Source organism: Dioscorea cayenensis, chromosome 9 (genome assembly GCF_009730915.1).
Source record: "Dioscorea cayenensis subsp. rotundata cultivar TDr96_F1 chromosome 9, TDr96_F1_v2_PseudoChromosome.rev07_lg8_w22 25.fasta, whole genome shotgun sequence".
Lineage (NCBI taxonomy): Eukaryota > Viridiplantae > Streptophyta > Magnoliopsida > Dioscoreales > Dioscoreaceae > Dioscorea > Dioscorea cayenensis.
In genome coordinates, this window is record NC_052479.1 from 20,842,404 (window position 1) to 20,914,492 (window position 72,089).

At 42.8% G+C, this 72,089-nt stretch overlaps 1 non-coding gene and 2 pseudogenes across 1 annotated transcript; 1 reads left to right on the forward strand and 2 right to left on the reverse strand.

Annotated features, from left to right (window-relative positions):
* The first annotated feature begins 20,468 nt into the window (after window positions 1-20,468).
* Window positions 20,469-32,316, forward strand: LOC120269312 (annotated as a pseudogene).
* On the reverse strand, window positions 24,069-24,175 carry LOC120269604. Its single transcript, XR_005539251.1, has one exon. It is a non-coding gene; the product is annotated as a small nucleolar RNA R71 (small nucleolar RNA).
* Window positions 32,317-39,963: 7,647 nt separating the features above from the next.
* Window positions 39,964-43,064, reverse strand: LOC120268580 (annotated as a pseudogene).
* Between the last annotated feature and the right edge of the window lie 29,025 nt (window positions 43,065-72,089).

Below are 72,089 nucleotides of genomic sequence, written 5' to 3' on the forward strand. Positions count from 1 at the left end.
AAATAGAAACACTAAGCAAATCCACAAAAGATGAGAATCCTAGGGTTCACAAGCCCAAATACCCTCTAGGGTTTTTAGCTCTCCATGGAGCAACAAACAAAACACACCATCAATGAATGAAAGTACATTAAAACCATAGAAATAAACCCCCTTATATATGAGGCGATGGCCTTGATGGAGAGCTTCGACGTCTTGAAGGACCCACTCCGAAGCTAGGTTCACGGTGGCTTCCTTTATGCTATGACGGAGGAGGAATCGATCAAAGTTGGTGACGGCGCCTCCAAAGCCGCAAAGACCTCCTCTCCAAAACCGTAGCCGTCTCACCCCTCAAGAGCCGCACAAAAGATAAGAAAGAATAGGGCAAAAGCGGCTATTTATAGGCCTTAGATCGCGTCATCACGTGCCCTCACGCGCGTGTGGATTTTCCACGCGCCCGCGTGGTCGCAGAGAATTTCACGCGGTGCGCGGAATTTCCACGTGGCGTGAGCGATGATGTACTGCTACGATGCTGCTATAGTGAAATTGCTACATTACTTTTCACAAAACGCGATCCGAACACTCTTCTCTTAAGGCCACATGTCCGGGCACACGTCCATGAGGTAGGCTATAAAACTATTCTTCATCGACGTATCTTTGAGAGGTCTTGGAATTTTTCACAAAGAGAAGGAATATGAAGATGTGGCTGCCTTTGTGCCCTTCCAAATGGTGAATTGACTTGAATCTTCTTGGAAGTTGGCACACATCTCCACGTTTATGAACTGCTCTCGTGTCTTGGTCCTTGAATTGAACAAGAACTCCCAACATTGTGTCTTTATAGCCTATCTTTGCTTCCCTTTTACTTTTCAAGGCATTTACAACCTATATGCATAAAAGAACACCAAATACACAATATGAGACATAAACCATAGTAAAAATGATGCTCAATGCATGTAAAACATATATAAAAATATGTCTACTCAAGCACTTATCAAACTCACCCACACTTAAGTCTTTGCTTGTCCTCAAGCAAAATTAAACATTATACCTATAGAAAGAAAAGAGAAGTGCTTGGCCTTAGGTTCACCAAATGAGTACAAGAATAAAATTCTACAGTCATGGAGAGAATCAAACACTAGACAAAGCAATCAATGCTCTAGCAAACAATCCAATCAAAAATGAATATGATAAAATCCGAATGCGTGTGTGTGTGAAAAACTCAACTCATGTCAACACTATGTCCACTACCAAGTTCTTATTAAAACGGGACTTATTTATGAACAAAAAGAATAGGTAGTAGCTTCACACAATCCTCTAAGGTAGCCCTTTCCCAAGATGCCTCCCGGGTGGCTTTCACACTTTCGAGATGGTAGCTCTTTCTACCAAGGGTGGTAGCTTTCACACATCCCATGAGATAGCTCTTTCTCTCATTAGGGCATAACAAGTATCCGACTTATGAGAGTAGCTACATACATCATGAGTGGTAGCTCTTTTCACCCCCTATGTACAAACAACAAACAATTTCCATTTCTTTTTTTATTTTTTTTTATTTTTTTATTTTTTTATTTTTTTATTTTTTTCTTTTTCAAATAAAAACTAGCACACTAAAGTCCCAAACATAATGAACTAGAGTCTTCATAGGTCTAATGAGCGAGAAAGGTGCACAAAGGGCAATCGGAGAAAAATATTCAATAAAATTGGATGAAAACTAGAGCATGATAAAATCCATGTTTATAACCTCCAAAAACTAAGAATTAAACTCTTAACCCTAAGGTGAACCTTCATTGGCAACAAGAGCATGCTCATGAAAACACAAGTAAAAGTCATGTATAAGGTGAACCCTCCCCCACACTTAAGATGTACATTGTCCTCAATGTACACATGTAAGCACAATAAAAATAGCATCAATAGAAGCATAATGTGTGCGGGAATTCAATTAAAACAATACTCCCCTGAATTCGTCATTAAACGTTTGGTGAAGTCCAACTCAAGGGCGTGTTGTATAGGTTGTGAAGCTCACACAACCATGGGACAACGCACATGATCATGTCTATGACTAAAACACCATCAACATCACTCTCAAGGCCATCTGCACGTATATAAGGGGTTTAGTGAAGCTCAACAAAAAGAAAAGACATACGAGTTCTTATTAGTAAAACAAATGAAGTACAAACTCGCACAAAGATAACTACAGTCTAAATGATAAAATAAAGAAAACTAAAAATGAGAACAAAAGTAAAGAAATCTAAAGAGTCATGAGTGGGATGCTTGAAGCATTGACATCATCTTCTGGTGTTGCCGGTGTGCCAAAATAATGTTCTCATCCAAGGTTAACCGTATGAAATTCAGGCATTTCGGAACAAGTTTTTCGGTCCTTGGTGTCATACCCGAAAATAAAGCTTCAAAAGAAGTCGAGTTAAGCATGAATTTGAGTCATGAGGGGCTCCACACAGGCGTGGAGGGCAAGCCAAGCACTTTTTACGGCCTTATTGGGTACTTTTTCCATGCAGGCGTGTGGGAAAGCCACGCGCCCGCGTGGGCGTCGATCTCGGCCGGGCGCCACGCGGCCAGTGGCCCCAGCCAGCGGTGGCCAGCCTGCAGCGGGCGTGGGGCGGCATGTGACCGCGTGGGCATGCGGCAGAGCGGTGGCCCAGCCCTGCGCGTGGCGCGTGGGCTGGCCAGCGCCGGGAGGCGCGTGACCGAGCGGCGCCAGCCCACGCCGGGCGTGTGGGCCGACCCAGCGCGCCGTGTGGGTGCCTAACCATGGCCAGAAGCCATGATTGGGCTCCAACGCTTCAAAAATTTCCGATCCATACATTCTAAAGTGTCTCTACAAGATTTTCCATGAAAAACAACACTTATAAACCAATAAAACTCTATGGATTTGGCAAAATAAGGGCATAGAGAAGATAGGGGAAAAATGAAGTTTACGGAGCAAATTGGTGAAGGAAACTTAATGCAAATGCCGACAAAACACTTTTTAAATCTCAAGGAGTTGAAGAAAATTAGGTTTTGTGCTCAAAAAGTTCAGATTCTTGAAGATGGAGAAGTGGGAGAAGATGGGTGTAAGTGGTGAAGATAATGAAAAAGCGACCCCTCATACTCTTATAAGCCACATGGGGGTGTGGAAATTCCACACCCCAGCGTGAGATCTTGACTACTGACCCGTGTGGAAAGTCCACACGACCATGTGAGCTGCAAAATTTCTGCGAGCAGGTCCACGCAAGGTTCCAAACTTCAAATTAACACTAATTCTTCAACTATAAACATGAATTACACCCTCAACCATGCCACATACACAAAAATCAATTTAAATCACCAAAATTTTCCATGAAAACTTCAACACCAACAAAAAATCATCAAAGCACCCACTCATCAATTTATTACTGAAGAAATGAAATTCTAAACTAGGAAACATTTAAAAACTTGGGTTGCCTCCCAAGAAGCGCTTGTTTTACGTCACTAAGCTTGACGTACCTCTTCCTTACCTTATGGAGGCTTGAAAAGAGTGTGTTCCTCCAGACTAGACATTGCATAGCTACTTCCTTTAAACCAAGAGTCAACTTGCCGGGATGAAGTATTTGTTGGAGAGTCCAACCATCTTACTTTTGGCCTCCAAGGAAACAATTTGGGTTGGGAATTGTCCAAGATTAGCATAGGTGGGTCATTGGATGGTTTCAATCTCCTGCCCACATCTTCTTCCCTTCCCAAAACCTCTCTCTTGCATTGTAAGAGTTGATCAATCCCAAAGAAAGATGCTTGTTCCATTAACTTGGGGTTTGCTTCTTCTTGTGTATTTTCAACTTGAGAGGAACATGAGACTAGAAAATCCCCTTGAAAATTTCCTCGCTCACAAGCATAATCTTCATTCTCACAATCCAAAATCTCAAGATGATGTTCAACTTCTTTCTTTTCATTTTCCGCTCCAATGTACTCAATTTGCCCAATTTCTTCAATGTTGCTCATGGCCTCATCATGTCCCGGAGATACTTGCCTTGCTTGTTCAAATTCTTCTTTTTCCTTAGCAAGCATGTCCAAGATCTCTCCTAATTGATGTTCAATGTTTTTGATGGAGACCTCGTGACAACTTAATGTGGCCTCAATATTTTGGAAACGAGCATCGGTGGCTTCAATAAATCTCGGTAACACTCTTTCCAACCGAAGTACATCATCTTCAAGCTTCTCATCCATCTGAAATTCTTCTTGAGGTGCTTCCCATTGTTGTTCATCAATATCCCACAAGAGATTTGGGTAGCTCCTTTGATTCGGATGATAGTTGATGCGATATGGATTGTGATGTTGATGAACATTAACAAATTGATAAAGTTTTCTAGTGAGAGCTTCAACCTGAAAATATAAGTTTAAAATTGGATTAATCATCATTCAAGTTCCATGGAAGAAAAAGTAAGTAACACAAAATAAAACAAAAATAGAGCGGTGGAAGAAGATAAAGTGAAATGGATGAAAACAAAATAAAAACCGATGTGAATGATGGAAGAAAAAAAGAAAGTGTGGAATAGATAAAATGAAAAAGGGATAAATGGCTAGAGCAACAAAAGTCTTAGCGTTCGTAGTATCCTATTCCCGACAGCAGCGCCAAAAAAACTTGACACGTCCGAATATGCGTGTGTGTACACGCAAGTGCACGGGTGTCGAAGTAATAAATACCGGTTAGTCGGGTGAGTCGAATCCACGAGGAGCAGGGGCTACTAGTACTAACTTCTTCTACGCTATCTAGCCTAATGATAATGGGATAGTGTGGTGATCTAATGTGCGAAGAGATGAACACGGAGGCGACTATGCAAGGGTAAAAATGGAAGAAGAATCTCAATCGATAAAAGTGGGGTATTCGGGCATTGCTCCCCTAGGATTCAGGTATTAGGTACCGGATAAGCAAAGTGTTTCTATGATGAGTAAGTTAAGTCGTGGAAATCCAAACATAATCAGGTCAATCTCTAGATCAGCGATACTAGTCCCCTACGAGGTCCCGGTGGAGAAATCGCTCAATCTCAACACCTCACACCACATATGACCATAAAAGCACTCTAGGGATTCCAAATTGTGTATCCAATTCCTAAAGATTGATCCAACCCTAATTCCCGTGAAGGATCCTAACCCCCTACAAGGTCCCGGCGGAGAAATCGGGCAATCTCACGCCTCCCACTAAATATGGTTGCATAGAGCTTAGGGAATGGAGATAGAATACACCAATCGGAGGGGAAAGGGGATACTTCACTATCTCATGATTAACCCTCTCAACCCTCTTCAATCTTGAGGTTCTAACTCTAATGGAGATCTCTATCCCACCAAGGCAACAAATCATGCAAATCCAATCAACCACAAGGATTAATTAAACAAACAAGCAATGAGAATACAAGATTAAAACTTAATCAAACTCGGATTAAATAGAAACACTAAGCAAATCCACAAAAGATGAGAATCCTAGGGTTCACAAGGCCAAATACCCTCTAGGGTTTTAGCTCTCCATGGAGCAACATACAAAACACACCATCAATGAATGAAAGTACATTAAAACCATAGAAATAAACCCCCTTATATATGAACTGATGGCCTTGATGGAGAGCTTCGACGTCTTGAAGGACCCACTACGAAGCTAGGTTCACCGGTGGCTTCCTTTATGCTATGACGGAGGAGGAATCGATCAAAGTTGGTGACGAAGCGCCTCCAAAGCACGCAAAGACCTCCTCTCCAAACCCCTAGCCGTCTCACCCCTCAAGAGCCGCACAAAAGATAAGAAAGAATAGGGCAAAAGCGGCTATTTATAGGCCTTAGATCGCGTCATCACGTGCCCTCACGCGCCCGTGTGGATTTTTCACGCGCCCGCGTGAGCTGCAGGAACTTTCCACGCGGCGGCGTGAGCGAGTGAATACGCTACTGATCGCGCTATAGTGAAATTGCTACTGTACTTTTTCACAAAACGCGATCCGAACACTCTTCTCTTAAGGCCACATGTCCGGGCACACGTCCATGTGGTAGGCTATAAAACTTTTCTTCATCGACGTATCTTTGAGAGGTCTTGGAATTTTTCACAAAGAGAAGGAATATGAAGATGTGGCTGCCTTTGTGCCCTTCCAAATGGTGCATTGACTTGAATCTTCTTCGAAGTTGGCACACATCTCCACGTTTATGAACTGCTCTCGTGTCTTGGTCCTTGAATTGAACAAGAACTCCCAACATTGTGTCTTTATAGCCTATCTTTGCTTCCTTTTTACTCTTCAAGGCATTTACAACCTATATGCATAAAAGAACACCAAATACACAATATGAGACATAAACCACAGTAAAAATGATGCTCAATGCATGTAAAACATATATAAAAATATGTCTACTCAAGCACTTATCACGCATGAAAGCCAAGCTTCAGTTATCGGCTTAAGATGCTAATGTGATAATGTAAGATAATGGGCTTCTCATCTCAAATGGAAATTTTTTTTTTTAAATGAATCCCCTACCTAACCGATTTTTTACAAGCTCACGGGTCAAGATTGCACAGTGAACTTGATCGAGCGGTGCCCTCGAACTCTCTTTTTCTAAAAGCCTCCTCCAGATCCTAATCAGCCAGTTTGACAAGGTCCCCTTGCATATATCCCGCAAGTGCACGGGTTTGTCAAAGTAATAATCCTGGGTGAGAAGGTATCGAATCCACAAAGAGTAGGGAATAAAAATACTTAATTCGATTCTTAGCTATGTACAAGATCAAAGATAATGAGTGTGACAATGATTCAATTCTCAACAGTAAAAGCAACAAGTAAGAGAGCAAAAGTAAAAAAAGGAATAAGGCAATCGATAAAGATGGGGTACCCGGATAATGCTCCACCTAGGATAATTGTTTCAAGTGCAAGAACCCTCTATTATGCTTCCTAATCAATGCAGTGGTGAGTCGTGGAAATCCTTAATTACATAGTCCCAAATCTAAGGTCAACTATGCCTAACTCTATACATGTCCTGGAGGAGAAATCAAACAATCTCAACACCTCGCACTCGCATAGAGTTGCAATGAGTTCTAGGGATTCCAAGTGATAAATCTCTTCCTTATAATAGACCTAACCCTTTGGTCCAGGCGGATGGTCACTAACCACAGTTGAGCCTTAGATACTAAGATCACCTCAACGCTTCACTCTGTTGCACACGCAACTAAGCCCCAACGGAAGTTCATCCCTTAGACCATTCACTCAATTATGACCGCAAAGAACTCAAGGAATAGAGGTAGAATCTATCATGCCAGAGGATAAAGGGGACGCTCCTGTACCTCTCGACTCACCCTCTCAACCCTCTCCAACCTAGTTTTGTCTAACGCTCGTGGTGTGTCACTCACTCACAAGGTTACCAACAAGAACTCTCAACCCTAGTGTCACTCTAGGGGAAATGTTCATACGATCAAGAATTCAAGGTTGTAACTCACAATAAACATCAATTTATTGAAAGCATAATAAATAGGTTCAAAGAAACAAATACATCCTAGGGTTCACAATACTCGAGTACCCACTAGGAGTTTAGCTCTCCATGGAGCTAAGTAGAATCAAAAAAATAGAATGTAAAAGCAATGAATCCATAAAGAAACCCCCTCGATAGTCGTGTCGATGGTCTTGTGGAAAGTCCTCTACTCGTCGTCCAAGGATTCTCTCGTTCGATATAGGATACGCCTCCACGGAAGCTCCCCTACCAACCTTCTTCCTAAGGAATAACGATGTCGGAGCCGTAGAACCTCTCCAAATCCTTGGCCAATACCCCTCGAAACCCTAGCCAAAGCCCTCTCTCAAGTTGGGGAAAAGATGGAGAAAAGAATACTAAAATCGGGGCTGATTCAGCTTTTAAATAGGGCTAGAATCGGGCGACTACATGGTCGTGGATGCTTCACGCGCCCGTGGGGAATTTCCACACAGGCATGGATAATTTCCACACACCCGTGTGGATCCTCTAAACTCATGTTTTCTCAGCCGGCTGTAAACAGTGCTGCTGTAGTACTTTCTACTGTTTTGCTGAGTTGCTATGCTACAGTATCCGACCTGAATAGCTTCCCGAATCCATACTTTCATCGGAGTAACGCAAACGGGCACACCTTCACGTCGTGGATCACTTGCATCTTCAATGATAGGCACGTTGGTAAAGCTCTTGTTCTATGTGCATGAGTTGGAATGCTCGAGTGTGGCTGCCTTTGTGCCCCTCCAAATGGATGTGCCAACTCAAATACGAGGAGATTGGCACACACTCTAGCATCTCACGTCGACCTATGTCTTTGCGTTTGAACCTTATCAAGATTTCCTCCAAAATCGGTGTATTGTAATCCACATTGGCTTCTTTCCTTCATACTTGGCCTCACAACCCTACCTGCATAAAAGTAACATAAAAACACACATATTAGTGTAAAAACCTGAGAAAAGTAATGCTCAACATAAGGAATGAACGCTTCGCATTCATATCGCACAAGCACTTATTAAACTCCCCCACACTTAAGCTTTTGCTTGTCCTCAAGCAAAAATTAAAATGTTATGTGCATCAATGAAGAAAATATTGGAAGTGCTTGGCCTTAGGTTCACCAAAGTATACAAAGAGAGCATTCTACAAGTGAGGGAATTTTCAACACTAAATATGAAAAATCAAAACACTAGATAAAAACTTGTATAAAAAAGGACAACAAACCCGAAATTGTGAAATTGTGTGGACTCACTCAAGTCAACCCAAGGTATACTCCTCAAAGCTCTAAGTATAAGGGACTTATTTATCTACACAAGTGTGTCATCCAAAGTGTAGGGAGTGGTCCCTATTGGGGTTTTGTATACTGTTCTATGAGCCCAAAGTGTGTCATCCAATCTTTCAGACCAATCTCGTTTCCCTTGTTCCACTGATTTGGTTAATATTCTCTTGAGCTCTCTATTTGTGACCTTCACTTGCCCACTCATTTGAGGATGGTAAGGAGTAGCTAGATGATGATGAACCCCATAGAGCTTTAACACTTTCGGCAGTTGTGTATTACAAAAATGGGTTCCCCGATCACTGATGATAATTCTTGGAGTTCCAAAGCGAGTGAATAGCTTCTTCAAAAACTTCACCACAGTTCGTGCATCATTAGTTGGAAGAGCTTGAGCTTCCACCCACTTGGAAACATAATCAACTACCACCAGAATGTATTGATTTCCATTGGACTTTGGAAATGGTCCCATAAAATCAATTCCCCAAACATCAAATACCTCGCAAAATTGCATGGGGTTTTGAGGCATTTCATCCCTTCGTGATAAATTTCCAGCCCTTTGACAACTATCACATCGTAAAATGAACTAATGAACATCTTGGAATAAGGTTGGCCAATAGAACCTAGCGGCTAAAACCTTCTCTGCAGTTCGACTTGAAGCATAATGCCCCCCCACTTGGCCTGAGTGACAATGCGTAATGATGTTCCAACCTTCCTCCCTAGAAACGCACCTTCGCACCACCTGATCTGCACAAATACGAAACAGGTAAGGATCTTCCCAGAAAAAGTTCTTAAGGTCATTGAAAAATTTCTTCTTCTGTTGAAACATACCCGTCCTGATAGATAATTCGCAAAATCTATGAACCATGGAACATCTTTTGATTCTAATTCCTGTACCGCGTACAAGTGCTCTTCAGGGAAGAAATCATTAATTTCCTTGCTTGTCAGTTCTTGCCCCTCACAATCTTCTAATCTCGACAAATAATCTGCAACCACATTCTCTGTCCCTTTTTATCCTTTATTTCGATGTCAAATTCTTGCAATAATAATATCCACCGAATCAATCTCTGCTTCGCATCTGCCTTGTTCATGAGATAACGGAGTGCAGAGTGATCTGTGAACACTGTAACATTAGATAGGATGAGATATGGTCTGAATTTATCAAAAGCAAACACCACTACCAATAATTCCTTTTCAGTAGTGGTGTAGTTCTCTTGTGCACTTGTGAGAGTCTTGCTAGCGTAATAGATCGGTTGAAATTGCTTGCTTCTCCTCTGACCCAAGACTGCTCCCACTGCATAATCACTAGCATCACACATTACTTAGAATGGCTCATCCCACTTCGGTGTTGTCAGAATTGGTGTTTGCACTAACTTTTCTTTCAGCATATTAAATGCATTCAGACAGTCATTTCCAAAATCAAAAGGGGTATCCTTCTCCAAGAGTTTGGTTAATGGTTGGGAGATCTTAGAAAAGTCCTTAATGAACCTTCTGTAAAAAACCTGCATGACCCAAGAAACTGCGGATCCCTTTTACATTCATAGGCGGAGGAAGCTTTTCAATTATCTCAATCTTCGCATTATCCACCTCCATACCTGCCTGGGAAATCTTATGTCCAAGGACAATGCGTTCTTGCACCATAAAGTGACACTTCTCCCAGTTGAGGACGAGATTCGTCTCTTCACATCTCACTAAAACTCTTTCCAAATTATTTAAGCAAGCATCGAAAGAGTCCCCGAACATTGAAAAATCATCCATAAAAACTTCCATAATATCTTCGAGAAAGTCTTCAAAAATGGCCGTCATGCAGCGCTGGAATGTTGCAGGAGCGTTACACAGCCCGAAAGGTATTCTTCAGTAAGCAAAAGTACCATAAGGGCAAGTAAATATGGTTTTCTCCTGATCTTCTGGAGCTATTGCGATTTGAAAGTATCCCGACATGCAATCAAGGAAACAGTAGAAATGATGCCCCGCTAGTCGTTCCAACATTTGGTCAATAAATGGCAAAGGAAAGTGATCTTTCTGAGTGACGTCATTCAGTCTCCTATAGTCAATGCAAACTCACCAACCAGTAACTATCCTAGTGGGGATTAACTTATTCTTTTCATTCTTCACTACCGTCATTCCTCCTTTTTTTGGGACAACTTGGGTTGGGTTCACCCACTTGTTATCTGATATGAGATAGATGATTCCCGTATCCAAAAGTTTATTACTTCCGTCTTGACAACTTCCTTCATATTCGGGTTCAATCTTCGCTGAGGTTGGATCACAGATTTGTAGTCATCCTCCATTAGGATCTTATGAGTGCAGAATGATGGGTTTATACCCCTAATGTCGGAGATCTTCGATGCAATAGCTGATTTGTGCTTTTTCAACATGCTAACAAGCTTATCCTTCTGCTCCACAGACATGTTTGAAGCTACAATCACAGGAAGTTTAGAGTCCTCCATTAAGAATGCATACTCCAAATGTGTTGGAAGAGTTTTAAGCTCAAGTTCTGGTGGTCCAACAATTGATGGGTGTAAGCCGTCCTCATTCAATTTATCAATCTCCTCGAAATCATTTGCCTCATGTTCACAGTTATTCTCCTCCTCTTCTAACTGGGTACCTATCTCTTTACAATCTACAACAGATATCAATGTGTCCATTCCACATAGTTCTACTTTTGAAATAGCAACCCCAACTGAAAAGAGTTCATGTCTCTGGTCTTGATAGGAAGAATCAAACTAAGCAAGTATTCCTTCTACACTTTCCTCCAACTGGTCGATCATTGACGCCGACGTGGATTCCTCAAACTGCTTTATCACATTATCTAATTCACTGTTTTGCCCTTGAATCCTGGCGATGTACTCTTCAACCGATTCTTCTACTGGCTGTTGAGTTGTACACTGCTCATGGTGAGAATAACGGGTTTGTCGAAGTAATAATCCCGAGTGAGCGGGTATCGAATCCACAGGAAGTAGGGAATAAAAATACTTAATTCGATTCTTAGCTATGTAAAAGATCAATGATAATGAGTGTGACAATGATTCAATTCTCAATAGTAAAAGCAACAAGTAAGAGAGCAAAAGCACCGAAGGGGGTAAGGCAATCGATAAAGATGGGGTACCCAGATAATGCTCCGCCTAGGATAATTGTTTCAAGTGCAAGAACCCTCTATTATGCTTCCTAATCAATGCAGTAGTGATTCGTGAAAATCCTTAATTACATAGTCCCAAATCTAAGGTCAACTATGCCTAACTCTATACATGTCCCGGAGGAGAAATCGAACAATCTCAACAACTTGCACTCTCATAGAGTTGCAATGAGTTCTAGGGATTCCAAGTTATAAATCTCTTCCTTATAATAGACCTAACCCTTTGGTCCAGGTGGAAGGTCCCTAACCACAATTGAGCCCTAGATACTAAGATCACCTCAACGCTTCACTCAGTTGCACGCGCAACTAAGCCCCAGCGGAAGTTCATCCCTTAGACCATTCACTCTATTATGACCGCAAAGAACTCGAGGAACAGAGGTAGAATCTATCACGTCTGAGAGGAAAGGGGACGCTCCTGTACCTCTCGACTCACCCTCTCAACCTTCTCCAACTTAGCTTTGTCTAACGCTCGTGGTGTGTCACTCACTCACAAGGTTACCAACAAGAACTCTCAACCCTAGTGTCACTCTAGGGGAAATGTTCATACAATCAAGAATTCAAGGTTGGAACTCACAATAAACATCAATTTATTGAAAGCATAATAAATAGGTTCAAAGAAACAAATACATCCTAGGGTTCACAATACCCGAGTACCCACTAGGGGTTTAGCTCTCTATGGAGCTAAGTACAATCAAAGAAATAGAATGTAAAAGCAATGAATCCATAAAGAAACCCCCTTGATAGTCATGTTGATGGTCTTGTGGAAAGTCCTCTACTCGTTGTCCAAGGATTCCCTCGTCCGGTATAGGATACGCCTCCACAGAAGCTCCCCTACCAACCTTCTTCCTAAGGAATGATGATGTCGGAGCCGTATAACCTCTCCTAAACCTTGGCCAATACCCCTTAAAACCCTAGCCGAAGCCCTCTCTCAAGTTGGGGAAAAGAGGGAGAAAAGAATACTAAAATCGGGGCTTATTCAGCTCTTAAATAGGGCTGGAATCGGGCGACTACATTGGCGTGGATGCTTCACGCGCCCGTGGGGAATTTCCACACGGGCGTGGATAATTTTCACACACCCGTGTGGATCCTCTAAACTCCTGTTTTCTCGGCCGGCTGTGAACAGTGCTGCTGCAGTACTTTCTACCACGTTGCTACAGTGCTGTGCTACAGTATCTGACCTGAATAGCTTCCCGAATCCATACTTTCATCGGAGTAACGCAAACGGGCACACCTTCACGTCGTGGATCACTTGCATCTTCAATGATAGGTACGTTGGTGAAGCTCTTGTTCTATGTGCATAAGTCGGAATGCTCGAGTGTGGCTGCCTTTGTGCCCCTCCAAATGGATGTGCCAACTCAAATACAAGGAGGTTGGCACACACTCTAGCATCTCACGTCGACCTATGTCTTCGCGTTTGAACCTTATCAAGATTTCCTCCAAAATTGGTGTATTGTAATCCACATTGGCTTCTTTCCTTCATACATGGCCTTACAACCCTACCTCCATAAAAGTAACATAAAAACAGACATATTAGTGTAAAAACCTGAGAAAAGTAATGCTCAACATAAAGAATGAATGCTTCTCATTCAAATCAGACAAGTACTTAGCAAACTCCCCCACACTTAAGCTTTTGCTTGTCCTCAAGCAAAAATTAAAATGTTATGTGCATCAATGAAGAAAATATTGGAAGTGCTTGGCCTTAGGTTCACCAAAGTATACAAAGAGAGCATTCTACAAGTAAGGGAATTTTTAACACTAAATATGATTAATCGAAACTCTAGATAAAAACTTGAATAAAAAAGGACAACAACACCGAAATTGTGAAAGTGTGTGGACTCACTCAAGTCAACCCAAGGTATACTCCTCAAAGCTCTAAGTATAAAGGACTTATTTATCTACACAAGTGACAACAATTTCAAAGATGGTAGTAGCTTCACACATCCTCTAAGGTAGCCCTTTACAAAGCGGCCACTAAGGTGGCTTTCACACTTTTGAGGTGGTAGCTCTTTCTACCGGAGTGGTAGCTTTCACTCATCCTATGAGATAGTTCTTTCTCTCATTAGGGCATAGCTAGTGTCCGACTTATGGGAGTAGCTTCATACTTCATAGGTGGTAGCTCTTTCCACCCAACAAGCACAAATAAACAATAAAACTATTTTGTTCTTCCTTTTTCGTTTTCCATTTTTTTTTTAGAATTTAACACAAGAAACAACTATAACTAGTTCCTTTAACATCGAACTTGAGTTTCCAACAGAGTTTGAAAAGTGAGTAGTGCACTAAGTGTAAATCGTGTGGCTTCTCAAAAATCACTCTGCTGGCTATGGTCTCTTGAAGAGACGGAGTCTGACCTTTAGAAATTTCTCCGCTTTCTCCCATTACTGATTGTCCTTTAGCACGAGAGCCTTCGATCGTAATCAGGGTTGTGTCACTAATAAAAAAAAACCAGGGTCCCTCCTCATCTCTGATCCGTCTGTTGGCCCAAGATCAGAATCAACCTCTGCAATCTTTGCAACTGGAGGAGAGTCATTTTATTCCACATCCTCATCCATTTCCTCGGGTTGATTCTTCTTTGGACCAAAGACCCTTGGTAAGACGTAGTTTACTGCCACCTTTGGAGGAAGACTCCCAAACTTGAGGACCACCTTCTTTTATAGATCATCATCCCCATAATTTGAATCTTCCTTCCTGTCAAAGCAAAGCTCGGTCTTCCTTCTGATTTAGAAGTCCCGGAGTCTTTCATATCTACATCCTGGGTCTATTATTTCTCTGGCTTCTTTTCCTGAGGCTGTTCCTTAGGGTTGATGTTTTGCGACTTTCCAATCACCCCCGTTGACTCAGAGTACTCAACCTTCATTTTCCGAGCTATCAAATTCCTCCTTTGCCATCTTCGCTTCTTACTCCATGTCATTTGATCTCGTGGAACTAATTTTAGAATGGGGAATTTAGGAGCATTTCTTGGTCTGTGCTCAAACCATTGACCCACTGGAGTATTTGGTGGCTTGAATTTGGGGTAACCACTGAACTGAGCTTGACTTATCATTATTTGAACCACGTTTGCTGGGAGGGTGAAGGTGACTCCTTCCTAATCACTTGCTTTCTGGAGTGGTATGCCCCCAAGCCCTTTTCATTTGTTTTCATCCAGGGGCATCTGTACATCATCTACTTGATACTGGTAACTAGGGTATCGTGGCTTCGGAACCCCTTTACCCGGAGAGAGCGGTAGAGGTTTCAAAACAAAGGATGGAAACCTCCTCGCTTTGACCATTAGATCGACTGATGTCCTAACTCATGATGAGACTCTCTCTCTCCTGCTTCAGTTTCCAAATCAAACCCGCCGGGGCGATATCCGTGGGCCTAGGCAGAGGGGAAATAGGTGGCCAATCCTTCCGAACTTGGCTTATATATATGAATGACTTTCCTTCGTCGTCATGATCGGGAGAACTCTTCTCTTTGACCTGCTCAAACAAAGGTTGGATCAGCTCACATACCACCCAAACAAAGTTTTGAGCTTCATCGATCGAACGCACAAATCTGCAATGGCAAACCTTCCTTACCCACCTTTAACCTATATTGACTTAGAAAAGAAAGGGGAACGACCTGGGCACTACTGTAAGACGTGAAAACACCCAATCCCATTCTGACCTCGATATGTGGACCGCCTTCAGTGCCATATCTCTTGTTAGGTACAAATAGTATGGTCACCCAGTAAATCAAGTAGTGCCTTTTGTTATTTCTTCTAGCTTGTCTCCTTTCATCGACATCATCTCTGGTTAGGGACACTAAATTTACCTCCGCTCCGGGTGGCCAGAACATCAAGCAGAACCCTAACTTCGACCGCCTTCCATCACCGAAGGGTGTATGAATCATGCCCGTTCTCATGTAGGTAGGCTAATTCGAAGTCGTCCATTAATGCAAAAGAATCTGGGAGCTAGGCTCGCTCCTGAGAGTCAGAGTGGTTAGAAATGAGGATTCGCTATAATAATGGATGGAATAGGAATAAAGACTTCCAGGCTGTGACCTATAAAAAAGGTGCGGATTGTTTGAAGGGCATTGTTAGGCGAGCGTTGAGTGAGTTTCGAGTTTCATAATTCTTATTTTGACAATAACGACAAGGGGTACCATCTATCTTGGTATTTGAATCAAGGCTTGTTCGTTTAGGTTGATGGCGAAGGTTGACTTCTTGTCTGACTTCATGAAATAGCGCTATTCAAAGCACTTTGACCGTATAGGTAAGTTTATGAGGAGTTAGCCATTCCAACAGGATAAATACGAGAGGAAGTACTTTCAATGCTTGGCTACCCGGCTCTAGTAAAATATTAATTATTCCCACGATTGGTTAAGTCAAGTCAAACTTTCTGGGATCAAGGCATGATTATCAGTTCCTTTCTTTAGGTTACGTAATTTTTTTCTAGGCATTTGATTGATTCCTTCTCATTTTTAGTCCCTCTACCCACTTTCCTAGGTTTAGGCCCGAGCCCGTCTGTTCTTCTCTTCGCTTCTGTTCTGACAGGTGATATTATTCGTGGGTAGTGGTGCTAGGAGAGTGAATCTTCGCTAGTTAGGCGAATGTGCAGGGATCTTCAAGCACTTTATCGCTAGGTTCAGGGTGGAGGACTGATACAGGAAAGGAAGATTTATTGAATACTGATATCTATCGCTTAACCATTCACTAATACAGAAAAAGCAACACTTATTGCTCGAAACACCTTTCTCCTAACCTACTGGCTTTCTTTTCTGGCATATGAGACAGACCTCTTCTCTAACTCTAAAGTGGAATGAAAGTTTCACTCCTATGGCTAGGAAACAAACCAACCGGGAGACCATAAAGGGGAATGAAATGGATAAATGATTGGAACGATTGAGGAAAGAAGGAGAATGGCGGCCCCTTTCGCCCAGGGGACATTGTCGGAGAACAATATCAGGGACAGGCTTCGAAGGTTCTTCCATATTTATATATATATAGATAGATATTTCGATGGAGATCTATATATTTTACAATAGATAGATCCATATTGAGTTGAGAAATTTCTATTGATCCTGTTTTAAGATCTATGAATAAGAGAGATAAAAAAAATATTCATAGAAAAGAAAAGATATGAATAGATAGGGCTGAGTCGATAGCTGGGCTGGGTACGATGATGGGCAAGAGAGTGAAAAACCAACCTTCGGGAAAAGTGACCTACGGCATAGCCCACGACTTCCTTCCCTTCCTGTAGCTCAAGTGACTCCCTTCTTTTTTTCCCAGAAGGGAGTTACCCGACCACAACGAATCCTGCCCTCCTATCTTTCTTTCTCATTGGACCACTGCCTGGGACGCCCCTATGAATTTAATGATTTCAGTGCCCCGGGAGGAAACTTCGGAAAGAAAGCCTACTTGTTGGTCTGGTTGTTCCCCTTAAGGTGGTCAGGTGGGCCTCGGTTCAATCTTGCTGATTCCACCTAGAATAGACATGACTCAATAGAAGGGGTAAGGTCAAGTGTTAAAACAAAACTATCAGTGCATTTCGGAGCACGATCTTCGATTAGGTCCTTTACGGATGACGAAAGCCTCTTAGCTATAGTCTACAATCTGCCTCTGGTAGTTCTTTCCTTTTGGCTCAGCAGAGCTGAGCTGGGTTCCATTGCACTCTGTAGGAAATGGATAGCATAGGAAGTCCACGCAGCAAACCGAGGTCGTGTGTGCATCGTACCGCCGATGAATAAGAGAATAGGTACCCTACCCCAGGCAGAGTTTGTGAGCCATGTAATAGGCGACCATTTCACGCGGTTCGAGGGCACTTGAGTAAGCCACCAGCGCCCGGTAGAGTCTTTACCCCTATCCAATTTTTGGGCCAATTCCATCTTCGTACTACCAAAAAATCAGATTCCTGCTAAATCCGAGTTTGCTGCTCTAACCATTACAAAACTAATACCTATTCTGTTTAGTACTTCAGGTGCTTCTCTAGCGTATAATGTAAATCCCGTAGCGGATCAATTCCTATGAGCCATTCAAACTAGTACTTTTTGTAATCGACTCTATTGCTTCTTCAATAAATGCTGGTTCTTCGATAAAGTTTTGAATGACTTTCTAGTCAGATCATTCCTACATTTTGGATATTCAGCCTCATTCAAAGCTTTAGACAAGGGTGCTATTGAGATATTGGGCCCTTATGGTATCTCGTACACATTCCGACAATTGGCCGACCGAATAAGTCAATGAAAGATATTCAATCACAGTTTGATCCGTCCCGGTAAAAATCTGTTATAGAATTTGGACTGCTTTTGGTTACATTTATAGCAATGTTCTTGGCCTGTCTGTCTCTGCCCCCTCTTCTTTGTTTCTGTGATGTGCTATGAAACTTTCTACGCTTTTGTTCTCTTGGTTGGTATTCTCTATTCCTCATCTTCTATTTCTTTTTTTCTCTTTAGCTGACGCAGGCTTTCCAAGCAACTACCCCCTGTTGTCTGCTTTTGCTTGGTAAACAAACGTAGCCCATGCGTCTGAATTTCTGGATAGTATGAAAGATACATCGGTGTAAAAGGATTTGAGTAGAGTAGGATGATTTGAAGAGATAGTTCTCTTAAGTCAGTATAATATACAATATTATTAAAGAAAGAAGTTCTAAGAAAGAAATGTGCGCAGTCTGAAGAATGAAGAAAGAACAATAGAGCAGTGTTCATTCAGAAAGAAAAATAGTGCAGTGCTTTTAAGAATACGAGAATCCATACTCAATTTGACGAGTGATCAAGCCCCTTGTCCACATCCCGACGGTGAAAACTTCTTCCAAACTTGACTTGAGGAGTTAGCTTCAGCCAAAACCCCTGTCACTAACCTTGAACTCCAAGGGCCTCCTCCCTTGGTCAGCATACTTCTTTATTTCATCCTGCGAGAAGCTTTTGAAAGCACCTCTTCTTTCTTCCTCTCTTGGCGGTGAGATTCGAACCCTTCCACGACCCCCTTACGTGATGATGACAACTGGGGCTACCCATACGAGAACTGGTCCACATCAAGTTAACTTAACCAGTTCCTCTGCGAAGCAGAACATAGTGACGGAGATACTCCTACAGCAAACCATTGATCCTCTCGGTCTGCTTGCCGGGATTGCCAAGGCCCTTTCCGGGACAGGCAAAGGGCTGAAGAAGACCAGCTTCGCGTCTTCTCTCAGACTTGTCTTGCTGGCACAACTTCACATAAGCTTCAATGTCCTCGCCCATATCGGGCCAATAATTATGCCGAGATAACAATGCCTTCATTCTCAAGGCACTCTGCCTGCTACCGCCTGGGCCTGGGAGTTGATTGCCTTGACACGGCTGGTGTGCGCGCCAACGCTCAACCCAAACCGTGCAATGGTTGCTCTCGAATGAAATTATGAGTGGCTCCAGTGTCCACCATGGACTGGGCTTCCCTGCCATTCAAGGTCAGTGGCACATAAAGAAGAGAATGAGAAGGGATACCTTTCACCGCCCGTCGAGTCCCCAACAATTGAAGAGGATTGATCCGGCTCCGAGTCACTGTCGCCCCTCAGTGACCAATGCAGCCAGCTTTTTCCTCTTCGGGCAATCCCGCAACACCTTCAGAAACTCATCCCACGAGCCGAAGGTAGTCCGACCAGCCCGAGCATCATCGGCCTGCCGAGTTCTCCACCAAAGCTTTGGTATCGCCAGTAAAGTACATACCCACCAAGGGTACTTACTCGACTTAAGCTTTCTTTCTTCGGGTCTCACGACCCTTTGCTACTGCTTTTGGAAAGGTTGTCCTTGTTCTTCTTCTCCTTTGCTTTTTCTTTGTTTTTTTCATTCGAAAAGTTCAAGCAAGAGATTCAAAGCTCAAAAAGAGTACTCTATAGAGAATGAATGCGAGTCAAGCAAAGCCTTGGAATTCTTCGGACTAAGGAAAGAAGGCGTAAACTAAATATCAGAAGCTAAGAGCACTTATCCCAAGAGTAGAAGAACTAGAAACTTGAAGAGCTTTCCTCAAGAACACAGGAGTCCTACATCATCCAGACAATCGACTGAGCCACATTCGAGCCTCAAGCACTTCAGTCCCTACAAACTGAGTTTATCCACTACAGCATGATAGCTCTTCCCTCTTCTTGTAGTATTCATCCATTAGACCTTCTACCCGATCCACTCAACAAAACTAGTGTAGAACAAAAGAAGGCAAGAACTTTGGAAGCCCATTTTGAGGCAAAGAAATAGAGTACTTTACTGGGAACACTAGACCTTCTCTCTTTCTTGATTGATTCCCACTCATTGACTGATAGCTGGCTTAGCCGATGAGACCTATTATCTTATTGTTCTAGCTCACTTCACTACTTCGGAGAATGGATTTTTCCCCTTTCTGGTTTGCAAACGCTCTAAACCATCAGGAAGCTCCATCCAAATTCTAGTTGATGTGAGCACTTCCCCAGAGGAAGAGTCTAAATCGAGTAATGAAGTCTTGGGTCCTTTGTCTAAGGGCCCTTTAGTTCCGCTAGCCTTAATGCACTTTTCAGAGTTGCCAAGGTGGCGTTGGTGGTCTCGTTTTATCATAAATAGATAGAAAGAAAGCGCTATTCTTCAAATTTTTAAAGAGCCTTAGCTATATGCTTAACATATGAAAAGAGCCCACTTACTCGCCTCTGAAATTAATTAGTATTATATTTAGTAAATTAGTAAAGAGGATTTCTCCCTTGACTCTATCATCGTCTTTCTTTGTTCAAGTATGGAATTATCTCCCAGAGCTGCGGAACTCACGACTCTATTAGAAAGTAGAATGACCAACATTTACACGAATTTTCAAGTGGATGAGATCAGTCGAGTGGTCTCAGTTGGAGATGGGATTGCACGTGTTTATGGATTGAATGAGATTCAAGATGGAAAAATGGTGGAATTTGCCAGCGGTGTGAAAGGAATAGCCATGAATCTTGAGAATGAGAATGTAGGTATTGTTGTCTTTGGTAGTGATACCGCTATTAAAGAAGGAGATCTTGTCAAATGCACTGGATCTATTGTTGATGTTCCTGCGGGAAAGGCAATGTTAGGCCGTGTGGTCGATGCGTTGGGAGTACCTATTGGTGTAAGAGAGGCTCTAAGCGATCACGAACGAAGACGTGTCGAAGTAAAAGCCCCAAGGATTATTGAACGTAAATCTGTGCATGAACCTATGCAAACAGGCTTAAAAGTAGTGGATAGCCTGGTTCCTATAGGCTGTGGTCAACGAGAACTTATAATCGGGGACAGACAAACTGGAAAAACAGCTATAGCTATCGATACTATATTAAACCAAAAGCAAATGAACTCAAGGGGCACCTCTCAGAGTGAGACATTGTATTGTGTCTATGTAGCGATTGGACAGAAATGCTCGACTGTGGCACAATTAGTTCAAATTCTTCCAGAAGCGAATGCTTTGGAATATTCCATCTTTGTAGTAGCTACCACTTCGGATCCTGCTCCTCTTCAATTTCTGGCCCCATATTCTGGGTGTGCCATGGGGCAATATTTCCGCGATAATGAAATGCACGCATTAATAATATATGATGATCTTAGTAAATAGGAGGTGGCATATCGACAAATGTCATTATTGTTATGCCGACCACCAGGCCGTAAGGCTTTCCTAGGGGATGTTTTCTATTTACATTCCCGTCTCTTAGAAAGAGCCACTAAACAATCGGACCAGATAGGTACAGGTAGCTCGACTGCGTTACCCGTCATTGAAACACAAGCTAGAGACGTATCAGCCTATATTCCCACCAATGTGGTCCCTATTGATAAGTGCTTGTGCGATATGAATGCGAAGTGTTCATTCCTTATGTTGAGCATTACTTTTCTCAGGTTTTTACACTAATATGTGTGTTTTTATGTTACTTTTATGCAGGTAGGCCGAGTATGAAGGAAATAGGCCAATGTGGATCATAATGCACCTATTTTGGAGGAAATCTCATTAAGGTTCAAACGCGAAGACATAGGTCAAGTGTGAGATGCTAGAGTGTGTGCCAACCTCCTAGCATTTGAGTGAGCACATCCATTTGGAGGGGCACAAAGGCAGTCACACTCGAGCATTTCGATTTATGCACATAAGAACGAGAGCTCCACCAACATATATATCATTGAAGAAGCAAGTGATTCACGATGTAAACGTGTGCCCGTTTCCGTTACCCCGTTGAAAATATGGAATTGGGAAGTTATTCAGGTCGAAGTAAGTAGCAGAGTACTGTAGCAGCACTGTTGACAGTCGGCTGAGAAATCAGAGAAACAGAGAATCCACACGGGCGTGTGGAAATTATCCATGGCCATGTGGAAATTCCACACGGGCGTGTGTACCGTCCACGCCCGTGGAGTCGCCCGATTCCAGCCCTATTTAAAGCCGATTCAGCCCCGATTTTGGTATTCTTTTCTCCATCTTTTCCCCAACTTGAGAGATGGCTTCGGCTAGGGTTTTGAGGGGTATTGGCTAGGTTTTTGGAGAGGTTCTATAGCTCCGACATCGCGCGTCATTTGGAAGAAGGTTAATGGGAGAGCTTTCGTCGGCATAGATCCGGCATGGTGTATCCTAGGCCGGACAAAGGATTCCTTACGACGAGTAGAGGACTCTCCACAAGACCATCGACACGACCATCAAGGGGGTTTCTTTCTGGATTCATTGCTTTTATATTCGATTTCTTTGATTGTACTTAGCTCCATGGAGAGCAAAACCCCTAGTGGGTACTTGGGTGATTGTGAACCCTAGGATGTATTCGTTTCATTGATCTTCTTTATTATGCTTTCAATAAATTGATGTTTATTGTGAGTTCCAACCTTGAATGCTTGATTGTATGACCATTTCTCCTAGAGTGACACTAGGGTTGAGAGTTCTTGTTGGTAACCTTGTGAGTGAGTGACACACCATGAGCGTTATACAAAGCTAGGTTGGAGAGGGTTGAGAGGGTGAGTCGAGAGGTACAGGAGCGTCCCCTTTCCCCTCTGACGTGATAGATTCTACCTCCGTTCCTCGAGTTCTTTATGGCCATAATAGAGTGAATTATCTAAGGGATGAATCTCCGCTGGGGCTTAGTTGCGCGTGCAACGGAGTGAAGCATTGAGGAGATCTTAGTATCTAGGGCTTAATTTTGGTTAGGGATCTTCCGCCTGGACCAAAGGGTTGGGTCTATAATTAGGAAGAGATTTATCACCTGGAATCCCTAGAGTTCATTGCAACTTTATTCGAGTGCGAGGTTGAGAGGTTATTTAATCTCTCCTCTGGAACATGAATAGAGTTAGGCATAGTTGACCTTAGATTTGGGACTATGTATGTAAGGATTTTCATGACCCACCATTGCATTTATTAGCAAGCATAATAGAGAGTTCTTGCACTTGAAGTGATTATCCTAGGTGAAGCATCATTCGAGAACCCCATCTTTATTGATTGCCTTACCTCTTCCTTACTTTTGCTCTCTTACTTGTTGCTTTTAATTGTTGAGAATTGAATCATTGTCACACTTATCATTGTTGATATTCCACATAGCTAAGAATCGAATTAAGTGTATTTACTACCTACTCCCTATGGATTCGATACGCGCTCACCCGGGATTATTACTACAACAAACCCGTGCACTTGCAGGATATACGCAAGTGGTTCTTGTCAAGTTTTTGGCGCCGTTGCATGAGAGCTAGGCGTTTAGACCACTTTGTTTCCTTAGCTATTTCACCACACATTCTAATTCATATCTTCTTATTCTATCATCGTTCTGATTCTCTTTTTCTTTCTTTTTGGTGCAGCTCTAGGTTATGACCCGAAGGAATCCATCAATATTGATTGAAGGAGACCCTGAGCTTGAACGTACACTTAGAAGAAAAGGGAAAGAACCTGTGCAAGAACAGCATAATATAGCTGTTTTGGAAGTAGAAGGTTCTGAAAACATGGCAGAACAAAATGAGCAACAACGAACACTATCTGATTATACCAGACCTTCATTGTTGGGGACACAATCGAGTATTGTGCGTCCCCCAATTACAGCTCATAACTTCGAGCTAAAGCCGGCATTCATCCATATGTTGTAGCAGTTCGCACAATTCAACGGTTTGGCCGATGAGGATCCAAACAGTCACATAGAGAGCTTCCTCGAGGTGTGCGACATGCTGAAGATAAATGGTGTGACGGATGATGCCATCAAATTGAGAGCCTTCCCATTTTCATTAAAGGGGAGAGCAAAGTAGTGGCTATACTCATTATCTAGAGCATCAATCACTACATGGGAGGAGATGGTAGAAGCTTTTCTAGCCCGTTATTTCCCTCCCGAAAAATTAGCAAAGCTTAGGAATGAGATCTCATCCTTTGTGCAGTTGGAATTGGAGTCTCTATTCGAGACATGGGAAGAGTTCAAGGAATTCCTGCAAAAGTGTCCGCAACACGGATTCCCGGAGTGGATGATTGTTCAAACCTTCTACAATGGTTTGAACCCGAGTACAAGGCAACTCTTGGATGCGGCGGCAGGAGGTACCTTAGATAGCAAGACCCCCGATGAGGCTCTTCACTTGATTGAGGAAATGGGGTTAAATAGCTACCAGTGGAACGCTAGGGAGAAGAAAAAGGTGACCGGTCTCCATGAAATTGATGATGTAACTTCATTGGTGGCTCAAGTGGAGAGTTTGAGTAAGAAGCTAGATCTTATAGCTTCGAATAGAGTTGCGGACGTGACCAATTGCACCGGTTGTGGTGGAGGACATGCTCCCTCCGATTGCCCAATCGTCATTGGTGATGTTTCTTCAGTTGAGAACATTGACTTTGTAGGTAATGGCATGAGACCTCAAGGGAATCCATACAACAACAACTACAATTTAGGTTGGAAGAATCATCCCATTTTTTATGGAGTAATCAAGGACCACAGAAGACCATGGGCCATTGGGTTTCCAACAACAACAACAAGCCTCTCAAGTGGAAAACAGAATTTCAGGCTTGGAAACCCGAATGACGGATTTGGAGAAGCACTTGGCTAGATTTGTTCAATTGGAAAATACAAGGTTTGAATCAGTCGAGGCTACATTCGCAATCACACTGTCTCCTTGCACAACCTTGAAAATCAGGTGGGGCAAATTGCGAAGTCTCTCTCCGAAAGGCCACATGGAAGTTTACCAAGCAACACGGAAACCAATCCTAGAGAACATGTGAATGTGATCACTTTAAGAAGTGGTCGTGAGGTTAAAGGGAGGCTTCTGAGTGAAAAGCAGAAAGAATACGCACCCGAGGTTGTAGAGGTTGAGGAGGCAGTAAATAAAGAGAAAGAGGTGGCACCCCCACCAGTCAAGCCAAGAATCCCTTACCCCTCTAGATTGAAGAATGACCAAGGGGATGAACAATATAAGAAGTTCCTGAGTCTGTTCAAGAAACTCCACATCAATATTCCTTTTGTAAAGGCATTGGTTCAAATGCGTAAGTACGCGAAGTTCTTGAAAGACATATTGACCAACAAGAGAAAATTGGAGGAGAGTGCTTCAGTGGTGCTAGATGCTTCATGCTTGGCGGTATTGCAAAAGAACATGCCGAACAATAAGAAAGACCCGGGAAGCTTCATCATTCCGCGTAACATCGGCAACTTAGGTGAGGAAATGGCGTTGGTGGATTCAAGGGCAACTATCAACATCATGACATATACTTTCTTCCAAAAGCTAGGCTTAGGAGAGCCTAGGCCTACTCGGATGACTTTACAATTGGCGGACCGAATGGTACGACATCTGAGAGGCATCATTGAAGACGTGCTTGTCAAGGTAGACAAGTACATTTTTCCGGTTGACTTTGTAGTGCTAGATGTCGATGAGGATGCGGATGTATCCTTGATACTTGGGAGACCGTTCTTGCGGACTTCCAAAGCATTGATTGACATGGACGGCGGAGAGCTCACATTGAGAGTTGGAGATGACAAGCTCACATACCGTCTTGCTGAAGCCATGCGGCATTCTCTTGATTTCGACGGCACTTTATACTTTCTAGACACTACTGATGAGCTTGTTGATGAATATGTGCAAGAAATGTTCAACCCGGATCCATATGAAGGTTTGTTCGATCAAGAGGAGAGCAATGAAGAAGTAATGATGCTTGGTTCGACTGGAGAAGAAACATCTACCATGGGGATCTTGAAGACGGTGCTCCGGAAAATGAAGAGGGCTCGAAGACGCCACCAAAAACGCTCAAAGATTGTTGGAGACATACATGAGCTAAGGAAGTTGGACGAACCATTGCTAGGTGGTCCGAAGCCCGAGAGTACACCCTCTACCCTCAAGAGACTTTGCTCATCATGCTTTCAAGCCATGGGTAAGAGGGCAACCTTCATTTATGAATCCCCATGAGGTAAGAAAGATACGTCAAGCTTAGTAACGTTAAACAAGCCCTTCTTGGGAGGCAACCCAAGTGTTTACTGTTCTCTCACCTTTTAGTTTAGTTTGTTTTCATGAATAAACTGTTAAGTGTTGGTGTTTCAATTTTTAAGTGCTTGTGCTGCGATTTCGTTGTGGGTCTTTAAAAGAATTCATTGTGTGTTTTCTTGAGAATTGGCGAAGTTTGGTCATTTGAGTTCTATTTCGTATTTTTATCTGGTAAATTTTGCATAATATGGCAGGCTATGAGTGTGTAAACATGTTCAGAATAGTTCTGCAGAGCCTGCAAGTTTTTCTAAGTCATCCAGAGAAAACACATGGGCGTGTGGAATTTCCACGCGCCCGTGGGTGTATACTGCGAGCTCATCTAGAGAAGGCACAGGGACGTGCGGCTGCCCCTGTGAACGACCATGCAACTGGCGCATGCCCGTGGGTAATTTCCGCACGGCCGTGTGAACTCCTGCAGAGTTAGGCAGATTTTCCCGAGAACACACAGGGGCGTGGACTCACCCCTGTGGGCAACCTTGTGAACCACACACGGGCGTCGGTAATTTCCGCACGCCCGTTCAAATCTCTGCAGGATGTTCCCTCCATCTCGAGAAAACAGAGGGGTATGCTGCTGCCCCTGTGAGTTGAGCATGTAAATGTCCACGCCCGTTGGGAATTTTCGCACGGGCGTGTGTAAGACTTGATATTTTTCTCGGATGTCCAGGGAAACCATGTGGCATGCATCCGCCCTCGTGGGTCGGGCGTGGGTACTTCGACGCCCATCCGAGAGCAGTCGAGTCAAAGGTGCATTTTTCCGAGAAAGCATCGGGACGTGTACGCCCCGTGGCGCCTCGAAGTGAGGCACACGGGCGTGGGTAATTTCCACACGCCCATGGGGATACACAGAATTCCAAGAGACACGATTTTCTCCTTAAAAACCTTGTGATCCATCTCATTCTTCATCTCCAGTCACCGGAAAACGGTTGCTGATCATCTTTCCGATCTTTCATCGCTGTTTGGAGGAATTTTCTTCGCAAATCTTACTGAATTTTAGAAGTTTTCATATTCATCTCTTCGGTAACGTTTTTAACCTCTTTTCTTCGCCAATTATGGTTTTTCACGGATTGAATACTTTTAAATGCGAATTTTCATGCATGATGGATGTGCAGTAAGCATTTAGAAGTGGTTTAAATTGAATTGTTAAGATTTGTTGTGCACCCGTGCGGGAGTTTCACGCTCTGTAGATCCACACGGGCGTGGGTAATTTCCACAGGCCCGTGTGGAATTTTGCAGTATATTGCTTATGAAATTTTTGATTATTTTCTTCTTTTGCACTACAGATATGGCACCTCGTGCAAAGAAGAACAAAGTGAAGTGCCTCAGACTCACCTCACCCGAGCCGATACATGTGGAATTCTCGAACCCCGAGCATCAGGCTCGCTTTGAGAGACTTTCAGCACTTGGGTTTGCTCAGACTTGCTTCGCGGATGTACAAGTGCTTCGAGATATTCAGCAGGGTGACGAGGTAATTAATGAAATTGATGAGATGCTGGAAATGGGAAGCTGGAGGAGGTTGCTAACGATTAGTGAGCCAGCTTACCGCGCACTGACGCTAGAGGTTTTAGCATCCTTTGAGTTTCGATTGCTGCATGGGAGAGTTGACACTACAAAGGCGATACAGTTTCGGGCATTCGGACATCCATTCTCCATGAGCGTCATTGAGTTTTCGATTAGGACGGGCATGTACGATGTCGCTTATACAAGTACCGTGGAGTATGGCCAACTACCAGTAGACTTTTCAGTGTCAGTCACTCCATATCATACGTACATGATTTTGTGTGAACGTGGGGAGTATGAACCGGTATTATTGAAGGCCTCTAGTTTATCCCGGTTCAGTTACAGATACGCACACGCAGTCATCAGCAGGTTCGTGATAGGTCGAGCAGATAACACAGCCGCTTTGACCAGGCTGGATTTGCTTTTCTTATACTCCATGGCCCGCAATGTACCACTTCACTTAGGGTGCATTCTAGCAGATGTTTTGTAGTACCAGGGTCATTCGACGAGAGTGGGTCTACTATTTGCTTGCCCTTATATCACCAGACTAATTCTGGGAATGGGTTTGGGCGACGCTCTACATGGTGCTGAGAGGACAGCTGTGCCCACTCCTCTTGCGTTCGATACGATCAGGATGATGGGGTTGGTACGGAGGTTTGGGCTAGGGGTTTATATTCTTACTACAGAAACCGCTGAGACCACCAAGAGTGAAGGAGATACTGTGGGGGGTGTCCAGCAGACTCCTCCATCTTTTGTAGCACCGGGTACTCGAGCCTATGACCATATTAAGAAGCTAGAGACTGATGTTAGAGAGATTCGGACTGAGATAGCGGAGCTCCGGGCTGCATGAGTCACTCAAGACCACGGATCTTATGGCCCGATTCGACTTCCTTCGAGATCTCCTGAGACCCAGATCCTCAGTTCCTCCAGCACCTCCATCCTCGACCCCAGCACCGGAGAACCCACTATATGCCACCTCAGCAGTAGCAGTAGCAGCAGCAACAATGGAGCCCGAGAGCGACTCTGACACTTGACTTTTTATTTCCTTGCGTGCATTTTACTTTATTCTATTTTCTTGTTTTTACACTTGTTCACTCATAAAGGATTTTTCCTTCTGAGTTTATGTTATGTTGCATTTACCGAGTTGTATTCATTGCTTCATCTTTTGTACACTCGAGTTATTTTTGTTTTTCTTAAGCTCCACTGAACCTCCTCGTTTATGCGTGCAGATGGTCTTGTCATCTTGGGAATTGAGACTTAGTCATGGGCACGACCAAGGTGCTTCGGCACTTGGCTGTGTGAGCTTCACAACCCGTTCGAACACTACTCCCAATGAATTAGCTTCATCAAACGCAACACTAGGAGTCAGGGGAGTATTGTTTTGATTGCTTCACCCACATCTATTTTTGAATGATATATTTTGAGTGAGCTTGCATGTGTACATTGAGGACAATGTACAACTTAAGTGTGGGGGGGAGTTTCATAATGCGCACATCTTTTCTATTGTTCTTGATTAATATATGCTCACATAGCCAATGGCGGTTCACCTTAGTTGCAATGATTGTATTCTTAAGTCTAGGAGAATTGTTAACATTGAATGTTTTCATGCTCTAGTTCTTGCTTGAATTTTTAGGAATTTTTGCCCGATTTACACTTAGTGCACTACTCACTCTCTGAACTCTATTGGAAACTCATGTTCGATGTTAAAGGGACTAGTTAGGTTTACTTCTTTTGCTAAATTTAAAAAAAATATGAAAATGAAAAGAAGGAACAAAATAGCTTTATTGTTTATTTGTATTTGTTGGGTGGAAAGAGCTACCATCTATGAAGTATGAAGCTACTCTCACAAGTCAGATACTCGTTATGCCTTAATGAGAGAAAGAGCTATCTCATAGGATGAGTGAAAGCTACCACTCCGGTAGAAAGAGCTACCATCTCGAAAGTGTGAAAGCCACCTTAGCGGCCGCTTTGGAAAGGGCTACCTTAGTGGATGTGTGAAGCTACTACCATCTTTTAAAATTTTTGTCACTTTTGTAGATAAATAAGTCCCTTGTACTTAGAACTTTGAGGAGTATAGTTTGGGTTGTTTTGAGTAAGTTCACACACATACACGAAATTCGGGTTTGTTGTCCTTTTTTATTCAAGTTTTTAGCTAGAGCATTTATTTTTAGCTAGAATATTTTCTTTGTATGCCTCGGTGAACCTACGGCCAAGCACTTTTAATATTTTCTTCATTGATGCATAGAATGTTTTAATGTTTGCTTGAGGACAAGCAAAAGCTTAAGTGTAGGGGAGTTTGATAAGTTCTTGTGCGATATAAATGCGAAGTGTTCATTCCTTATGTTGAGCATTACTTTTATCAGGTTTTTACACTAATATGTGTGTTTTTATGTTACTTTTATGCAGGTAGGGTTGTGAGGCCGAGTATGAAGTAAATAGGCCAATGTGGACCATAATGCACCAATTTTGGAGGAAATCTCACTAAGGTTCAAACGCGAAGACATAGGTCAGGTGTGAGATGCTAGAGTGTGTGCCAACCTCCTGGCATTCGAGTGAGCACATCCATTTGGAGGGGCACAAAGGCAGTCACACTCGAGCATTCCGATTTATGCACATAAGAACGAGAGCTCCACCAACATATATATCATTGAAGAAGCAAGTGATTCACGACGTGAACTTGTGCCCCTTTGCGTTACCCCGATGAAAATATGGAATTGGGAAGTTATTCAGGTCGAAGTATGTAGCAGAGCACTGCGGCAACACTGTAGCAGCACTGTTCACAGCCGGCCAAGAAATTAGAGAAACAGAGAATCCACGCGGGCTTGTGGAAATTCCGCACGGGCGCGTGTACTGTCCTCGCCCGTGGAGTCACCCGATTCCAGCCATATTTAAAGCCTATTCAACCCCGATTTTGGTATTCTTTTCTCCATCTTTTCCCCAACTTGAGAGAGGGCTTTGGCTAGGGTTTTCAGGGGTATTGGCTAGGTTTTTGGAGAGGTTCTACCGCTCCGACATAGCACATCGTTTGGAAGAAGGTTATTGGGAGAGCTTTCGTCAGCATCGATCCGTCGAGGTGTATGCTAGGCCAGACAAAGGATCCCTTGCGACGATTAGAGGACACTCCACAAGACCATCGACACGACCATTGAGGGGGTTTCTTTATGGATTCATTGCTTTTACATTCGATTTCTTTGATTGTACTTAGCTCCATGGAGAGCTAAACGCCTAGTGGGTACTTGGGTGATTGTGAACCCTAGGATGTATTCGTTTCATTGAACTTCTTTATTATGCTTTCATTAAATTGATGTTTATTATGAGTTCTAACCTTGAATGCTTGATTGTATGAATATTTCACCTAGAGTGACACTAGGGTTAAGAGTTCTTGTTGGTAACCTTGTGAGTGAGTGACACACCACGAGCGTTAGACAAAGCTAGGTTGGAGAGGGTTGAGAGGGTGAGTCAAGAGGTACAGGAGCGTCCCCTTTCTCGTCCGACGTGATAGATTCTACCTCCATTCCTCGAGTTCTTTGCGGCCATAATAGCGTGAATGGTCTAAGGGATGAATCTCCCCTGGGGTTTAGTTACTCGTGCAACAGAGTGAAATGTTGAAGGGATCTTAGTATCTAGGGCATAATTGTGGTTAGGAACCTTCCGCCTGGACCAAAGGGTTAGGTCTATAATTAGGAAGAGATTTAACAGCTGGAATCCCTAGAGCTCATTGCAACGTTGTTCGAGTGCGAGGTTGAGAGGTTATTTAATCTCTTCTCCGGGACATGAATAGAGTTAGGCATAGTTGACCTTAGATTTGGGACTATGTATGTAAGGATTTCCATGACTCACCATTGCATTTATTGGGAAGCATAATAGAGAGTTCTTGCACTTGAAGCGATTATCCTAGGTGAAGCATCATCCGAGTACCCCATCTTTATCGATTACCTTACCTCCTCCTTACTTTTTCTCTCTTACTTATTGCTTTTAATTGTTAAGAATTGAATCATTATCACACTTATCATTGTTGATATTCCACATAACTAAGAATCAAATTAAGTGTCTTTACTCCCTACTCCCTGTGGATTCGATACCCGCTCACCCGGGATTATTACTTCGACAAACCTGTGCACTTGCGGGATATACCCAAGGGGATCTTGTCACCTATTACAGATGGAAAAATCTGTTCAGAAATAGAGCTCTTTTATCGTGGAATTAGACCAGTTATTAACGTTGGCTTATCTGTCAGTCGCATTGGGTCTGCCGCTAGTTGAGAGCTATGAAACAAGTCCGCGGTAGTTCAAAACTAGAATTGGCACAATATCGCGAAGTGCCCGCCTTCACTTAATTTGGGTTAGACCTTGATGCTGTGACTCAGGCATTACTCAATAGAGGTGCAAGGCTGACAGAAGTGGCCAAACAACCACAATATTCACCACTTCCAACTGAAAAACAAATTATAGTGATTTATGCAGCTGTCAAGGGATTCTTTGATCGAATGCCATTAGACAAAATTTCTCAATATGAGAGAGCCATTCCAAGTAGTATAGATCCCGAATTACTAAAATCCTTCTTAGAAAAAGGGGGGTTAACTAACAAAAGAAAGGTGGAACTAGATGCTTCTTTAAAAGAAAGCGCTTTGCCTTACCTATGATGCAAGAAAGATATTAAGAATTTCATTGACAACAAAAAAACATGATGAGTGTAGCATACTTCGTATAGGTTTATAGGTAGGGGCGCGCTACGGCTTTCTCATTCTTGTACTACACCAACCTCTCGATATGCTCGAGAAAAAAGGAAGGTGGGAAATGGACCATTTCCTGGGTGTCTTAGAACGCCATCTACGGCACCTCCGCATTGCCATGCTGCTGGGACGTACAAGTGCTATACATATATTCTTATAAAAATATAAAAAATCTTTCTTTTATTTGTCTTATCCTTACTTTAAGAAGTACGTGATTAGGGAATTAGTTTATGGTACGAACAAATCAAAGTACTTTGAAGTTCTCCATTGACTTCTCTCTTTACCAACCAAAGGCCTTAGCATATGTTCCGTCATGGGTTTGCACCTTTTTCTGGGGTAGGAGCCGGCCTCCTACTCTCTTATGCAGTATTTATTAGCTTAGTGGGTGGATCGTGCAATAAGCCTCTCTCGACCCTCCCTTTCTCATACGTCTTTATGAAAGCCTCTCGCCTTTCGAGATCCGGTCCATCATCAACTTAGTCAGATCTTCTTGTTTGTTCGCTTTGATTAGGCTTCCTTTAAGATCTTTGATCAGCATTTCGTGCTTGCATCCCTACAGAATTCGATCTTTTATCAGCTGGGCTTGTTGGGTAGTGTAGTTGTTGTAAGGTTAGAGGCTCAGGAAAGGTGATAAAAAGCTCTTCCACAATGGAAATGAGAAAATCGTGTCCAAAATAAACCAAGTGAATATGGACTTAAAGGCTTTAACAAAAACGAAAATGTATTTGTGGATAGAGTGAATGAAAGTAATCCGGTTCAATCAAGTTTGTTGAGAAAAAAGACGGATCTCTTACGTCTTTTCTTTTTCATCTTCTTTAAGTCTTCCCAATTGCCAATTAGGGAGATAAGATTGTAACCAAGGCTATCTTTCGAGCATGTCTCTATAAAGTGAAAGTCGAATTCATCCTTTATTTTTTCCTTTCCATTTGGTCGGATCTCTTCCGTTTCATCTATTTTGTCTGGATCCAGAATAATAAATAAAAATCCAAGCCATTTCATGAATAAAAAGTGACCAATTAACCAACCAACAAAACTACTTGTTAAAAATAACATCTTGTGATGCCTGTTTTAGTTCATAAAGAGCCCTCTAAAAGTGGAAGACTTTGGATCTTGTGAATCAACAAAGCCCGATGGCTGAGCTTACCTTAATTTGTCCCTCCCACCACTTTCTTTATTCGATAAGCACAACATTGGGCAGGCAATCCACTGCAAAGTTTCAGTCCGGGGGCTGCCATTTCTTATCCCTGCACGAGTGGTCACCGAAGACGTCTCCTTGAAGTCGAGTCCTATACATATGTGGACTCTGTGCGGAAAGGAACTAACTCCCACGATTGGTTGGGTTCGCCAAGGGGGAAGGAAGATGAATGACTTCTTAGCACTCTTCCATACTTTCTTTAAAGTAAAGACTTTCTGTTTAGTCAATGTTCCAGTTGAGTAAAGGGGGTGGCTAGGTGATCCAACATTCCTTTCCCAACCATGCTTAGAATCCTTTGTTGGGGTCTCTCTATCCAGTGACTTCCCATCACATCAACCCTTATTTCTTTCGTTGAAATTTTTTTTTAATATGAAATTCTGCATAGGTTCGCGGATGGCCCTTCATTCTATGTACATGAAGACATGCTAGCGAAGGGACGAATAGAAGTGATCGACTTCCAAAAAGACAGGCTTTGATTGCATTGGACCCTTTTCAATCAAGGTCAGTCCCCGAAGGAAGAGTTCCTTGCTTCAAAATACCCCGCTTAAATGTTGGAAGTTTATTCTTACAGGTCTCATCACTGGAGTGAATTTTTGACATCTAGGCGGGACTCAGGGTCTCCTGTTTGTGACCCTAATTTCCACTAACTGAATGCTTCATAGGCGTATATAATAAAAATCCCTTCGGCCCTTGCTCGACACAGTCCAAAGTATGATGTCGATCTCTTAGGATGGACTGGTTTATTAGTGAGTAAAGAGAGCTTAGCCCTACCCTTTCGAAATTTCCCTTATTGGTTGACTGACCCCTTACCACACTTCAATCATACTTTTGTAATTACCATGCGGAATTGAGACCTATGTCTGCCTGATATGCATGCTTAGGATGGGAAAGAGCTTTTACAATCAACTCTGTTGACCTCGAAGTTGCCAATTGAGAAAGGGGTGTTCCGGCTTTCGAGCCAACAGGTCCCTGTTCGAATCAAGCTTTTGCAATGAAGTTAGCTCTCTTCTTCTACCGACCGCTGGTCTCCTAACTCCAAATCTGTTGGCTCTTTAACTTTAGATTTCATTGGCTTTTCTTTTTGGAGCACTCTTAACTGAGAGAAGAGAGAAAAGTCTCTTGTCCTCAAAAAACTCTCATTTTGCCTTAGAAAGACAGGCCATAGAGCAACTTTTGAAGTTCATGATAGCCCCTAGGCGCACACCGATCTGCTTCCTTTCTACTCCAACTGCCGTATCCATTACCTATGTTTCCCTTCCGGCCTTTTCCTTTTAGTCGAGCCAGTTAGCTACTGATGCCCTGGTTGAGCTACACGGAAAGCTCCTCTGCTCTGACCTCCTTGCTCTCATCTGGTTTGGCATAGGGGGGTAAGCACACTGAAGTTATAAGGGGGAAGCTTTCCTGGGTTATCAATCCTGGGGCCTTCCAAGCGCACTTTCGAGGCTCGACCCTTTTGTTCCTCCTGTCCCTCTTCGGAGCAAGGATTTATGGTCTAATTCTTCTTAAGTTAAGGTTTGATTTACATATAGGATTTCAAAACATAAGGCTTCCTACTTCATGATCATATCTTCCCTATCATTAAGTAAGTGCGGGTCCTCTATGCCTTCTTTTTTGCCATATTTATAGGTTATAGATTCTGTCCCCCCTTGTGCCTGACGACCTCTCCTATTGATTTAGTCTGTTCTTTCAACTCAAAGGGCTAGCTCTCGAAAAGTATGAAGTGTTTATTATTTTCTTGGGCGCGGTCCTTTCCCTCTTCCCGTACTTTCTAGGCACTCTTATGTCCGCCGTTAACTCGGGGGGATTTTTGGTTGGCGATCTCATCTTCTCTCGGATGTATTGACACAACCCACACCCCCCTGACTTCATAGGAGACCGAACTTTACTCCTGTGAAACAAGCAGCCAGGAAGTTCAACAACTGAATAAAAATAAAGAACCTTCATTTGAAGCCCTGCAATCACTTCCACGGAAGGAAGATAAAAATAAACTACCGATGAGAAAATAAAGGATGATTGATATGCCGACTCCTACTCTTAACCGTGGGTGGAACCCAAATTCATATTCCCACTTCCCAAAGCCAAACCTCTCGAAAGAAATAAAGACTATGATAGGGGTTGAAAAGACAAAAGGTGTGAAGATGGCTCGTGAGGAAGGAGGACTTCATCCATATTGCGGTAGAATGGAGCAAGGGAACGAACTCCATGATGATTAATTTGCCGAGACCACATAGACAAAGCAGTTTCTCTCACAGAGATAACTATATAGAATCAAATTGGGAACCAGGATGAAGACCTCATCAACCCGAAACCAAAAGGAGATGAGTCTCACATCGAAAGAGGATTCTGTCAAAACCCTATAGACAGATTTGATTTCGTGAGCCATCTCCATACCCATAACGCCTTATATTCGGCTACGTTGTTGGAGCATGACTCAGTTAATGAGAAGGAGTGTTGTATCATGTGCCCTTATGGGGTTATGAACATAATAATACTGACCCCAGAAGTCAACTCCTCATTGGAATTGGTACGCGTTGCACCGTCGAAGTACATTTCCCATCTATCACGGGGATGTTTGGGAAAAGTCAAAATGTGGAAGACTGGTTCATCCGGGAGATCATCATTCAGATTAGAATACGGAACGGATATGCGGCAAAGAAATCTGCTAGTGCTTGTCCTTCTACAGCTTTTTGTGGCACATACACCTTATGTAAGTAAAATTGTGATAGACAATAGAATGGACCACTCGGCAAGTCTCGTGCTAAGTGATCCTGCCTTAGCGACTAAGATCATTAGCGGGTTTACCCGAGAGATTAGAGTAGGTAAACCATATGCGCCAACAAGTAGTTATGGACGGCGAACATGAGGGCAAAGCATTCTTTCTCAACCGGAGGATATCGATGCTCAGCACCGACCATCATTTGGCTAAGATAGTCTAACGCAACCTCTTGATCTTCATTATTCTTTTGCGCGAGCATCGCTCCCAGAGACTGATCCAATGCTCGTGTATATAGAATGAAGGGCCATCAGCGAACCTGTGTAGAATTTCATATTAAAAAAAAAATTCAACGAAAGAAATAAGGGTTGATGAGATGGGAAGTCACTGGATAGAGAAACCCCAACAAAGGATACCAAGCATCATAGGGAAAGGAATATTGGATCACCTAGCCACCCCCTTGACTCGACTGGAACATTGACTAAATGGAAAGTACTTTACTTTAAAGAAATGGTGGAAGAGTGCTAAGATGTCAATCGTCTTCCTTCCCCATTGGCGAACCCGACCAATCATGGGAGTTAGTTCTTTTCTGCACTGCGTCCACATATGTATGGGACTCGACTTCAAGGAGACATCTTCGGTGATCCCTCATGCAGGGAGAAGAATGGCAGTCGCCCGACTGAAACTTTGGACTAAATTGCCTGCCCAACGTTGTGCTTATCGAACAAAGAAAGTGGTGGGAGGGACAGATTAAGGTAAGCTCAGCCACCGGGCTTTGTTGATTCACAAGATCCAAAGTCTTCCACTTTTAGAGGGCTCTCTATGGACTCAAACAGGCCTCGCGGGCCTGGTTTCGTCGATTCGATTCACCAGTTACCTTGAGGAACTTGGATTTGTCTTCTGCAGACTCGTCCTTTCTAATTTTTCATTTACAAGTCGGGCCCCACTATCCTATACTTACTAATGTACGCCGAAAATATGATTCTCACTGGCAGCTCTATGCCTCTCATTTGCGGGGTAGATGTGGCCGTAGAATTTACTTTACTGAACTGAATTTCTTCATACGGCACTCTGTTTCTAATTTTGCCCTTTATTTAATTAATAGGTGGGGAAAGACCATTCAAACATATCCCTGAAGGGGATCTAAGGATCCGCGGGGCGGGATTCCATTTAGTCCTATCCCTTGCAGTTTATATTGGTGACCGATCAGTCTCTACGACCGGATCCAGTCTGAGAGATGAGCTAGCTAGAGATGGGAGGGTGGCGAGTGGTAAAAGAGAGGTATGTCGGGTTGAGAAAATAAATCAATCGATTCGGGTGGATCAGCTAATCCAATCCGAGCAGTGGTATGGAATCCAATAGGCAGGTGTAGCCTGTAGCCGTGTCAGGTGTAGCTACTACGTCCGGATGCGATAGATGAGATTTCCTCCTTTCAAACTATTGCAGCAGAGGAAAGGAGGTTCTTTTCTCCTCCAAGTTGATGATCGGCTATTACTATAAAGTCTGGTCTGGCTAGATCAATCCTAAAGAGTAGCTACCATCCAGGATATCTTGATTAGCTCGCCAGCCGGACATATCGATCATGGGGATCGGAAATAGCACAACTTATGATGTCAGAAAGAAAGACTTTAGAGAGTAACTTCCACATCTATCATTGTTGCATGCCCTGCTAATAAGACTAATTCCCCGGCTCGAACCAACTATTGAGCTATGGTCATCATGAATCGGTTGGAAAGGGAAGGATAGGTCAATTGGTTCCAATGAGTGCTTCAATTGTCCATTGAAAGATTTTTCAGCAAAAGCTAAAGTCCGCACTACTTCTCTTCTCATTCTACCCACGTTTATCGCACAACATTTTGTACCCAAACTCTATCTTCCTTGGTCTACACGACAGAGGCCGAGATAGAGATCCGCCAACTATCTCTCAACTTTTGAGAACCAACAGCATGTTGAATGCTTACATGACTTTCACTCTTAGACGAGAGCCGACAACATGCCATAGACCACGTGGCTACATTCCTTAATAGGTTAGATCGGTCTCATGATCAGCGCATTCGATACCGGGCCCTTAAACGGTAGTTCGATATGCTTTATAAGTTCGACACCAGGTTCCCAAGAATGCGTTTGAGCTTCTCACCGTTGATGGCGAACCCAACCTACTGTCTATGCATATCAATCTAAATCCATTCTCTCATTACTCCAGAATGAATTGCTCTACCCAGTATAATGTACAATATTATTAAAGAAAAAAGTTCTAAGAAAAAAATGTGCACAGTCTTAAGAATGTAGAAAGAACAAGTTCCTTCTTGCTTTAGAAACTATGGATTCCTATTCAAGTCAAGGCACCAACAACGAGAATGGAGGAAGCTTACCAACATGAGAAGGAAGTTAAGTTAACAGCGGAGGTCCAAGGTCAGTATTAAAAGCAAAAGAATGCATCCAAGACTCGGTAAAAAGGAGAAAAGAAATGAGCGGAGAGCAAAGTTCAATTCGAAAAGACCCGTATTCACATTGAAATCAGCCTAAACAAGCGAACCTTTTACTAAGATCTTCCTAGTCAGGCTAACTACCTTACTCTATGATGAGAACAGAGGATTAGAGTCCAAAGTGAAGCAAGAAGAAAGAGGGTCAGCAAGAAAGACTAGATAGACATGAAAGACAGGTTAAATGAAGGCTACGGAGGGAATCCCATGAGCAAGGAAAGAAGGCTTATAATCCATCAGTCCGGTAGAAACCCTAAAGAGGAAGCTATTTCAAGAGAAAAGATCCCAGGGCTAACAAGAACGAGAAGGAAGGTGTGAACTAGAAGAAGAGACCCTAGGGCAAGGGGGTAGAATAGAGAGGCTAAAGGCTTTTGGTATTACTCAAAGTGAAAGATAGGTACATTTAGAAGATCCACTTGGGAACACTCGATCTAAGGAATGGGTAGAAGAATTTGCTATGGGGTAGTACACTTCAAGGGTGACTTCTAAGACAGTCTAAACAGCTTATAGAATAATGGATGAGAGAGAGACATGACAAATAAATAGCTATTTATGAATTAGTAAAAGGTGAGATATCTTAAACTGAAGTACTCGCCTAGAGAATTCAAGTGCCCAGGATTCGGATAGTGAATTATGAAATCATATTGCTTTTGACTGCGTCTTTACACCAAGATGGATATCGTTCCAAAAGCCACTCCTATAAGAAACCTAGGAAGAGATAGGAGAGAGAAGAACTCACATAAATGGAAGAAGAAAGGATAAGAGGATCCAGGGAAAAGAGAAGACTCCAAAGTCACAAAAGAATAGCTTATTCGACTCGATCGATAAAAGGGGTTCACGATGGTGAATGGAAGGCGGCAATTCGGAGAGGATGAGAACCCTAGATAGTTGGGATACCCGTACTTTGATGAGTGTCCAAAATGTAAATCATAATGAGGAAGGAAGAATGACTTCAATGAAAAGAAGATTTTCGCCAGGATATCCGCTACCTAAAGAATTTGAAAGAGAGGTGAGGACCGCGAACATAGAAAGGTAAAAGCGATTCTGCCCCTGAATCAAAGGCATGAAAAGTAAAGTGCAGATTTGATATGCTTTACCAACATAAGAAGGACAAAGAGCCTAACTGATGGAGTCTTTGGAATGAGAATCAAGGGACCTTATCATGATTAATAAGTCTTTGTTCTATTAGACAAAAAAGATCACATTTGTTACACTTCATTAAAATATGAGTTGTACCCGTACGGAATTCTTCTGTTTCTCAGTATGATCTTTATCATCATCTCTATTCTCTTTATTAATTCTCCTATCCCACCTAGGTCTATGAATTTTTCTATCAATTCCATTACCTTATCCTTACCCATGAGGTTCCAACATTTGAACTTTAATTGACCTAGGACTAGTTCCCGGGCATACTCCAAAAAAAGGTTATTATGCACCCCAAGCCCATCCCTTGGAAAGAAAAAGGTAGCACCGAAGAAAGGAAAGAGTGAGTTGGTGGTTTTTGTTGTTCCCACAAAGCGAAGATCATTCACCAAGCGAATGAAGTGGATCAAGCTCTTTTTGTCTTGGGGCAAAGACTTTTTCTCGCTGGTCGAGCTTTCTACAAAACAAGTGATGCGAGAGCGTATTCTCTTTTCTAAGCTTCCTTCCTTCGCTCCCCCCATCGTAGATGGTTCAGCTATGCCCGGTGCCATGAAATGATTAAGAACTATGACGAGCTCAATTGGAATTTTATTTTTTGTATTCAATAAGTATTGCATGACCGAATAATTCAAAGAGGGGCGCACAGCGGGGAGGGTCCTTTTTAGTAGATGACTCGTCGGGCCGTCAGAGCAGGACTTCTTTGGTAAAAATAACAACTTGAATAACTTGGTTTTTCTGAAGGAGTCATCATTTTCTATCAGGAACGCTATGTCATTTACAACCCCGGCGTATTTAGGATGCTTTAAGGCCCCGTAGACCCGAAGTGATGTAGAAAAATTCTTCTTTCTCGATGGAGATTGGTCATGGTGTCCATAGCGTTGCATCTTTTTCAGCCAAATCTTTCTTTCTCGACTCTTTTCCCTACCCCGGACTCTCACTTCGTTTTGTTCTTCCTTTGTACCATCGCTTGAATGAAGACACCCGATCGGCCCGACTTTCCCAAATGCCCACCACCGGTCCTTCTTCTTTTCAGGTATTTTTGGAATGAATGAATGTCTTTTTTGGAAAATGTAGAATAATACACCTACCGAGATGAAAGCCAAAGATGAGTATCATAGGTGGACGTATCAAACCGAAATAAGATCTCAGATTGACATCATGATAGATGGATTTACAATAATAATAAAGAGAGTCAATGGTGACGGAGCTTGGGAAGAGCCTCTTCTTTCTTGCGGCGGAGGCTTCCATTCACCAGCGCAGACTACATATAAGTGCTCTTCGAACCGTGCAGGATAGTCACCCATCACACGGCTCTCAAACCTAACCTGTGGTGGATCCCAGGGGACAAAGTAAAAGCGCTTGATCCTTTGGCCCCATACTTTGAGATGCTCCTCCCCGCCGATCAAGCATTGACGCTGCTCTTAGCTGAAGTTGCTAACATTCAATTTGGATAAGTAAGAAAGGAGCACCGCCAAGTCCACTAGGGGCGCACTGAATGAATAAGAAATGGACAGCTAAGGTCAGGCTTGCATGAAACTTCTACCGATAATAAGCTAGATGTCGATTACACACCTAAGGTTAGTAAAAATTGAGGGACAATGCTTTCCTAACCTGAATGGGCCTACCAGCAAAGCAACTGGTACTAATCGGGGGTGGTTTGGTTTCGTGAAAGGCCCCCGCTGTAGGAACAGGCAGTTGGCATTTGAAAGTCAAGGCCCCAACCTAGATAGACGCCCTCGCTGTATTGGCAAAACGCTTTGAAAGAAGAACGTATTGCCAAGGCCCTAAGCAGCCGGCCCGTCCTTATTCTTTGCCCGCCGGCCGCCTAGCTCGTTATTCTTTGAGATCTGGATAGAGTCTCACTCCGGGGGAAAGATGGATTCTTTAGATCTAAAGAATCCATGTTGCAAGCATCAAGCGTAGGCAACACAAGACTGATGGGGTGGGGCGCGCCAAAGCAACCGGGGGCCCGGGAGGGGTTAGTACTCAAGTACTATATTCTTTCCACTAAATTGAACTGGCTGGCTGCATTTTGTAGCGCATACTCTGATTCTCTTCTATGAATCTACAACTCTCTTTAATGAGTGAGACTCTATCTATATCCCTAAAAGTTTTTTTTTCTATTCTATGATTTAAATGCCAGCTTTAACTAGGCTCTACTTTGGATAGTGTTTCCGGTCTTAATCAAGATAGGGCCAGGGGCGCGTCGGAACGGTAGCTGCAAGGTCTCATCCGAGAGTCCAATCTCTTTGTAATATACTTTTGTGTCTTTGAATAAAAAATTAAGGGGGTCGATTTAGGCTCATTCCCTTCCACTGCATAGCTGCGCTATCAGGTACTACGAGCCCTCTATACCACGCATCTAACCAGTTCGTGTGGTTCACTGGTTCAACCGAAAACTCTCATTTGTTGAAGCGGAGCATAGTGCAGTGCCGACCGAGAAAGGTCTCTTCTTTTGGTTTATTCACTGATCTGAAATGAAACTTAGCACTTGTTTTCTTAGGGCTAGGCGTTCGCAGAATCAGTCTAACCGAACCAAAGATGCACTGACTTCTCAGATCAGTGACGGCCTGGCCTCTCCAGCGGAGCTGGGTGGTGGGGCCCTGGATGCGCTAGCGATCGGCACATTAGGGGAGCGCTTGCCCGGGTTTCTCGGCCTGGTATCCTACACCTCGCGTTCATGATATCTACATTCAACTGTGCCCTGGAGACACGGTCGAAGCATGCCCACCCAGTGTGCGTCTTTCACGACATGCTCTGGTCCGGGTCTCTTCCTGTGGTCTTCTAGCATTAGAAGAAGTCGTGTCCATCCTGGACATCTGCAACGTCCTCCTACGCCTTGTTTTTAAGAAATATGGGACAAAGATCAAGAAAAGACAGACCGGACCCATTCGGTGACTTTCGCGGTCGCCCTCACTAAACCAACTTGCATCTGAACTACGATTCAGATCAAGTCTTACCGAAATCGGTTTTCCTTTTCGTGCCATATGGCGCTTAGACTTTACTTTATCCCCTTTTTCCCCTTTCCTTTTCCTTTATTTATTCTCGAAGGTCTTCGTCTCCGTGTAAAAGCAAACTCTCCAAATTTATGACCAACATTTCCTTCAGTGATCTTACAAAGAATAGGAGTTTTTCCATTGTAAATGAGTACGGAGCAATCAATGAATTCCGCGAAATAGAAGATCTACGTGACCAAATTTTCCTGCTAAAAAGACTTTCTCTATTCTTCTTCATTCTAAACAGGGAAGCACCATACATAATGAAATATCTCTAAGGTGGACTCATAATTAATCGAAAAGCTGTATTTAACTGTACAACAAGAGGTTGACTCTGTCACTTCTGTGGTTGGTCAAGTGTAGGAGGGGACGTCACCAACCTGAATATACAATTTGAGGTCTAGACCTTATCTATCCTGAGAGATATATCGATTCTTCTAGATGAAAGATTTTTTCCAAGCAAAAACCAACTGCCAAGGAAGAAATCGATGGGAGGGGGTTGACAGTACTCCTTGCTTGTTGAGATTATCCCTATTTTCAACGAGGGAGTGTGAAATGCTGGATGATTGGATTGATTTGCAACTCACCTGGAGGATCTCCCTAACTTTTGGTGTGTAGCTCTTGATTCCTTCTTTGGTTCGATGACCAACCTCTTAGATCCCCACTCCAGAAAAGAAAAGTGACAGACACCTCCGGGAAAAAAAAGAAAGCGCTTGATTCCTGAACAGGCCTAACTGAAATGGCGGAGTTCATTCCCCAAACAAAATTGGTAACCACGGAAAAGAGCATCCCTGAAATATTCACTTGAATACACGGAGCTTGACCCTAGGAAGTGTAGGAGCAAACTACTAAGAAATTCACTCGACTAGACTGAGGCTCTCCTCATGGATTGACCCTTTCTTTACTTGCCAAGAGAGCTTTCCTCCTAACAACCCAAATAGCGTAGACATGAGCTTTCACCAAGAAAGAAAGGATAAACTGGAGAATCCATCAGTATGAGCTGAACGAAGAGCCTGATCTCTCTAAGAATTCAGAATAAGTACTACCACCGAGACTTTTCACTTCACTAGTTCGGTCGGGCTGCTATTCGGCTCTCCCCTGTAGACAGACACTCTTCTCTTGTTGATAGGCGAGAGAACTTCGTCGGATTGCCTCCTTGGATTTCCATCCATAAACTATCTTGTCTTGCGGTTGGCCCTCTCTCTCTCGCAACAAGGCTAAGGCTTCGAGGCTTGATTTGGCTATCGCGTTCTCCCCCTTCGCTTCTCGGCTGACTTGAAACCGGACAAATGGAGCAATCTCTTTTGCAGCAGTTGAGTCATGCCTTAGTGAACAAACCTTTCCTAACTTTAATAAACCGATCCAAAACCAACAACATGTCTGGGAATGAGCATTTATAAGCACTGTGCCTGGAAGCAGAGAAAGTCTTTTATGAACCAGAATTCTATCCCTTGAACCTCAAAGGAAAAGTTCCCTTCAACTGAAAGAGGTCTCGCTCGACTCGACTAGTCCTTTTTCCCGGAGTTAGGAGTCATAGTTGAGGATGCGGGGGTTAACAGATAGTAGGGGTCAAAATCGATGGTTCAGGATGAGCCTATAATCTGAATGAAAGGGACATAGGGTTGGAGGCTTCCCTTTTGTACTATGTTGAACCTTGCTTCCGTCATCATCTAGACCGTCCATACCATTTTTGCATTTTCAGTGAGCGATGTATAATTCAAAGCAATATCACCATTGCTATGACAATCAGATTGTTTTGGATTAGAGCATAATTCTCAAGGTCAGAGGCTCAACTACAAATCAATCACCTCCTTCCCGACCCACCCATAGTTCTTCCTGGCTAGAGTAGTTGAACGAAGGCTAGCATTTCCTGTCCACTTCATCAAAGAAATGATGAGATCATGATCATGAATCTTATACCACTAGCCCATCATAGCTCACAGAAGATAGAACAAGTAGACTACAATATGGTAGGTCATGTATTCCAAGGCAAGAAGATGACCAGAGAATCAAGATGACCAAAGAATCTAGACTAGACGCCATCTTTGTGATCCTTCTTCTTTTCTACACCCCTCTCTAGACACTTCTTCTAACTGTAAACACTTGCATTTCGCCACCGGGTGAGAAAATCTGCAGCAAATTCGCCGGGCTCCTGTTTAATCTTGGTAACATAAGTGATGCTCCACGTATGGAGCCAACGTCGCAGTATAGCATGGCGTGCCTATCCTGGAGGAAAGGGGACAGCATCATGATATGCAGGGTATAGTCTCTCATACCTCGTAATAGAGCTGGTGCTACCTGCGTTGAGATTTTGGAGAATTTTAGAAAGCAACTGCTATATATACAAAGGTATAATTATTTCCCCAAGATTAGCAATGGGTGGAGGGATGAACGGAGCCTGAGGCATAGAGACCTCATTCTGAACTGGAGATGGTGAGACCGAGATCGGTTGTTGTGCTGCTATAAACATTCTTTCAACCTGAGCAGTGAAATCATCGATCCAACGGTGGTTGCTTTAGAACTCATTCCTTAGACGGAGGGCACTTTCTGACCTTCTTTCTTCGGCCATACGATAAGTCAAACGCCTTCGGTCACAGAGGTGCTGAATGTTGAAAGAGAGATCCTCCTTCTGCCCCTTCTTCTATTTCATAACCTAATTCATCTACATGATTCTAGTTATGGATAAGCCCCGGTAGTTTTTCATAACCTTCCTCTTCAACGGGATATTCATCTTGCTTGATTAGGGCCATCTATGCCTTTGTCGGCTTGAGTCTTAGATCACGTCTCCATGGCATCTTGATCAAAAGACTTTTTTGCAATGCAACTTTCTTTTTTTTCTTTGTTTTATAGTGCTTTTTTGAGGTTTGTCCTTGTTCTACCTCATCTCCCGAGCCGAGGAGTTGCTATCATAACTTCGTAGGTAGGCGAGGAAGTCTTCTTATATTATATATTATAGCGAGAGATCAGTACTTTGCCGTGAATTGTGTAGACAAAAAGGTTGCAGTCCTTGAAGAAATCGCAGTCAAAGAAGGACTCAATGCTAAAAAAAGTGTTGTCTGTCTTGTCTGTAGTTCCGATGTCAGATCTTTCTTATTATTAACTTTGGCCAATATCGCCCACTACCTTGATACAGGAGTCCAGCAATTCTATAGCACGTACGCGTATTTCATCAAACTAAATAAACCATATAAAAAATTAAGAAGACGGTCATGGTTTACACAAATTTTTTTATTGCCGTAAAGTTGACAAGGCAAGTTCAGGCCAAGATAGAGAACAATTTACTGCATAGACTGTCAAACAAAATAAAGTAAGCTTACTCCCATGCAACAAAGTTTCATCAAAGATAGCTTCCAATGTCCAAAAGAAAATGAGGAGAAGGGCTTACCTGAATGAACATATTTAAGGTTTTTTTTCACACGGATAAAGAATCACATGCTAAGAGAATCGTGAGATCTTCCTTCTTGGTAACAGAAGATTCATGAGAAGTTGATGAACAAAGATAATCATAAGGCGCATTCAGACTCTATTATTTGGAAGAAGGCCTTGCGGAGCATTATCGCCAAGAAAAAAAGGATAGCTAATAAAAAAAAATCATGACAATGTCAGGAAAAAAAAAGGTACAGCAAGTCATATACAAAAGACCGGGGGTTCTCTTAGCTGCGTTCATCCACTAGTAACCGCAAAAGGGGTTGACTCCAACCCTAGTCCGGGAAAAAGTAAGCCAGCCCCCAGTGGGAATAATAAAGCAATTTTTTGTGGGGATAGGAAGTTCTAGCTTCCTCACTTGGCAGAAGTGAGAAAGATGTTGCTTGCTATCTTAGCAACTAGATCTGAGATTGCTGCAACAACTGATGTAGTTTATACTTCCGTGACTCTCTATGCCACTACCGCTATCTCTCTTTCTATTGTTGCAACCTTCGCTCCAGTTATTGGAGTTAGTGCTGCTTCCATTGCTTTAGCAATATATGAAACAGGTACCAGAACCTCTCGATTTAAAAATTATGCTCGTTCTTCTAATTGATCGAAAGCTCAAAGTAGGCTTCTAGTATGTACCAATCTTTATACCTATAACGGGACACCAAGACTTACCCTATTGGAGAAACTCTAACCACCTACGAAGAAAAAGCTTTTATTCATTTGTCAAAGAGGCTAAAAGGGTAGGTAGTAGGTCTTTTGACGGTGTGAAAGAGGGTCTTCGAAAGCATTACATTACTTCCCAGCCCGTAGTAAGCTTCCAACTCTTTCAGTATGAGCCCCCATAAAATCATAAGCATAACGGCTGGAACCCGGTCTTCACTCAAGTTTTGTTGTTATAACTGACTCCGTTGGGTTTTGCCCCTTAATGCCCTTCCCTTCCGTGACTAAGCTTTCGTGTTTACGGTTGTCATCATACAGATCTATCACATGACATATAGGTCGCCGTTTAGTGTCCGCCCACTTCTTCATTGTCTTGGCGGTAGATGGGCTAGGAACTAGAAATGCCTTGGCTAAGGTAGTGGTCTCTTGCCAATTCTTAGCGAACTGGTATGCTGTGGGGCTCTTCCCTATCCAAGAGATGCACCCAATCCCTTTGGTTGGTGCAACCAAAGTGCCCCACGGAGCGGTATTCCAAAAGGAGGGTATTGGCGCGCTCAGTCTGGTTGTCCGGTGGAAGCTTTCTAGTATAGCTGCTTGAACATCTCAGTCCAGAATCACCCGGTTCACTGGGGATCTCTATCACTTACGAGACTTTGTGGGCCAAATGACTTAATGAAGAGTTTAGCAGTTGGACGTAAACTACTTTTCTCTTTTATATCTCCCTTTCACAATCGAAGTGGGCTAGCCTAATAGTATGGGGTCAGGCAGGAATTCACATGGATTGATCGATGATTTCCATTCACATCTTGAGTCGTTAGAATATAATACAAGACTTCTCAACTGAGCAAATAACAAAAGAGAGATCGGTTTGGAAGACCATTTTGAGGATGGGTGGACTATTTTTGGAGCAAACCACCCCATCAGGCTTTGTGCAATCATTTCAATTTTCAGCTTCATGTCGATTCTGCTTGTTTTGTTTTGTTGATCGACTCAATCCAGTCTATTAGCATGACTTCTCGACTTCACCCTCAGCTTTTACGTTTTGACATCATTCTTCCAATATATACATAAATTTAAAAAAATAAATAGATTAGGGCTTGATGAGTGGTCGTGGTTCAAGCCTCATCTTTCAATCTTCCTTCCATTTCGGATAGAGCCCCTCTTCTTCTCCACCGGAAGGCCTCTCACCCACGACCACACCTTTCTAATCTGTTAAACTAATCTAAATGGAACCGATCCTTCCATTAGCCTATCTCGCCTCTCAGCGATCGGCGATCCCTCTCCCTCGTACTCGAGTCCACGAGGCTATTGACTTAGCTTTGAGACCTTCTTCGAGATGTTGTTGGATTGTGATGCCTTGATACGTGATGCACGAGCGGACCACGAGTCTACCATCATGTATCTTTGGATAATCAAACCCCTCGGGACTTTATGAATACGCTTTTAAATGGGTAGGTAGGGAGGGGACGAGATTGAAAACCAAGTCTTTTTAATCCTCGGGGGTGTGAGGGAATACATATGCTCGCGGAGGCGAGGAAGGGGCAAAAACTCATATATATATGTAAGGGTGGAGCTTGAAGCTGGCAAACCCACATTGGAAAATGAGAGCTTCAGGAGGGAAGCCTGCCTTGGACTAGCGATGTTCTCCCCGGTTAGAAGAAGCATGAGCGAGCACTGCTCAAGTTCGCACTACGTCAGTCTCACTCAGCAAGGCAAACACATAGAAGTAATCAAAAGAAGTGGGTACAACCATATCAAAAAAGGCGAGTGGGGAATAAACTCGAAAAAGACTAGGGTCAGCCGACCTAGAAGAACAAACATTAAGAGGTTGATTACAGATCCAGAGGTAGACTTGTCAAGCAACACAGACACAGATACATAAGGAATCACATCATCACCTCCCAAGTGCGACACCATGTTGACAGTGGCATAATGATTTTGGAGAGGGTTGGTCTCAATTTTTGTCTGGTGCGGGGATGACTCGTACTCGATCTTCAAAAACCAATATATTATCTCGAAGGCTTTGCACGATCACGAAGGTCAAAATAGTACCTCGTACCATGACCCTTATTGCTTGTTGCTTGCGGAAATATCTACAAAAACCTATCTAAATTATCATCACCGGGCTGAATGTAGTCGGGAGGAGGCAACTTAATCCTATTCCTCTTCAACAAGATATCAAAAATAAGACTACGTCTTGTCAATAGGGTAACAAAAGTCCTTTCTCTGGCCTTGCTTCCTTGGGCAACCAAACTGCCCATTGCCACAACCTCGTCCTCGTCCTATTATCCTAATTCAACAACATGTACATACACGCCTTGATCGCTATCGAAATCCTCAAGTGCAGTGAATAGAATGGGATAACTAAGCTTTTCATGAAGAAGCCATTTAGCCTCCTTTCCCTGATAGAACTGCGACTTGTGCACTTCTTTGGGTGGCTTGGCGGGCTTGGAAAGAAGATCTTCTTTTATGAGCTGCTTCGTTCTCTGCTGGCTGGACTACCTCCTACCATAAGCGATGCTTGGTGTCTGCTACCTATCTTTTGCTAATACTAAGCTGGGATCTGCTTCTTGGTCGGAACTAGTGTTGCTCGACCTTACTTATTCTAGTCTTTTTGCAATAAGAAAAATAATTCAAAGGGTGGCAGGAAAGCTTACCAGAATTCTCTCTTTACATTAAGGCTAAGGCTTTACTTCACTTGAAGCAATTGTTCTCTTCTACCGACACAGGGATAAAGAAAGACTGGTTCCCCCTTTCAAACAAAAAATTCCTCTTTCCCCTTTCACTCAAATAATGAAGTTCCGAGGATAACCTCCTTAAGAGTCATCTTAGCTTGCTGTGCCGGATGTTCCCTTACTTATACGTAGTAGGACGGGTCGGTCTACTAAACCATGTTGAGGACCGACCAATGGATATTTTTGAGTTAATGAGGAACTGAACCCGCGGAGATAAGAATGGAATGCCTGAGCTTATTTGTTTCGGGGCTTGGTCTGACTTCTTCGCTAGCTGGCTCACATTCAAGCTATAATTGAGAAATTCTTTTCATACTCTCCGTTCTTGATGAGGTAGTTACTTGTAGAAAATTCCATGTCTCCCCCCGTCTTCAAATTTAACAAGACAGCATATTCTCTGTCTTCGATTTCTAGAATGATTGCGCTCTTTGGTTTATACCCCGCTTTAGGTGGGTAAATAAAATATTGACATTTCTTTTTACGGCGAATTGATTTAACTGGGTTATTATAAGCTCTTCATTTAGGTCAAGGCATAGTCCCCCTTTCCCTTCCTGTGCCCCTTTTTTTGTGAGAAAAACCCTGTACATTCCTTGTAATTCAACTGCGGTAAGAAATCGCATCTATCTTGATATGCTGCTAGGGTCATAGTTATTCTCTTGTTTATACACCTGCACAAACAAAGTAGCACTAATGCGTGCTTCGTGTATATTTGACGAGAATCTCAATCGATGGCATCTTGCATTAAATGGTTTGTCTTCATCTGCAAAACAATGGGGTATTTGATTAGCGATGATTACAATGGGTACATTTTTTTTCTTCGTTTATATCTAATATTTTAAGTCTAGTCTACACTCTTGGCCATCTAAGATTTTCAACATGGTATTGGCATATGCCCTTCCTTCTTGGGTTGCCCCGATGATCGAACTCTGGCTGTCAGGCTCGTGGAATTCATCGAATACCCATAAGTCATAATAATCGTGTGCTACCAAAAAAGAATTCCTTCGCGAACTCGTGAAATATACTTGACTTTAGAACGTCATGGAAGAGCCCTTTCGACAAAGGGCTCAACCCAGGCGGACTGGTGTCACCAGTCGTGCTGGATCGCCTTGTGTGCCAGCATTCCGAAAGGAGGCGGGTATGCTGGTTGGTAGTTGTGGGTCCGTCGAGGGACGAGATCCCAGGTCTACAACTTACCGATATAGTGCTTTGATCCTCTCCTTCCTTACTTTGATGTGATTAGTCCAATAACGAAGGCCCGATGGATGACAACATTGGTGCCATCCTATGGTCTCCATTTAGAAGGTCATGTGGGTGAGTCCTCGCTGGTATGCACTCTTACCAGGAGGGGGATAGAATCTCTTTATTGAGTAGGAATGGGGGGTGACGCGGAAGCCTCCCACCCCTGTCTTATCATGGGTCCAATTACCCAACCGTGGGACGGAGGTAATTGAGGGGTGCTTTCACCACCACCTGGATGCTTTAACATACCAAAACCATGAAAAGACTCTTCCCTTCTCTGTTGAAAGTGTCACCTATCAGGTGGCAGAGTGTCTTAGAAGACTCTCGGATCTTGGGAGGCTATGTAATTAAGAGAAATTAATTAAATAAGGTGCTTCTCTTGGTCACTGATGGTCTGACAAAGGAGCTTTGTATTGGCGCCTACCTCTTTTCACGGTCAGTCTACAAGTTAGGGAAGAGGTCTGGGTGGTTGCATGTAGCTTTGTATTTAAAGCAGTGTGCCTCCAGCCTTCAGAAGGCCTATGGAGAAGTTCCCTTCAAACCTGACTTGTTTCCTGTCCCAGTGTCCTTAACTAGGTCTGGGTATCCTCGAATCATCCCTCCTTTCCATAGATTGGAGATCTATAAAAAGAATGAACATTCGGATCTATTGGTCAAGGTGTATCTGTCTTTCTTTTCATTGGCTACAGTTATTTGTCTTGCCAAGAAGATTGATAAGACAACCATTGACCAAACCAAACTGTTAGATTCACTAGTTGGCAGCAAGGTTTGCTTTTCTTTTGACCTTAAGGCAGCCACTGAGAGGTGGCCCCTGTTATTTCTATTTGAGGTCTTATAAACTTTGTTTGATAGGAGTTTTGCCGAGACATGGCTATCTTTTTCGAAAAGCTACGTGTTTCGGTTCTATGTCTCATTATAAGGGAGATAAAATCAAGTCGGAGATGAGGCTACGTGATCCCGAGTTCCAAGCCCCACTACCTTGAGTTGGAGATGGAGCGGGTTCAGCTCCCTATTGTGAAAGCTCTCTTCTAGAGGCCAAGCCCTTAAAGCGACTATGACAGTCGAGGGTTTTCTGACCATACATGGCTATTGTCCTATCTACAAGAAGACTACCCCTTTTTATCTTGACAACGATCAGTCTATTTCTTGAAATTGCCCTAATAGCTTGCAATCTGAAATGCCAGATCATTGCAAAGAAGGTTGGAGTCACCATTTTACTCAAATCCCTAAGAGTAGACTAACTTTTCTCACATCAGATAAAAAGATTGTTTAAAGCAATCATGTCTATGGTACCGGGATTTCTAAAGTAGAGACCCAAGTTTGGAATCTCGTAATCACTTGTCCGACTTCATGGTAGTCGATCCTCTTCCTCATTGGAATAGTGAGTTAGGGATACAAGATGAACTGAACCTTCATGCCTACTTTGAAAAGCTAAGCCTCTATATGATATGTTAAAAGAGTATAGATACGCTACCTTGATATGATTTTTCTAAGGTTTAGCTCTATTTTCTCACTTTAGCATATAAAGAACTCAAGATTGACCTTGATCCTTCAATAATGAAGCTTTTCAGGAAGTGTTTTTGACTCACGAAAAAAGATCGGTTCCCAATCCACCGAGTTGGTTCTGCCACTTGCTTTTTTTCATTTTTAGCCTTCGACAAAATGCAAAATTCTAGGATCCGACAAGTCAGGACAGAAAATATCTATCCAAATGGTCCAGATCCACGGATGGTTTTCTCTTTTATTTTCATAAAAGAATGTGAATCTTTGCTTTGACATACTAATGCTCATGGGTTGAAATGTCCAGCACTTATCCTGCAATAGTCACAAGGGAAGGATCAGCTTCCGTTGGGGTACTTCAGAAATGTAATCTTTCTCTTCTGGTGGCTTCTCAGGAGACTTTATCCAGGAATGACTTTTCCATTCAGTTCAACATGGGTTCTTTATGCAAAGAAGTTAGGGCTTAGGGTCTTTGTTACTTCAAAAATAAGGATTTTTTTTCCAAATCCTGATATATACTCTAAACTAGTGGATCGAGGGGAAGAGCTAACTAATCGTTCCATCAATAAAGACTTCAAACTAGGCTAGTCGAGATCGTAAGAGTGATTCTTCGGGTGTGCCTGTCTTTCACCCTCTCAAAGAAAGACTAAATCACTTCTAGTCTAGTGTATTTCAAACTAGAAGCTTGAGCGACCTCAAAGACAAGGTTACTTGTGTTCAAAAGCCCACATTACTACTATCAAGCTGGCGGGAGACACTGCAATCTATACATCTCATCTAATGGTGTCATTTATGTTTTTTACTTTCTTCAAAAATATGTCTTTGACATTCAATCTTTCATCCTCCGCTCTTGGTGGCAAAATAAATGTCTTCCAAAATACATACCATACTCTCTGATTTGCTCTATGCCCCAGATTCCCTCTAGTACATCTTTGCTCTTGGCTATGATTTCCTTCATTTATGAATCTTTAGCATATCATATTAGGGTATTTCTACATATTTCGTAGTGAGGTTACCGGATAGCTTATTGCTTAAATATCATTTGTACCAAGAAGATTTTTCTATGGCGGTCCATACAAGGTGAGGGCTCTCTTTCTTTAAGGCAAAGGAAATATGTTTCCATAAAAGCCTTTTTTATAGTTAAGAAAGTTTTTCATATGAAAGGAATTTGAAAGCCATCTCTCAAAGAGAGTTCATTTTAACACCTTTCTTTACAGTAGAAACGAGAAAGCAAGCGAGGGATAAAGTAGAGATAGAGCTTTTCAAGGGCGGAATAAAGCTTTCGATGGCAGGCCTGTGATGAGTGCTAAGTTTATGTCAGTGCATAGTATAGAATACAACATTGGAGGCCTTTTTCCTTTGAGTGTGAGCAATCAAAATTTACTATTTCAATTTAAGTAAGTAGTCAGGAATAGGGCACAATCTATCCTGTGAGAAAGCCTTTGATTTGAGGAAAGCCAGTTAGATATGTACTTATAGTTAGCTCTTATCAAGCTTTTTAAAATACCTATAGCAAGCCTAGTTTGAAGAAGTCTTTCAAAGGGGCAGGAGTATCTCCAGCTCTATCGAATAAGGCAGTAGTAGGGAGAGCAGGTTCTAGGTTAACAGATTATAGGGCTAGTCCGCGAGTAAGCAATTTTGAGCCTGTTCCCATGGATCCAATTTTGTTACAAGTTATTATTCATTCAGTTGGTAGTATTGAGACTCTCAGTACCCCTATAGCCTGTTCAGTTCCAGAAAGAATATGCATCAAAACCTATTGAAAGCTTGACGTTAAAACAAAACCAATCGCCTACTACTTCAAAAAATCTAAAAACGGCCTTAGTGTCGCACTCATCCACTTTGCTCCTCCAGATTAAATTTTTTCATAACCTGCACTGTGTCAAAATTTCAACCTTCGAATTGCAAGCTAGTACGACTGATCAATCTATCAAACTCTGAACTTTCATGCGATAGAAGTAGCAAGTTGCTTCAACCCCGGTGACCGGCCTAAGAAGGCGCTACTGGGCGAGATCTACTTTGTTATCTTGGCTACCTTATTCGCATGGCCGAGAGAGTGAATCAGCTTTCTTATGAAAAGCGAAAAATGAAAAGAGAGCTCTTCTTTCTATATAGAAATTCTTAAAAATGGAGAGCATAGGGCATTGTATTCGTTCATATCATGCAACGGACTACAGTATCGAACTCCTATGAGTTAATTCGCCGGCCGCTGAAAGACTGACGCAACTCAGCCGGTTGGTATTAACTAGACTACCCTCCTTCTCCTTAGCGGGGTCTACTTCCTTTGCTATCCCTACCTCTACTTCCTTTCCCGCGGTGGGGGCCGGGGATGGATCTTGTTGATTTAGTAGTTTGCTCAGTAGATCCTTCGTTGAAGCAGCGGCTTACTCATAACCACCTCGGCCATCACCGGGAGGCATAGACAGTGGCTTTTCGAGCAGCGGAACCGGTAGAACTCCAATCTATGGCAGTACCAGCAGCGGTGGAGCTAGCATATATACTCACCTGCATTAGATCAGGTATGGGTCCCCTGCTCTGTCCTATGTAGGTAGGCAGTTGTGTACGACAGTTGTGTCCTCCTTCTGGCTCTGTCTTATTACGTCCGAGGCCTAGAGGAATTTTTCTCCTAACTTACCTATGTATCAGACTTTCTTCCACCACTCTTTCATAAGGGGCAGCTGCTACTATTTTGATCTCGTCCACTCATCCCAACTCTGATCTCTATCTATGTAAATTTTCTTTACTTACTCTCGAGCGATTCTCTTTCTTTTCCAATGGGAAGCATAATTTTGACAGGGAAGCTTAGCTCACTTGATAGCTGACTCGCGCCCTTCTATGTTTCTGGAGATTTTGATCTGACCGCCCGGTGTAGGAGGTAAAGTTGAGCAGGGCAAAAGGCCTTTTTGCACAGGGGCGCTCAAGCAGGTGAGGAAAGCCACGCGAGAAGAGAGCCTTTGTCAGCAGAGGGAAGGAGTTCGTGATTGACAATCTCTTGAGAAGAACAATCCCAACAAACAGGAGAAATCATCAATTAGAACTAAAGCCAGCACCAGCATAGGGGTGGTTTCTATGCAAGGAGAACAGGGATCCTCTGACACCGAACAAGCACCCCTTCCTGGAAAGGAGAGACTTCAGAGAACGTCTTGTCTGCCCCCTGATTTTCACTTCATTAGCTAGATTTGGATGTTTGCCTCTTGGATCAATGGGAGGGATTGCCTTTCCCCATAGAGGTACGATTTTTCATTGGATCAAGGAAGAGTATTGCTGTGACTGGTCGTCCACCAAAGCTTTTTCTTGTTCGCCCTACTAATACTGATAGAGAGTCAACGGGGTAGTATATCTTGAACAACCTAACCTACTTCTGCTAAGGCTTTGACGGATCAAAGGCTGGTCAATGAGCAGCATCTCCATCAAACTTTATGAGGTTCCCTTGGGATACTGTCTATCCTTGTGAAAAAAAGGATTGGACTTCAACTTATCGTCTAAAGCCTATGATGAGTGCTTATAAAGACAAAGATATGGATTCTCTTTTTGAATTGCTTGAAAGCGTTCGTAAGAGGTAGATGATCCCCTTTGAGGAAGAAGGATTTTTTTTCCATCGGAGAAAGCTTTCTGCTTCTCGACCATGAATCTCTCCCTGTTGATCGTGATAGGAGGATTTAATCAATTAAGAATAAGGAAACTTTGACCTTGATGGAATGTGCTACACCTGACAAAAGAAGTTGGTCGTTCGGTAGTGTAATTATGTGATGTGATGAACTAGCCTTTGTTGACTTTGAAAGGTGATCCATATATCATAGGCCAGGCAATGGATGCTACTTAGTCTCCTCTTTCAACTTCTTTGTCAAAGGGAAGAGATACCAGGAAGCTCTGTTCCTTCTTGCAGGGTGGCGTGCCTCCGTCTGAGACTCTACCCTGCCCGTTGGATGTATGGGGCCTCTTCAATTCATCTTTGAGGTTTTTTCTATCCCCGCTTCCCTACTGAGTTCCTCTGTCTCTCTTGCATGGTGCCCCTCTGTCTCTCCCTTTCTGAGAGGTGATCCACCAATCCTTTTTCAACCTGAAGGTTGATTTCAAAGCTGAGACGGAAGAAGTTTGGTCAAAATGTAGTCGTTGAAGCCTTTCTGCAACATCTTCCTGTTAATAGATTTTTTCTACGCTACAAGTCCGCTGTTAATCTTGCTTTCCTAAATCCGAACGTTCATTCTTTTTATAGATCTCCAATCTATGGAAAGGAGGGATGATTCGAGGATACCCAGACCTAGTTAAGGACACTAGGACAGGCTACAAGTCAGGGTTTGAAGAGAACTCCTCCATAGGCCTTCCGAAAGGCTGAGGCACTGCTCTGCTTTAAATACAAAAGCTACATGCAACCACCCAAACATCTTCCCTAACATAAACCGCAAGTGCAGGGTGTCAAAGTAATAATTACCCGGTGAGTGGGTGAGTCGAATCCATAGGGAGCGGAGTATTAGTATTAACCAATTCTTAGTTATCTAGTAGAAATCAATGGATGTAATGAAATGAAGTAATTGTAAGAGAATTAATAAGCAAGCAAACGAGGAAGAAAACAAGTAAAGGAGATCTCAATCAATAAAGATGAGGTACCCAGACAATGCTCTCCCAAGGATCTAACATGAAGCTCATGATTCACTAAATGCTTCTAAACCGAGTCTAATGAGTTGAGGTAATCCAAGAACTACCGACCCTTGCCTCCAAACCACCGGTACTAGTCCCCTACAAGGTCCCGGTGGAGAAATCGCTCAATCTCAACACCTAAGAGTGAAACCAATTCCTAAAGATAGATCCAACCCTAATTCCTGGTGAAGGATCTCTAACCCCCTACAAGGTCCCGGTGGAGAAATCTCTCAATCTCACGCCTCACACAAAATATGGTTGCATAGAGTTTAGGGAATACGGAGATAGGAAACACTCAATCAGAAGGGAAAGGGGACACTCCACTATCTAATGACTCACCCTCTCAACCCTCTTTAACCTTGAAGTTCTAACTCTAATGGAGACCTCTCTACATCAAAGAAAAATTCATGCGAATCCAATCAACCACAAGGATTAATTAAACAAGAAAGCAATGGAAATACAAGATTAAAACTCAAATCAACTCATATTTAATAGAAACATAATGCAAAATCATTACGAAAAACATAAATCCTAGGGTTCACATGCCCAAATACCTACTAAGGTTTAGTCCCTCCATGGAGCAAGTTACAAAACAATGATTAATACAATGAAAAGCAATGAAAACCATGAAGTAAAGCCCCCTTAAATTCATGATGATGGCCTTGATGGGTCGCCCAACATCTTGAAGAATCCTTTTCCGAAGCTAGGTCGCTGCAGGCTCCCTCTATGCTATGACAGAGAGAAGATCGATCAAAGTTGGTGATGGACGCCCCCCCAATATCGCCAAAGGCCTCCTCCAAAACCCTAGCTGCCTTGCCTTCAAAGTGCTCGCAAAAACCCTCATCAAAAGTCTCCCAAAAATAAGGCAAAATGGCCTATATAAAGCCCAAAACCACGCCTGTCACGTGCCCTCACGCGCCCGTGTGGATTTTCCACACGGCCGCGTGGGCTGCAAGAATTTCCACACGGGCGCGCGAACATAAATTTTGCTACAGTATTGCTACACTAAAATTGCTTCAGTACTTTTCACAAAGCGTGGTCCAAACACTCTTCTCTTGAGGCCACATGTCCGGGCAAACGTCCATGTAGTAGGCTATAAAACTTTTCTTCATCGACGTATCTTTGAGAGGTCTTGCAATCTTCAGAAAGAGAAGGGACATGAAGATGTGGCTGCCTTTGTGCCCTTCCAACTAGTGAATTGACTTGAATCTTCTTGGAAGTTGGCACACATCTCCACGTTTATGAACTCCTCTCGTGTCTTGGTCCTTGAATTGAACAAGAACTTCAAACATTGTGTCTTTATACCCGAGAAAAGTAATGCTCAACATAAGGAAAGAATGCTTCGCATTTATATCACACAAGCACTTATCACTACTTGTTGACCAATTGGAAGACCAGGACCCTCCTTCCCGGAAGACCAAGAACTTAAGTGAGATTGAGCTTGTTCAGAAAGCGGTATCCATCTGAATGAGACTGATCGCATTATGGAATAGAAAATGAAGACAAATGAGACTGAGGCAACCTAGGGTGACAAGGATTGATAGGGTGAATGCTTAGAGCAAGGTCAAGCAAAAGTGTGAAAGGGGCATCCCAGAGATAAGCCTTAGAGAAGGGAGCCCTTTGTCAAGCTATTGGAGTGACCACAGAAGTATCACGGTTCAAAGTTGCGAATCTCTGTGTTAAGCCCTTTCCCTTGATCTATGTCTTTATATCAGTACAAGAACATGTTCACTTTCCACACCCTACATCAGTGCACGACTCTTAGATAAGTTTAATCGAAGATTCCTTCCAATTAACTCAGTTCCGCGCATTGTTGGAGAAGGGGGATTCTCGTTCAATAGACAGAGTCGAAGCTGACTGAGTCAATAACCAGAGAGAGTAGATCATGATTCCGGCTATGGGGATGGCGAAACCCATTATCTTCCATCCTTACATACAATAGAATAAAAAAAGCATTTGTTTGAGATCTATATGAGAATGAAAGCCTGTCAGCGGTTAAGTTAGCGAGACCAGCCACATAAGCCCCTTTAGAGATAGGGGCGGTCAGAGGCACTGTCAACCTTAATCGGCGCACGCACCGGGCATAATCAACTAATCCTGAAACTTCAATCAAGAGAGAAAACGAGTCCGCGGACCAGGAAGACAAGCAAAGGGAATAGCCAAAACTTCCATCACAACAATTTCATTGCCTCAGGTTAAACAACCAAATTTCCTAGTTCCACTAATAGGTAGTATTAACAAGAACCAAATTCAGGAAATCAATAAAAAATTAGTCTGTTGTAGTAACTGGTGTAGGAGCATACGCATAAAAAAAAAGCCATTTCTTCCGTTTGGGTAAAAGACTAAGCCAATCGAATCAAATAAGTCAATAACTCACTCAATAAGAATATGAGGATCTTCTTATTGAGGTTGAGTGAGGGGAACTGACCAATGATGAGAGCTAAACAAAGGACTCATTTCCATAGCGGCAGCGTACATGAGGAGCTAATCACGAGAGGTGAGCGGGTGGTCTCGATATTATCATTTTTGTATAGATATGGTTTATTTGGCAAAGTCACTAAATCTTCAACTACAAAATACAAGAAGAGTCTCTCGAGAAGGCTTTCATTTGGTATATCCTTGTCCCATCCTTTTTTTCAACCCATTGATAGGTTGCGAGCTTCAGATATGTAGGATAAAGAAGGAGTTCCCACCTCTCATCTTTTTCAAAGGCGACCCTCATGTATAGAGATTCCCCACACCTTTCCCCATGTGCCTCTTCCAATAGAGTTGGCTCCTACACTCTTTGAGTACGCTTTGGAGGTATGAGATCTTGGAAAGGGTTCCCTTTTCCCTATTGAGGCGAGCTTGACTATTGCTTTCCTATCACTGGCCGGCTCGATTGGACCGCTCTACCTACTAGGCCTGGCTACCCTGCAACTTACTGCTTCAAAGCCCTATCCTTTGCTACCGCTTCCTTGCTCACTGCCCTTACTACTGCTAGCTTTACAGCTCTGGACTACTTGCTTGGTGCGAAGCTTGATTGGCTATGCCACTATTTTTTTATACCCAGTACGAAGGACTACATGTGCATTTCATGCGAGTGCCTTGGAAGCAAGCTACCTTGACCATCTTCCAAAGTGTAAAAATAATATCTCGACCAATCAAAGGCTTTTTGTCGCATGAGCCGATCTACATCAGCCACCCCACGGTGACTTCGAAGCACTACGGACGGGACTGAAATCCCAGCGACCAATTGCTTGCACTTGTTATTCAGAGCTAGCAATTGGCTAAATTCTTCCATAACATAATAGGGGCGAGGTTGTGCGGCGAGTCGAGTGATGTAGGTGCACAAGAGTACTTCGTGTCACAACCATCTCTTTTCTATATGTTCTCTGGACCTATACTGCTCGCTTCATCCGGTAGAAAAAGATTCATAGATATGTGACAAGATCCTTGCGTATATCCCATAAGTACGCAGGTTTGTCAAGTAATAATCCCGGGTGGCGGTATCGAATCCACAGGGAGTAGGGAGTAAAGACACTTAATTCGATTCTTAGCTATGTGGAATATCAACAATGATAAGTGTGATAATGATTCAATTCTCAACAATTAAAAGCAACAAGTAAGAGAACAAAAGTAAGGAGGAGGTAAGGCAATCGATAAAGATGGGGTACTCGGATGATGCTTCACCTAGGATAATCACTTCAAGTGCAAGAACTCTCTATTATGCTTCCTAATCAATGCAATGGTGAGTCGTGGAAATCCTTACATACATAGTCCCAAATCTAAGGTCAACTATGGCTAACTCTATTCATGTCCCGGAGGAGAGATTAAATAACCTCTCAATCTCGCACTTTTCGAAAAAGTTTCAATGAGCTCTAGGGATTCGGTGATAAATCTCTTCCCTAATTATAGACCCTAACCCTTTGGTCCAGTAGGAAGGTCCCTAACCACAATTAAGCCCTAGATACTAAGATCCCCTCAACGCTTCACTCCGTTGCACACGCAACTAAGCCCCAATGGAGATTCATCCCTTAGACCATTCACTCTATTATGGCCGCAAAGAACTCAAGGAACGGAGATAGAATCTATCACGTTGGAGGGGAAAGGGGACGCTCATGTACCTCTCGACTTACCCTCTCAACCCTCTCCAACCTATCTTTGTCTAACGCTCATGGTGTGTCACTCACTCACAAGGTTACCAACAAGAACTCTCAACCCTAGTGTCACTCTAAGGGAAATGTTCATACAATCAAGCATTCAAGGTTGGAACTCACAGTAAACATCAATTTATTGAAAGCATAATAAAGAAGTTCAATGAAATGAATACATCCAAGGGTTCACAATCACCCAAGTACCCACTAGGGGTTTAGCTCTCCATGGAGCTAAGTACAATAAAAGAAATCGAATGTAAAAGCAATGAATCCATAAAGAAACCCCCTCGATGGTCGTGTCGATGGTCTTGTGGAGAGTCCTCTACTCGTCGCAAGGGATCCTTTGTCTGGCCTAGGATACACCTCGCCGGATCAATGCGGACGAAAGCTCTCCCAATAACCTTCTTCCACATGACGTGCGATGTCTGAGCCGTAGAACCTATCCAAAAACCTAGCCAATACCCCTCAAAACCCTAACAGAAGCCCTCTCTCAAGTTGGGGAAACGATGGAGAAAAGAATACCAAAATCGGAGATAAATCTGCTTTAAATAGGGCTGGAATCAGGCGACTCCACGGGCGTGGACAGTACACGCGCCCGTGCGGAATTTCCACACAGTCGTGGATAATTTCCACACGCCCGTGTGGATTCTCTGTTTCTCTGATTTCTCGGGAGGCTATGAACAGTGCTGCTATAGTACTTGCTAAAGCTTCGACCTAAATAACTTCCCAATTCCATACTTTCATCGGGGTAACGCAAACGGGCACACGTTCATGTCTTGAATCATTTGCTTCTTCAATGATATACATGTTGGTGGGGTTCTTGTTCTTGTATGCATAGGTCGGAATGCTCAAGTGTGACTGCCTTTGTGCCCCTCCAAATGGATGTGCTCACTCGAATGCGAGGAGGTTGGCACACACTCTAGCATCTCGCACTTGTCCTATGTCTTCGCGTTTGAACTTTAGCAAGATCTCCTCCAAAATAAGTGCATTATGATCCACATTAGCCTATTTCCTTCATACTCGACCTCACAACCCTGCCTGCATAAAAGTAACATAAAAACAGACATATTAGTTTAAAAACCTAAGAAAAGTAATGCTCAACATAATGAATGAACAGTTCGTATTCATATCGCACAAGCAATGGTTCGTCCAACTTCCTTGAGGGTAGAGGGTGTACTCTTGGGTTTCGGACCACCTAGCAATGGTTCGTCCAACTTCCTTCGCTCATGTACGTCTCCAACAATCTTTGAGCATTTTCGGTGGCATCTCCGAGCCCTCTTCATTTTCCGGAGCACCGCCTTCAAGATCCCCGGGGTAGATGTTTCTTCTCCAGTCGAACCAAGCATCATTACTTATTTATTGCTCTCCTCTTGGTCGAACAAACCTTCATATAGATCTGGGTTGAACATTTCCTGCACATATTCATCAACAAGCTCATCAGTAGTGTCTAGAAAGTATAAAGTGTCATCGAAATCAAGAGAATGTCGCATGGCTTCAGCAAGGCGGTATGTGAGATTGTCATCTCCAACTCTCAATGTGAGCTCTCCGCCATCCATGTCAATCAATGCTTTGGAAGTCCGCAAGAATAGTCTCCCAAGTATCAAGGCTACATCCGCATCCTCATCGACATCTAGCACTACAAAGTCAACCGGAAAAATGTACTTGTCCACCTTGACAAGCACATCTTCAATGATGCCTCTCGGATGTCGTACCGTTCGGTCTGCCAATTGTACAGTCATCTGAGTAGGCCTAGGCTCTCCTAAGCCTAGCTTTTGGAAGAAAGTATATGGCATGACTTTGATACTTGCCCCTGAATCCGCCAATGCCATTTCCTCACCTAAGTTACCGATGTTACACGGAATGATGAAGCTTCCCGGGTCATTCTTCTTGTTCGGCATGTTCTTTTCTAACACCGCCAAACATGAAGCATCTAGCAGCACTGAAGCACTCTCCTCCAATTTCCTCTTGTTGGTCAATAGGTCTTTCAGGAACTTCGCGTACGTAGGCATTTGAGCCAATGCCTCTACAAAAGGAATATTGATGTGGAGTTGCTTGAACAGACTCAAGAACTTCTTATACTGTTCATCCCCTTGGTCATTCTTTAATCTATAGGGGTAAGGGATTCTTGGCTTGAATAGTGGGGGTGCCACCTCTTTCTCTTTGTTTACTCCCTCCTCAACCTCTATAACCTCGGGTGCGTGTTCTATCGGCTTTTCACTCGGAAGCCTCCCTTCAACCTCACGACCACTTCACAAAGTGATCGCCTTCACATGTTCTCTAGGATTGGTTTCCGTGTTGCTTGGTAAACTTCCATGTGGCCTTTCGGAGAGAGACTTCACAATTTGCCCCACCTGATTTTCAAGGTTTGCAAGGAGGAGGTGTGATTGCGAAGTGTAGCCTCGACTGATTCAAACCTTGTATTTACCGATTGAACAAATCTAGCCAAGTGCTTCTCCAAATCCGTCATTCGGGTTTCCAAGCCTGAAATTCTATTTTTCACTTGAGGGGCTTGTTGCGGTTGTTGGAAACCCGATGACCCCATGGTCTTCTATGGTCCTTGATTACACCATGAAAAATTGGGATGATTCTTCCAACGTGAATTGTAGGTGTTGCTGTATGGATTCCCTTGAGGTCTGACACATCCGAATATGCGTGTATGTACCGCAAGTGCACGGGTGTCGAAGTAATAATTACCCCGGTGAGTGGGTAGTCGAATCCACAGGGAATAGGGCTACTAGTACTAACTTCTTCTCTGCTTTCTAACCTAATGATAAATTTAAAGGTGTGGTGATCTAATGTGTGAAGAAGTGAATACCGGAGACGAATATGCAAGGGTTAAATGGATGGAGATCTCAATCAGTAAAAGTGGGTTATTCGGGCAATGCTCCCCCTAGGATTCAGGTATTAGGTACCAAATAAGCAAAGTGTTTCTATGATGAGTAAGTTAACTGATGGAAATCTAAATATAATCAGATTCGGCCTCCCAATCACCGATACTAGTCCCCTATGAGGTCCCAGTGGAGAAATCGCTCAATCTCAACACCTCACACCACATATGACTGCAAAGCACTCTAGGGATTCCAAGAGTTGTATCCGATTCCTAAAGATTCATCCAACCCTAATTCTCAGTGAAGAATCCTAACCCCCTACAAGGTCCCGACAGAGAAATCTCTCAATCTCACACCTCACACCAAATATGGTTGCATAGAGCTTAAGGAGCGGAGATAGAATACACTCAATCGGAAAAGGAGAGGGAACACTCCACTATCTCATGACTCACCCTCTCAACCCTCTTTTAACCTTGAAGTTCTAACTCTAATGGAGACCTCTCTCACATCAAAGTAACAATTCATGCAAATCCAATCAACCACAAGGATTAATTAAACAAGCAAGCAATGAGAATACAAGATTAAAACTTAATCAAACTCGGATTAAATAGAAACACTAAGCAAATCCACATAAGATGAGAATCCTAGGGTTCACAAGCCCAAATACCCTCTAGGGTTTAAGCTCTCCATGGAGCAACATACAAAACACACCATCAATGAATGAAAGTACATTAAAACCATAGAAATAAACCCCCTTATATATGAACTGATGGCCTTGATGGAGAGCTTCGACGTCTTGAAGGACCCACTCCGAAGCTAGGTTCACCGGTGGCTTCTTTGATGCTATGACGGAGGAGGAATTGATCAAAGTTGGTGATGAAGCGCCTCCAAAGCTGCAAAGACCTCCTCTCCAAATGCTAGCCGTCTCACCACTCAAGAGCCGCACAAAAGATGAGAAAGAATAAGGCAAAACGACTATTTATAGGCCTTAGATCGCGCCTGTCATGTGCCCTCACGCGCCCGTGTGGATTTTCCACGTGGCCGCGTGGGCTGCAGAAATTTTCACGCGGGCGCGTGGAATTTCCACGCGGGCACGTGGAATTTCCACGCGGGCGCGTGAACAGTAATTTTAATACAATACTGCTATAGTAATTTTGCTACAACACACTCCACAAAACGCGGTCCAATCACTCTTCTCTTGAGGCCACATGTCCGGGCACACGTCCATGTCGTAGGCTATAAAACTTTTCTTTATCGATGTATCTTTGAGAGGTCTTGCAATTTTCACAAAGAGAAGAAACATGAAGATGTGGCTGCCTTTGTGCCCTTCCAACTAGTGAATTGACTTGAATCTTCTTGGAAGTTGGCACACATCTCCACGTTTATAAACTCCTCTCGTGTCTTGGTCCTTGAATTGAACAAGAACTCCCAACATTATGTCTTTATAGCCCATCTTTGCTTCCTTTTTTTACTCTTCAAGGCATTCACAACCTATATGCATAAAAAGAACACCAAATACACAATATGAGACATAAACCATAGTAAAAATGATGCTCAATGCATGTAAAACATATATAAAAATATGTCTACTCAAGCATTTATCAAACTCCCCCACACTTAAGTCTTTGCTTGTCCTTGACACGTCCGAATATGCGTATAAACCGCAAGTGCACGGGTGTCGAAGTAATAATTACCCAGTGAGTCGGGTAGTCGAATCCACAGGGAACGGAAGTATTAGTAATAACCACTTCTCAATTATCTAGTCAGAATCAATGAATATGATGAAGTGAACTAATTGCAAGCAAAGCAAACAAGTATGCAAGAAATAAAGTAGAAGAGTCTCAATCACTAAGGATGAGGTACTCGGGCAATGATCCCCCTAAGATCTTCCTTGAAGCTCAAGATTCACTAAATGCTCTAGAATCGAGTCTAATGAGTCGAGGTAGTCCAACGATAACCAATCCTTGTCTCCAAGCAAAAGGCACTAGTCCCCTACAAGGTCCCGGTGGAGAAATCGACCAATCTCAACACTTCACACCCTATATGACCGCAATATGCTATAAGGAAACCTAAGAGTGAAACTGATTCCTAAATGTAGATCCAACCCTAATTCCCGGCGAAGGATCCTAACCCCCTACAAGGTCCCGGCGGAGAAATCGAACAATCTCACACCTCAGACCAAATATGGTTGCAAAGAGAATATGGAATACGGAGATAGGAAACACTCAATCGAAGGGGAAAGGGGACACTCCTCCATCTCAAGGCTCACCCTCTCAACCCTCTTTAATCTTGGAAATCTAACTGTAATGGAGACCTCTCACATCAAAGTATTAAATCATGCAATGTAAATCAACCACAAGGATTAACAACACTAGCAAGCAATTAAATCACAAGATTAAAACTCAAGACAACTCGGATTAACTAGAAGCATTAAGAGAATCAATCCAAAATATAAATCTTAGGGTTCACATGCCCAAATACCCACTAGGGTTTAGCCCTCCATGGGCCTAGTTACAAAAAAATAATTGATACAATGAAAAGCAATATAACCCAGAGAGAAAACCCCCTTGAATTCGCGCGGATTGGCCTTGATTGGTAGTTCTACATCTTGAAGGGTTGCTCTCCGAAGCTAGGTCGCCAATGGCTCCCAAAAATGCTATGACGTCGAAGGAACCTATCAAAGTTGGTGAAGAACTCCCTCTCAATCGGCGAAGACCTTCTCCTCAAACCCTAGCCGCCTCTCTCTCAATGTCTATGCTCAAAGCTCCGCCAAAAGTCCCTTTAGAATCGGCCAAAAGGTGTATTTATAGCCTCACATCGGGTCTGACATGTGCCCCCACGCGCCCGTGTGGATTTTTCCACGCGATGCCCGCGTGAGGCTGCAGGGAATTTCCACGCTGGGCGCGGAATTTCGCTCGCGGGGGCTACGGTTCTTTTACTATAGCAATTCTACTACAGTACTTTTGCTACAGTGCTTTCCACAACGCGATGATAAACATTCTTCTCTTAAGGCCATACGATCAGGCACACGATCATATGGTAGGCTATACGGCTTTTCCTTCATCAATGCGTCTTGAAAGGTCTTGAAATCTTTACAAAGAGGAGGAATGTGGAGACATGGCTGCCTTTGTGCCCTTCCATTAATAACTTGGCTTGCAAAACTATGGAAGTTGGCACACATCTCCTCATACATGAACTCCTCTTGTGTCTTCCAATTTGATTTGTACAAGAACTCCCAATATCATGCCATGATAGCCTATCTTCGCTCCCTTTTGAATTCCCAATGCCTTCACAACCTATATGCATAAAAGAACACCCAATACAGGAAATGAAACATAAACCGTATAAAATATGATGCTCAATTTATGTAAAACATGCCTAAAAACATGTTCACTCAAGCACTTATCAGTCTTCAAGAAAAATTAAACATTAAACTCATGGAAAGAAAAGAGAAGTGCTTGGCCTTAGGTTCACCAAAGAGTACAAGAATAAAATTCTACAGTCATGGAGAGAATCAAACACTAGACAAAACAATCAATGCTCTAGCAATCAATCCAATCAAAAATGAATGTGATAAAATCCGAATGCGTGTGTGTGTGAAAAACTCAACTCATTTCAACACTATGTTCACTACCAAATTCTTATTAACATGGGACTTATTTATAAACAGAAAGAATAGGTAGTAGCTTTACACAACCTCTAAGGTAGCCCTTTCCCAAGATGCCTCCTGAGTGGCTTTCACACTTTCGAGGTGGTAGCTCTTTCTAGCAAGGATGGTAGCTTTCACACATCCCATGAGATAGCTCTTTCTCTCATTGGGCATAACAAGTATCCGACTTATGAGAGTAGCTACATACATCATGGGTGGTAGCTCTTTCCACCCCCTATGTACAAACAATTTCCAATTCTTTTTCACATTTTTTTCGGATTTTTTTAAATAAAAAAACTAGAACACTAAAGTCCCAAACATAATGAACTAGAGTCTTCATAGGTCTAATGAGCGAGAAAAGTGCACAAAGAGTAATCAGAGAAAAATATTCAATAAAATTGGATGAAAAACTATAGCATGATAAAATCCATGTTTATAACCTCCAAAAAAACTAAGAATTAAACTCTTAACTCTAAGGTGAACCTTCATTGGCAACAAGAGCATGCTCATGAAAACACAAGTAAAAAGTCATGTATAAGGTGAACCCTCCCCACACTTAAGATGTACATTGTCCTCAATGTACGCATGCAAGCACAATAAAAAAATAATAACAATGGAAGCATAATGTGTGTCGGGAATGCAATTAAAACAATACTCCCCTGAACTCCCTCATTAATCGTTTGGTGAAGTCTAACTCATGGGCTTGTATGTGTCATGGGTTGTGAAGCTCACACGACCATGTGACAAAATCACATGATCATTTCTATGACTAAAACACTATCAACATCACTCTCAAGGCCATCTGCACGTAGACAAGGGGTTCAGTGAAGCTCAATAAAATAGAAAAAGATGTACGAGTTCTTATAAGTAAACACATGAAGCACAAACTCGCACAAACAAAACAAAACACAAAGTTAACTAAAGTCTAAAAAAAACAAAAATAAATAAAATAAAATAAAGAAAAAAACTATAAATGAAAACAAAAAGTAAAGAAAACTAAAGAATCATGAGTGGGGACGCCTCAAGCATCAACATCGATCTTCCGGTATTGTCGGTGTGCCAAAAATAATGTTCTCATCCAAGGTTAACCGTATGAAATTCAAGCATTTCGAACAAGTTTTTTTCGGTCCTTGGTGTCATACCTGCAAATAAAGCTTCAAAAGAAGTCAGTTAAGCATGAATTTGATGAGTACAGGTCTCCACGTGGGCATGGAGGGCAAACCAAGCACTTTTCTGGCTTTATTGGGTACTTTTCCAGCCCACACGGGCGTGTGGGGAAGCCACGCGCCCGTGTGGGCGCGTTCTAGTCTCGGCTAGGGCGCCACGCGAGCGCGTAGCGCCAGCCCATGCGGGCTCGTGGGTTGGCCGCGCGCCCGCGTGGGAGCGCAGCCAAACGGCCAGCCCTGCCCATGCGGGCGTGTGGGCCGGCCACGCACCCGCGTGGGCGCCAAACCATGGCCAAGAAGCCATGATTGGACTCCAACGCTTCCAAAAATTTCTGATCCATACATTCTAAAGTGTTTCTACAAGATTTTCCATGAAAAACAACACTTATAAACCAATAAAACTCTATGGATTGGCAAAATAAGGGCATAGAGAAGATAGGGGAAATGAAGTTTACCGGAGCAAATCGGTGAAGGAAACTTAATGCAAACGCCGGCAAAACACTTTTAAATCTCCAAGGAGTTGAAGAAAATTAGTTTTTGTGCTCAAAAGTTCAGATTCTTGAAGATGGAGAAGTGGGAGAAGATGGGTGTAAGTGGTGAAGATAATGAAAAGTGACCCCTCATAATCTTATAAGCCACATGGGCGTGTGGAAATTCCACACCCCGCGTGGGTACTTTACACGGCTGTGTGGAAATTCCATACGACCGCGTGAGCTGTAAAATTTCTGCAGACAGTCCACGCAAGGCTCCAAACTTCAAATTAACACTAATTCTTCAACTATAAACATGAATTACACCCTCAACCATGCCACATACACGAAAATCAATTTAAATCACCAAAATTTTCCAAGAAAACTTTAACACCAACAAAAGTTCATTACTACAGAAATGAAAATCTAAACTAGAAAACAATTAAAAACTTGGGTTGCCTTCCAAGTAGTGCTTGTTTTACGTCACTAAGCTTGGCGTACCTCTTGCTTACATTATGGAGGCTTGAAAAGAGTGTGTTCCTCGTGACTAGACATTGCATAGCTACTTCCTTTAAACCAAAAATCAGCTTGCCGGGAAGAAGTATTTTTTGGAGAGTCCAACCATCTTACTTTTGACCTCCAAGGAAACAATTTGGGTTGGGAATTGTCCAAGCTTAGCACAGGTGGGTCATTGGATGGCTTCAATCTCCTACCCACATCTTCTTCCCTTCCCAAAACCTCTCTCTTGCATTGTAAGAGTTGATCAATCACAAAGAAAGATGCTTGTTCCATAAGCTTAGGGTTTGCTTCTTCTAATGTATTTTCAACTTGAGAGGAGCATGACACTAGCAAATCCCCTTGAAAATTTTCTCGCTCACAAGCACAATCTTCAGTCACACAATCCAAAATCTCAAAATGATATTAAATTTCTTGTTTTTCCTTTTCTGCCCCAATGTACTCAATTTGCCGAATTTCTTCCATGTTGTTCATGGCCTCATCATGTCCCGGAGATACTTGCCTTGCTTGTTCAAATTCTTCTTTTTTCCTTAGCAAGCATGTCCAAGATCTCTCCTAATTGATGCTCAATGTTTTTAATGGAGACCTCGTGACAACTTAATGTGGCCTCAATATTTTGGAAACGGGCATCGGTTGCTTCAATAAAACTCGGTAGCACTCTTTCCAACCGAAGTACATCTTCTTCAACTTTCTCATCCCATTGAAGTTCTTGTTGAGGTGCTTCCCATTGTTGTCTATCAATATCCCACAACAGGTTTGGGTAGCTCCTTTGATTTGAATGATAGTTGATGCGATATGGATTGTGTTGTTGATGAACATTGACAAATTGATCAATTTTTCTAGTGAGAGCATCAACCTGAAAATATAAATCTACAACTGGATTAATCATCATTCAAGTTCCATGCAAGAAAAAGTAAATAAGACAAAATAAAACAAAATAGAATGGTGGAAGAAGATAGAGGGGAATATGATGAAAACAAAATAAAAACCGATGAGAATGATGGAAGAAAAAGAAAGTGTGGAATAGACAAAATAAAGAAAAAGATAAGTGGCTAGAGCAACAAAGTCCTAGCGTTCCCTAAAAGATTGATCCAACCCCTAATTCCCCGTCGAAGAATCCTAACCCCCTACAAGGTCGGCTGAGAAATCTCTCAATCTCACGCCTCACACCAAATACGGTTGCATAGAGCTTAAGGAACGGAGATAGAATACACTCAATCGGAAAGGAGAGGGACACTGCACTATCTCATGACTCACCCTCTCAACCCTCTTTAACCTTGAAGTTCTAACTCTAATGGAGACCTCTCTGACATCAAAGTAATAAATCATGCAAATCCAAACAACCACAAGGATTAATTAAACAAGCAAGCAATGAGAATACAAGATTAAAACTTAATCAAACTCGGATTAAATAGAAACACTAATATAAAGGCGCGCCGCGGAATCAAAAATTAATAGAGCAGAGACAGCAGACGATGATGAAACTATCTCAAATACAAATAAAATAAGGGAATGCCACCCGCTTCCACTCTAGTTGAAAGCCCTTTTTCAAAAGAAAGGAATTCATAGACCAATGTGGGTTCCAACGACTTCAAAAGGCTGATGAAAGCATCTCATTAGCATGTCCTTGCCAACAGCTTCAAGTCTTATTTTCATTTCATGCCCAAGCCTTCACGGCTTCCAACTATCCAAAGCAAGGAGCTTAGCTTATTGCACTGGCCCTGGAATGCTACTAGTAACTGACATTTTTTAAAGCAAGGAAGTTATTTACCATGGTCTTACAGAATAAGGTCTTACTTCATCCGCTGCTCTTAGGAAGAATGAATCCACTGCTGGTGGAAGATTTCAAGGAATTGAATCAGAAGCATGGAATAGGACAAGGTTTACGTTATGCCTAAATCTAAGAGCAATAGGAGGTTTAATCAATAGTAGAAGATATCCACGTGCAGAATGAATGAAGGCAATCCTTGAATCGATGGACAGAAGGAGCTTTGAGCAAACCTGCTGAGGAAGAGAAGGGGAATAAAGCCTGTTGGTTGATGTGGATTACCGTTGTGTCTTTCCTTCTTATCCGTCGATTGCCAGTATGGAGAGAGGGAGAGAAGAAAGAAAGGAGTAGGATTCACACTAATCAGACTATCTAGAACCCGAAGGAGCACTAGACTATTTTTTTTATAGCATTACCTTATTAAACAGTAGTAG